General features: G+C 39.7%; 2 protein-coding genes and 2 long non-coding RNA genes across 4 annotated transcripts; 1 reads left to right on the top strand and 3 right to left on the bottom strand.

The window, feature by feature from the left end:
• Window positions 1-27,713: 27,713 nt before the first annotated feature.
• On the bottom strand, window positions 27,714-50,073 carry LOC125111814 (uncharacterized). Its single transcript, XR_007130945.1, has 5 exons — window positions 48,723-50,073; window positions 46,757-46,964; window positions 33,327-33,384; window positions 29,601-29,640; window positions 27,714-27,830 (listed from the first exon to the last, which is right to left on the bottom strand). It is a non-coding gene; the product is annotated as an uncharacterized LOC125111814 (long non-coding RNA).
• A 1,059-nt stretch (window positions 50,074-51,132) lies between these two features.
• On the bottom strand, window positions 51,133-55,251 carry LOC125138096 (uncharacterized). The gene is made up of 3 exons (XM_047799343.1): window positions 55,085-55,251; window positions 54,631-55,010; window positions 51,133-53,155 (listed from the first exon to the last, which is right to left on the bottom strand). The coding sequence occupies exons 1-3, from the start codon at window positions 55,249-55,251 to the stop codon at window positions 53,088-53,090; spliced, it is 615 nt and encodes a 204-aa protein (XP_047655299.1). The 3' UTR covers window positions 51,133-53,087.
• ISL1 (ISL LIM homeobox 1) lies at window positions 54,768-65,985 on the top strand. Its single transcript, XM_047763484.1, has 6 exons — window positions 54,768-55,348; window positions 56,171-56,360; window positions 59,097-59,356; window positions 61,180-61,466; window positions 62,796-62,963; window positions 64,986-65,985. The coding sequence occupies exons 1-6, from the start codon at window positions 55,321-55,323 to the stop codon at window positions 65,100-65,102; spliced, it is 1,050 nt and encodes a 349-aa protein (XP_047619440.1). The 5' UTR covers window positions 54,768-55,320; the 3' UTR covers window positions 65,103-65,985.
• Window positions 65,986-70,759: 4,774 nt separating this feature from the next.
• LOC125117591 (uncharacterized) lies at window positions 70,760-71,422 on the bottom strand. The gene is made up of 2 exons (XR_007132665.1): window positions 71,288-71,422; window positions 70,760-71,071 (listed from the first exon to the last, which is right to left on the bottom strand). It is a non-coding gene; the product is annotated as an uncharacterized LOC125117591 (long non-coding RNA).
• Window positions 71,423-72,089: the final 667 nt, after the last annotated feature.

Genomic DNA, 72,089 nt, shown 5'->3' with positions numbered 1-72,089 from the left:
TCTCATTACACATGTATTATGCCTTTTGCAGTAGTCTCACCATTCTTGAATATTCTATTGTTTTATTTAGTTTTTTATTTCTTTGATTTTTCAATTTGGGGTGTATATATTGTCATATCTCCAAGCTCAGAGATTCTTTCCTCAGTCTTGTCAAATCTACTAAAGAGTTCATCAAAAGTATTCTTCATTTCTGTTACAGTGTTTTTGATTTTTGACACTTCTTGCTGATTCTTCCTTAGAATGTCCACCTCTTCACTTACATTATGCATCTACTCTTGTGTGTGGTCTATTTTTTCCATTAAAGCCCTTAACCTATTATTCATAGTTTTAAAAAAAATCATCTGATAATTCCAACATTCCTACTATATCCAACTCTGATCTCATGTTTTTTAGTTCTCTTCAAACTGTGGGTTTTGCCTTTTACTGTGCCTTGTAAGTTTTTGTTGAAAGATGGATACAATGTACTGGATAAAAGAAACTGTGGTAAATAGGCACTCAGTAATGTGTGAGGTGTAGGGGGAAGGGAAGTGTAGGGTGTAGAGTTAGGGTTAGGGTTAGGGTTCTCTAGTTCTATGATAGATCTCGGTCTTTTGATGAACCTGAACCCCAGACTGTGAATTTCACCAGTGCTTCTCAGGTTTTTCCCTTCTTTAGATGGGACAAATGGACTGGGAATTGGTTATTCCTAGGAAGGGGAATTGGTTATTCCCAGGAACTGGAATTAGTTATTTTTCTTCTCCAGGTTAAATTAGGCTCTTAATTTTTTCTGAGGACAACCCTTATTAAGAAGAACAAAGTGCTCCAATGTATTTCAAAGTGGTTCTCTTTCCCCTCCCTCTGCTGGAACATGAGGGGATTTTTTCCCTGTTATTTAATATGAGAACCTGGTAGAGCCCTGGAGGTAAAAGCTGACTGATGTATAGAGCTTCTTATGACTAGGTTCCACTGAAGTTACTCTCAGCCTTGTCCACACCAAGTCTCCAAACCATGGAGGTTTCTGCTCAGGTAAGTTGTGATTCCCTGTATTCACCTGTCGACCTCTCTTCAATTTAGGGAGCAGCAGTTTGCTCTGTGACTTCCTTCTCGGATGGATCTAAAAAGAGCTGTTGATTTTTCAGTTTGTTCAGTTTTTTGCTTGTTGTTAGGATGGAGTGGACACTTCCAACATTCTTACATGCTGATGGGAAACCACAAAAGTCCTAATTCATTACATCTTTAATGGTTAATGCCTGAATTTCAAGAGAAGAATTAGACACTTAGATACTTTGCTGGAAATAGCTATTAAAATAGAAATTTTAAGTAAATTCTGGCTTGGAATTACATTAGTTTAATAAATTTTAGAAGAACATATTGAGGGGAATTTGGAAAATATTTTCACCCAGTGAGAATATGAGTATATCATAAAAGTAGATATTTGATTAAAAGAAATAAAATAAAGCAAACTGTGACTTCTGTATTGGTGCGTGTGTAGCTCAGCTAATGACTAATGATTAACCCTCATGTCTTTTATTTCATAAAACTAATATTTCAGTCTTTCTTTGTGATTTTTACGTATATGAAAACTACTGATGCCTTAATTCTGATGTGGAAAATATCCACATGGGTGCTTGTACTTCTAACCACTGGGAAAGGCAAAACTGTCTTATTGTTGCAGTCATTGTGGCTAGTATTGAATCCTTGGGAGCAGGCAGCATGTGGCACAGCTTGACCTTTCAGATCAGGCAGATTAAGAACATTATATTTTCCACCCGGTCAATGCAGGGCCCGTGGTTAATGATTACTTAAAGCATAAATCCCACAGCTGATTTTCTGTCATTTGGAAATGATCAGAGCCCATGTCCAGCAAAATCTGGCAGTGACATTTTTGGCAAGCTCTTTCAATAACAGATGCTTTTAGAAGAGAGAGCAAGCCAGGATTAGGGGAAGGGGGTTGGGGCGGTGGTAGAAGCAGCATGGATTTCAGGTAAAATTTATTTTGCTTATAGTTCAACCATGCACCCTCATTCTTTCAAAATGATGTGTTGATACCAGAGACTTGGAAGCATGGCTATACCTTACATATCACTACCAGGAATAGGGTTGCCTGCTTTCTTATTCCAGTTACACAGTTGCGAATTCTAATTCCAAAATATTGTCAGAGGTGAACTGAAATAATTTCAACCTCCTTAGGCAATAACTTTTTCTTAAAAGTCATCAGTAAATTTCTTTAGGTCTCTAAAAATGGAACTTTGCCATGCCTATTTTATTAAAATACAGAAGAGGATAGAGAGGAGTAGAATTAAGATGAAGAGACCTAACAATAAGAGAATATACATTTGCCCTCAGTAGCAAGCATCTGGTGGATATCTCATCCTTCTGTTCATTTTTATTGTTGTTGCTTCCCCTTTCTTTCTCTCTTCTTCTCCCACTTCACATTCAAAAGGTACTTGCTGGCATGGAGTAGACAGCACTATCTGTCTACTGGACAAAGCAAAGGGCTTAGGCTGAGCTTAGGTGGACTAAGGCTTCTAACTTGCAAGGTTTTCTTGATGGCTTTCATTAAACCCTGGCAACTTATACACTTGACATTTGCAATGTGTTCCAAAGACACAATGCATGCAAATAGATAACTGATCAAAACTGCAAAGGAGCCAGAGTTAGCTTTTGATCCTGTTCATTTTTCTTTTTCTGCCATCCTGCTTTGCTGCCTTTCAGTGACAAAGATTCTTGAGGGTGGCCTATCCGTAGCTGTCCAATCCACCAACTCTACCTAAGGCTACTCCAAGTGCTTCATCCTCCAAAACGAAATCTCTGGTGCTCATCCAACTCACCTGCAATCTATATTCTGATTATTCTCTGAGCTCTGCTAATGTCAAGACTGTATTTATTTGGATCTATGATTATATTCATAGACATCAAGTTATGAATGACTGATAGGCAGCCCTTTCTAAAGATCCACATGTGAAAAAGAGTGCCTATTAGAATAAATTATTCTTGAATAATAAGATTACTAGATTGGAAGATGAAGAAAGAGTACATCTATAAGACATTTCATAATTTTTCTCCCTCTCTTGTTATATGTATGAGTTAAACAGCCATATTAAAATGACAGCTTATTAAATTTTTTTATATTTAAAAAATATAAAGATAGATAATGCAAGGCTGATAGGCAAATACAGCCATCATTGACATGTAGCTTCCATCAGATCCAATTCAACTACTCTCTACTTGTTCCCATCTCCCAGTAAGAGGAAAAGGGAAAGATACATGTTTTTACTCTCATTCCATTGATCAAAACATAGTCACAGGACTATATAAATTGCAAAGGAGGCTGAGAAACATATTCTCTAGCTAAGAAAACATTCTTAGACAAAACTACCATGTTTTAGAGAATGTGACCATTACATTATTTTTCAAAGGAGGGTGTTTAGTGTTCGCTAAATACAAGCACGACAGCACCTTTTTGTAAAATGAATGGGAAACTTAGTTCAGAAGACAGTACTACTGGATAGATTTAATGTTGGTTAAGCTATTACTCAGAGAGTTTTAATTCCTATACTGATTGCAATTTTATCTGGTGATTTCTTGAAGTAAGCCAAAAAAAGCTTCACTTGAGCCTTACCCCATGTACCACAAAAATAAAGATAGAGAATATATTTTCATCAACTTTGAAGATGACATAAATGTCAGTGGGAAAACTAGTTCACAAGATGAAGGAATCCAAATTCCATAAAATCTGGGCAGACTAAAATAATGAGCTGAAATTAAAAAGATGGGAATTAATAAATACTAAATGGAAAGTGGCTTTAAGCTTTTAAGCACAAAACAACTGTACAAATATATAATGACTTAGCAGTCCATGTACTAAGGATATGTGTTTCCTTAAGTATGATCCAGTAAACATCAGCACTGAGGCACAGCTGTCCAAGAGCTAAATACAGTTTTTAAAAGGCAAGTAATGATTCTACTGAATTCTGCATCACATTGGACACATCTATAGCATTGTCATTAAGATAAATGCCACATTTAAAGGGAGTTTAAACAACACAGAGCACATATATAAAAGGACAATTCTTTCATGTTCGGAATGATTGAAAGAACTATGACTATTTTGAAGAAGATAAGGGTTACAGGAGACAATGAATGATGATTATCTTCAAGTATTTGAAGAATTCTCAACGGAATACATAGTCCTTTAGGGCCAAACTGGAACATTTGGGTTATACAGAGGCAGATTTTCAATTCAGTATAGGAAAGCTATTTCCAATAATAAAACTTTAAAAAATGGTATACCTCTGGGGGAGCAATGTTTCTAATCTGTATTCTTTCATAACTTCCAAAGTTTCTTCCAGCTCAGATATTCTATAATATCTTTTTTTTTTTTTCGGTCTTTTTAGGGCTGCACCCGTGGCATATGGAAGTTCCCAGGCTAGGGGTCGAATCAGAGCAGCTGCTAGCCTACATCACAGCCACAGCAATGTGGGATCTGAGCTGTCACCACACCACACCTACACCACAGCTTACAGCAACGCTGGATCCTTAAAGCATTAAGTGAGGCCAGGGATAAAACCTGCGTCCTCGTGGATTCTAGTTGAATTCATTACCAGTGAGTCATGATGGGAACTCCATTGTTACATATTTCTGAGCAAACTGATTCCCTAAGCTCTGCATATGCATGGATATACAGGCATATATACAAACATGGACACAAATACTCCATCAGAACTATAGGCCAGTATATGACATAGAGTACTGAGAAACTAGATATGGAGGACTTTTCCATTTATGGGGTTTTGAGGCATAAGCAATGCTTAACTGAATTATATTTATGTAGCATTAAGGAATAGATGGTATAAAGCTTTAAATACTAAAGAAACCACTCCAAGTAATTAGGAAGCCAGAGTTCATTCTTCTATTCCCAATTCCAAGACTGTAGATATGATCACATGGTTCTTATTTCATCACTGGGGTGTAGTGGTGTAAACATGTTGTTGAATTCACCTGACTTGAGTTTGAGTCATTTACGTTGGATATTTTCAGTCCTGTGAATTTTGTCATATTACTTAGTATCTGTTATGTTTGATTTCTCCATATCTAAATGAGAATAATGCCCTTCTTAGAGTATTATCATGAATATCAAATGAAATAACCAGGAAAAATCCCTTGTAAATTCTATATCAGTAAGGTACTATTAATATTTTTACTGGATTACTGAAATATTTTCAAAATCTAAATTTTCTCTTATCCTGAATTTCCTATTTATTCTGTGAATTATCTGTATCCTCTTTTCAATTCCAGTTTGGCTTTTCCTTGCCACCTGTCATACATTTGTGTCACTTTTTTCTTTCATTCCTATGTTTGTTTTTTCATCCACTCCCATCAATTACCAATTTTCTCAAATTAAAATTAATTTTAACATTAGATTAAGAAAAAGAATATGAAGGTAAAAGTGACTGTAAAATACCATATAAACAGAAAGCTAGATATAAATACTCTTTTAAGTTAATGGAAGCATTGAATAAACTCAAATAGCAGAAAGTTAACTAGAGCTCAAAACTCAGAAGAGTTTGGAGAATTCTAAAGATTGTTCACTACTTAATATCTAGAATAATCAATAATTCACCAGTAAGAAAGCCATTGGTCACTGTAAGGTCCCACGCACTACTCTACCCCATATTTTGTCACTTCTTCATCTATTCTGGCTCCTGTAGCTTTTGTGCTTGACATCAGATAATTGCTTTCACCTTCTGGGTCCTGTCTGTGGTGTATATCTTATCACAGCGACAGAAGCAGATGCGGAAGTCTGAGGTGAAAAGGGTTGATTATTCACTTCTCCTCATAAGTGGCAGCAGTGGCCATTGTAAGGACATGGGTGTCCGTGCCAAGAGGCAATAAGAGTCCAGCAAAAAGACATATATAAAGGACTACATTTTACTTCTGTAGGAAGTGGGAATTGTTGCTGGCATAGGCAGAAGGAAACCCAAGGAGAAAGATGTTCTTCCCATCCTACCTGCGGTGTAAGCTTAGCCAGCTAGAATCAAAGGTCTAAAGCCTCTTAATGGTGGTTATCAATGGCCCTGCTGAGCTGTTATGGAGAACACAAGGTCACTGAAAGAACTAATGAGCATTCCAGGCATCCTCTTTTAAGAATGAGAATTAAGATGAGTATAATTTTGATTTTAAATTACTGGCCCAGCAAAACAGCTATTTGAAAAGAGACTCTTCTTACATATGGCTGGCCAGTAGGTGTATGAAAAGATGCTCAACTTTGCTAATTATTAGAGAAATGAAAAATCAAAACTACAGTGAGGTATCACCTCACATCAGAATGGCTCTCATCAACAAATAAACAAATAATGAATGCTGGAGATGGAGAGGATGTGGAGAAAAGAGAACCCTCTTACATTGTTGGTGGGAATGTAAATTGGTACAACCACTATGGAAAACAATATGGAGGTTCCTTAAAAAACTAAATATAGAGTTTGCATAGGATCCAGCAATCCCACTCCTGGGCCTATATCTGGACAAAACTATAATGCAAAAACATACATTAACACAATGTTCATAGCAACACTATTTGCAATAGCCAAGACATGGAAACAACCTAAATGTCATTGACAGATGAATGGATAAAGAAGATGTGGTACATATATACAATGGAATATTACTCAGCCATAAAAAAGAATGAAATAATGCCATTTGCAGTGACATGGATGACCTAGAGATAATCATACTAAGTGAAGTTAGCCAGACAGGAAAGATAAATGTTACATGATATCACTTAAATGTGGAATCTAAAAAATAAATACAAATGAACTTAATTACAAAACAAAAATACTCACAGACAGAAAACAAACATGGTTACTAGAGGGAAAAAGCAGTTAGGAATAAATTAGGAGTGTGGAATTAATACATATATATATTACTATATATAAAATAGATAAACAACAAAGACTATATAGCCCTGTATAGCACACGGAACTCTCTCTGTCTCCCCATATATATATATGAATCACTTTGCCATATACCTGAAACTGGCACAATACTGTAAATCAACTATAGCTCCATTAAATAAATAAATAAATAAATAAATAAGAGACTCTGCTCCCATAAGTAATATAAAACAATTCTCTATGTCTCCATGATTTAGAAAGTACAATTAAAAACTGATGTGCAAAGCTGGTTACATGAAACCACTGTCTTAGTCTTCTTTAGGTCAGGTGAAGTTTGGGAGCTTAGGGCTTCTTGTGAATCATATACAAAAGTGACCAACTCTTATAAACCAGCATATTCTTCATCTAGGGTGCAATGACAGTCACAGTCCTTTAATTGCAAATGACAGTTTTCAAAATGTGGACGCATAAATGGAGAATGGCAAAGAAAAGTGATACTTGAAGAATTCTTTAAGCTGCAGCTTTTTCTTTGTTACTAATTCCAAAAGTTATAGTTTAAACATTAATAAAATTTATAACCATTGAACGGAAATGAAATTCTGAGGTTGTATTATACATCTCAGTTGTATGGACAACACTTTATAATACTTTCAGAGCAGAACTTCAGAAATTTCTCAAACTTCCCACCCTTGACTCCTCTAGTCAAAGTTGATTATCCATGCCTCTGTGTTCCTATGGTGCCTTGTGCATAGATTAATTATAATACTAATTACATTGAACTTAACCACATAAAAACTTAAACACGTTGTTTTTCCATGTTAGGTAGTGTTCCATACTGAGTATAAAGGAATTCTGTTTCTTGAATGTGATCCACATTCTAATATCGCTTTATCCTTCATTCATTATTCAGTGAATTGTGCCAAACATAACTCTGGCCTCTAGGTATGGCTCACAAAAGCTATTTAAAGAATAAACATTAAAACACACCTCTATAATTCAAAAGGATACTTTAATAAAGCAATCTTTATTATCTGGAAATCAAAAAGACTTCACAGAGAAAGCAGCATTTGAGATGAGTCTGGAGGAAAGATGAGATTTTGCAGGTCGAGGATTCAAGGAGAGCATGGAGGCATCACAGGCAATTAAAGCAATGCAGTGAAAGCAGCTCAGTTTTACCCACTGGGCTTTGAATTTCTCAGAGCCAGAGATGGTACCTTGGGCATTGCATTAGCTTGCTAAGGCTACCGTAATACGGTACTACTAAGTGGGTGCTTAAAAACCACAGAAATTTATAGTCTCACACTTCTGGGGACTAGGAGTCCAAATCAAGGCTTTGGCCAAGCCATGTTTTCTGTGGAGGGCCTAAAGGAGGGTCCTGTGCTGCTCCTGTCATCTTAAGTCATTCGTTAAGGCATTCCTTAGCTTATGGTAATAAACTCCAATTTCTGTCTCTGTCCTCACGTGGCCACCCTCTCCCTGTAGACAATGTGATATTTCTACAGTATCTTCCTACTCTGTTGTCTCTGTCTTCATGTGGCTTCTACTCCTTCTGTGTGGATTCGCCAAGATTTCCCTATTCTTATAAGACATGATTCATACTGGATGAGGGCTCATGCTAATACCTCATCTTAACTTGATGACATCTGCGAAGACCCTGTTTCCAAGTAAGTTCACACTCACAGGTATCCAAGATTAGGCCTTCAACACATCTTTTTAAGGGGACACAATTAAACCCATAACATTCAAATTGATAACCCAAATATCTATCAATGAATTACAAAGTTCTAGGCATACTATACATGCTAGCTAAATAAGATTTTTTTTTTTTTTTTTTTGCTTTTTAGGGCTGCACCCATGGCATATTAGACGTTCCCAGGCTAGGGGTCGAATTGGAGCTACAGCTGCCAGCCTACACCACAGCCACAGCAACTCAGGACCTGAGCTGTGTCTGCGACCTACACCACAGCTCACAGCAATGCTGAATCCTTAACCCACTGAGTGAGGCCAGGGATGGAATTCAAGTTCTCATGGATACTAGTCAGGTTCATTAACCACTGAGCTATGAAGGGAACTCCAAAGGAATGTTCTTTCTTAAATCCTAATGAAATCCTCACACTGACATTTTAAATTATATAATTTATTATTGATTCAGGAAAACTGAGAAAGAAATTATTACAATCATATGAAAGTACGCAACCTACTTGAGAATTATGTTATCACCCTAAGCCATGTCTTTCTTCAATTAAGCTATTCAAATACTTTTTCTTATAAATCCTACTTTCCATCTCTTCAGTCATCTCTGTTGCAACCCTCTGTATCACAAAATTGGACTTGCAATTTATCCTTTCAGAAATATATTTTGGGCTACTCCAGACCCTCAAAAGATTTAATATGCAATATCATTTTCCTAAATCCCTATTCTCTTTCCTTGTAACATATTTTTCCATGTAGTGCACATAGAGACATTGAATGCTTTATGATAACTTTGGGGTTTGAATCTAACCGTTTTTCAAGAGGAATTATCAAAAAGATGGCCAGAAAGTTCATCTATGAACTTGGTGACTTTTTTATACTTTAAGGTGAACAAAAGTCACATTAAAAAAAGTTGACATTGAACTGGTGGTGTGTCTCACCTCACCTCCCAAGGTACCTTTTTGGTTGTGTTTTATTAAACTCCGTGACTCACAGTACTCTCTCTTGGTTCAGGGTTCTTTGCTATCTGTGGGTCTTATTTTACATCAGGAGCAGCTGAATTTCACACCTATATTTGCCACCCTTGTGGATCCTTCCTCCTGAGCTTATTAACACTATGCAGCAGCTACCCTGAAGATATACTGCCAGGAGAAATAAATGTTTTCTGCAAGGAGCAAAAAGGTTTTCTATTCCCATATGTCAGCACTTCAGTTCAGGCCTATTGCCAAAAACTAATAGCATTTAAACAATAGTTCATTCAGGTGAGTTACGAAAATGCTCCTTTTCTGAGATGATTCATCAGATATTATTATTCAAAAGTGAGAAGAAAATTGGTTGATTTTGCATCTAAAAACTTAAGTACATTGAAAATGAGGCTAGAGATCTGATTCCTAGTCCAAGTTTCACACATAACTTGCTCCTTGACAATGAATTTTCACATGACCTTTCAGCATCTTCATTTTCTCACGTGTAAAAATTAAGAGAATACCATCTTTTTACCTCCTGATGATGAGGATAAAGGGAAATCACATGAAGAATCACTCTAAAATTGTAAGGCATTGAGCATATTTCAGATATTAATATTTCAACTTGGAGTTGTTTTTTTGTGTGTTCGTCTTTTTGCCTTTTCTAGGGCCACTCCCGCCGCATATGGAGGTTTCCAGGTCCAATCGGAGCTGTAGCCGTTGGCCTACGCCACAGCCACAGCAACGAGGGATCCAAGCCAGGTCTGTAATCTACACCACAGCTCACGGCAACGCCGGATCCTTAACCCACTGAGCAAGGCCAGGGATCAAACCCACAACCTCATGGTTCCTAGTCGGATTCGTTAATGACTGCACTACGACGGGAACTCCTCAACTTGGAATTTTAAAAAATCTAGAAATCAAGAAGGGTGATGAAAGGGCACCCTTGCTGGTTAAGGGTTATTCACCTGCTTTCTCATTCTGTGTTTGCATATTATGAAATTAGCTATTTATATTCTGTTTGTCTGTGGACTTTCAACCAAGAATCTAAAATAAATCTATCATATTACTATTGCCTTACATTTTTCTGATAAATCTTACAGTACTTTGGGGGAGACAACTATTTGCCACTGAGTTGAGTTCAAAGTCATAGACAGTAACATATCCGAGCTCCTGGGTGGAGGGTAACAAACTCAGTACAGCATTCACTCCTGTTGTCAACTCTCACAACAGACTTAACCTCTCTTGCCATCTAGAAATGAAAATGTAATCTTGTGTATAGAATTCAAACACACAGAAGTAGCTATGATCGTAATAAGGAAAAGTAAAAATGGCTGTAACACTGAATCCTATTTTAGTACCAAATTATCGATAAAGGTGATAAAGGTCACCTAACTTGAGTAAACATTTTGACATAGTAGTGACAGAGAAGCATAGATCAAAGACAAGAGTCAACAAAACTATGAATGGTGAGATAGTGCATAATTTTTATTTTATGATATTTCAGCTTTTCTATATTTCCTAATTTTGTTACAAGGGACACTATGTACCTTGTGAAATTTAAATAAATAAATTAGTCAATTGATTTATCACCACCCAATCTTTAAGGCCAAACACTGATGCCATTTCCTCCACAAAACTTTTAGCAATTCCTTTTTTTTTTTTTTTGCTTTTTAGGGCCATCTGCAGCATATGAGGTGCCCAGACTAGGGGTCTAATCAGAGCTATAGCCACCAGCCTACTCCACAGGCACAGCAATGCCAGATTCAAGCCACGTCTGCAACCTATACCACAGCTCACAGCAACACCAGATCCTTAACCCACTGAGCGAGGCCAGGGACAGAACCCGCAACCTCATGGTTCCTGGTCAGATTCATTTCCACTGCACTATGATGAGAACTCCAGCAATTCTTTAGTTAACAATAATAGCATTCTTGTTTGAATTACAGATATTTGATAATATCTTCTTTCTCTTACAAATTCAAAAATTGCTTCCACAAATTCAAATTCAATAGGATCCAAGATCTATGTTTATATTTGTATGCCCCTCTGTGCCTAGCACAGCACCTGATAATAAATATTTATTGACTTGCTTGAATTAAGAAGGTCATGATGTCAGATGATGATAAATCATTGACACCAACTACAACTATTTTGTATTATCTGATCACAGAATGAAAAACAAAATATAAGGGTATGAGAGTCTTTTTAAAAGCATTTGAAAATACACATTGAAAGAGGTATTAAAATGAGTGAGCAGCCAACTGCAAGTTCCCAGGCTAGGGGTCCAATTAGAGCTACAGCTGCTGACCTACACAACAGCTACAGCCACACAGGATCCAAGTGGTGTTTGCAGCCTACACCACTGCTCATGGTAACACCGGATCTTTAACCCACTGAGCAAGGCCAGGGATTGAACCTGCATCCTTATGGCCACTGGTTGGGCTTGTTACCGCTAAGCCACAATGGGAACTCCCCAGTTGGAGTTTTTGAGTAGAGTAATGAGGTACTCTGTGCATGAATTTAGCTCCAGATAAATACACTTAACTGTATGACAGAAAACATCACCATAAGATATTAGAACTCAGAGAGAAGACAGAGATTCAACTATAGAGAAATCAATGTGATGAGTACCCTTGAAAAGGTTAACAGTCTTAAAAAGCTTTGTCAAATTGCTATTAGCAATGGTATTCTGGGGGGAGAAATGTGATTGTGTGATATTTGGAAGTGATAAGTTGTCTTATCTGTGAGGCCAAAGGCAAAGTGTATACGAAAAATGCACCTCTGATGCATGTCCTTAAACGTTGTGCAGTTTGTTTTGACATGTGAAAACATATTAAAATATATGACTATGGACAGGAGTCTTTGTTTTTCAGTGATGACCTTGCTGCTTCCTCAACTAGTCCATGAGATATAAAGAGGGTTATTTCTGGAATAAAACTCATTCTTCTATTCATGCTTCATCACATAGACTGCAGACAATCAATGTGCTCTGTCTTCTGCTATGGGACACAGACCCCTGTCTTTTGACATTGTAAAGTAGTTCTGCTCATAGAAGATACAAAACACTTAGGTAATGTTGTTTAGCTCAATACACAAGCTTTGTTTTATAAGTGATAAACAAGGTGACACACTGTTCAGATCCTCCTTCAAGAAAGAACTTGTGGTGCCAGGTACTGAGAGTGCTGTCAGCAAACAGCCTTCACCTATGTGCCTCTTCAGGCATTCCTTCAGCTGCAGAAAGCCAAGTTCACACCCTTCAGAAAGGGCGCCATATAAACTGATAGATTGAAGCAGGATTCTAAAGGCCAGACCAATTCAGCCTAACTCAGGACAACAATCATGGGTCACTTAGCTCCAGAGCTCTCAGTGGGGTCAGCTGAAGAAGTTGTTGGGCCTGCTTTGCACCTCGGCTTCTCTCTTGCCCCAATCCTACTTCTTTTGCTGTTGTTGTGCAGGTATTGATACCAAAGGCATTTCTTAATAGATATCCTACACACTAAATTTCATGTCAAAGTTGACTTTGAAAAAAACCAGTCTACAATAGGATGGAACAAACTTGGAAGTTGACTTTTCTTTTTTTTTTTGTCTTTTTGCCATTTCTTGGGCTGCTCCTACAGCATATGGAGGTTCCCAGGCTAGGGGTTGAGTCGGAGATGTAGCCGCCAGCCTACGCCACAGCCATGTGGGATCCTTAACCCACTGAGCAAGGACAGGGATCGAACCCACAACCTAATGGTTCCTAGTCAGATTCATTAACCACTGAGCCACAACAGGAACTCTGGAAGTTGACTTTTCTTAATCGATTAATAATCCAAGCAAGGACTCAAAGGAAATAGTAATACTGGAATTCTAGAGAGAATTCTAGCCAGTATACATAGTTTATAGGGATGTCTTCAGCAAAGTATGGCATGCATGAAACTAGGAAAGGTAAACTTTGTAAAAGAAATAATGTCACAAATTAAGCTGGATAAATAGATGGGAAAGACTATGGCTAACTATAGCTGTTCACTGGCAGTAGGATGGTGTGACCATATCCTTGAGAACATTGAAAAGATAGCAAGAAAAAGGTGGATGTCGTTTGCTAAACAATGAGAAGTTAGTGAGTTTTTAAAATAGGAGGTGAGAATTTTGTTTTAGGAAACTCTGAAGGAGTCAGAGTGGAAGATAGATTTGAGGGGAGCAAAAACTGGAGAAGCAGAGGATGACATTTTATGAAGCCATTACACCTATCATACCGTAAGGAAAGTCAGAATGAAAAAGTAAAAAGTATGCGTGTGTGTATGTGTGTGTGTGAGAGAGAGAGAGAGAAAGAGAGACAAGGAAGAGAGGAATCTTAGAAACAATTTGCAAGAAGAAATGGCAAGAAGAATTATAAGAGGCTTATTACATGTGAATTAAATTGAGTAGCAGACTTTCCAAAATGTTTTCTAGATGTCAAAGATCATTTCATAAATACCATCTATTGATCATCTAAATCTACTCAATATTGTACCAGGTACTTTTAGATATATTTCATTATTTTAAGTCTCATACTCCTGTAAGATAGAATTTCTGATTTTGAAATAAAGAATCTATTTTAAAAGATCAGAATTTAGAATTCTGAATTTAGAAAGGTCAGAGAGCCTGTCCATTGTCACACAACTAACAAATGTCAGAACTGAAATTTTAACACAGGTCTATTTCAACTAATTGTTAGTTCTCTCAATCACTATCCTACCATATATCAAAAATATGAAAGTTTCAATATTAAAAGAAAGAGTTTACTTCTTTATTACATAATGTGGAACAAGAAAATTCAGAACTTCCATCCATGATCACTTATTGGTGCCAAGGTATTTTTTAACTAGCCTAACCCTAAGCCATTATGTTATGTGGAAATCCAAGGGTAATAAATGATCTAAAACAAAACCTGTCAGATAAATACAAGTTCCTTCTACTCTTACTGGCACAATCTATTAACAGACACAGGTGTATTCTTTTATAAACTCTTCTTTATATTCTTTTAGTAACTGTATTAAGTTGTTTATCCTCTGCTTAATCATATGATTCTTCAGCGATTCACTGCCCTCTTCAATTGGAAGTTTTAGTGCCACTGAAGAAAGTACTGGCTATTCGCAAAATGTTTTGTATTATTTTCTTTGGTGTTCAGTCCAGAGTTCAATGGAAAAGCAACTTTGCAGCAGGTCAATGATGAAAAGAGAAAATAGAAAACATGCATTTTGAAAACTGGAAAGAACTTTTGGCTGGTAATAGAGCTGCCCAACAGTTGTAATAAAGACTTACCAGAAAGAACATACAGAGATATTCATATCACATTCTTATTTGTGTTACATGTCCTCAATTATGTCTCAAAGGAGCTACCAAGGATTATGTTGTAATAGTACCTAATTCAGAAGGACAGTGCCATGCAGACAATGGAGTAATTTATTGAGTGAGGATAAACCTATTCAAACATATTTGCCAGTTGCCTCCCAACAGTCCTATTCAGGATACCCTTCGATGTCTGTGTTATTCCTGTAATCTGACCATTTACTTAAGATTATAAAAGGGACCTCTTCACAAATTTCTTAAACTCAACCAATTGTGTTTTTAAGTATTCCATATATCTCATAATTGCAGGAGAGATTAGTGAAGAACCTAGAAACTCTTGGACACATTGTAAAAGAATACTAGCAAAACTTGTATGGTGCTTTTAAGGTCAACATGAATTGATAGCAAGGCTTCTTGCTCACCTTCCATGGAAATACAGCTTCATTGTCAGGTTCTAATATATATTCTTCCCTCCTAAATCAGTTCAAGGCCACAGACAGAAGTCGTATGTCAAGGCAACATTCTATGCAAATAATGTATCTATGTGCTTCAGGAAAGCACAGATTATGGAAGAGCGACACCACAGAGAGATAGGGAACCACGTCTACTCCCCGATTATGGCTGAGCCACCTTCAGATAAAGTATTGCCAATTGTTGAGAATAAAAACATGATGTTTGTCAATAGAATTTAACGTTCTGAAAGGTGTCATCATGATAACAGGTAAATTGCATGGAATAATCATTTCAAGGAGAAAATCAAGCAGGTTAGCAATAAATTGCATTTTGTGAAACACACACACAGAGTATATCCTCACACACACAAGAAAAAGGAGATTTCCCAACGAAGCATCAGGCTCATGTTCGGGTATCTTGAGCTCATGGCCTGTACATATGCTTTGTGGGAGTGGATAGCAGTGGACAATATCTATGCAATATCAGCATCATTTGGATAACTAATATATACTCATTAGGAACTTTCAGAAGTCTTTTTATTTGCCTTTAGATGATAACATGATACAAACATAGCTTTTGACTTCTCATTGAGCTTTTGACTTTAATATCACTTTCTTGACCACTCAATCTAAAGTACCCCCTTTTCTCTAACACATTATTCTGGCTATTTTGTTGTCCATTAACATATGCGTTAATTTTGTTTGATAATTTTGAAAACTGTTTGATAATTTTCTTATATATTTAGGTAGTTATTTTCTTTCCCAACTAGAATTTAAGCCTTATGAAATTAGAACCCACTTTGGTTTTGTTTACTAGTGTGTCCTCAATACCTGGCATATAATAGGATCTCTAAATGAATGCATGAAAAATACTTTTAAATTACTCCAAGCCTGGATGATATTTTGACTAACATTTATTAAGAGTATATAATATACCTGGATCTTAGCTGTAACAATAATTATAACCTTTAATCTTCATAACAGCCTTGTGAAATGAGCATTAATTCCACCACCTACATATGAGAAATCCAAGGTTCAGAAAACTTTTCTTTATGCTTCAATGTCCCATGTGGTACATTTGTACACAATCTATAACATGATCATGCACCCTTATTTTGGTTTCTAGTTTTTTGTTGTTGTTTTTGTTTTTTTGTTTTCTATAGGAATTACCAACTAGACATTAAGCTCCTCAACATCTGAGAGTGTCTTCTATTCATTTTGTTGTCATAATGGTATTCATCACGGTGGTGGACATATAATTGTAGTTGATGAGTGAAATGTTTAAAATGGTCATGTAAAAAAAGATGGAAAAGGAGTTCCCACTGTGGCTCAGCAGGAACGAACCCACCTAGCATCCATGAGGATGCTGGTTCAGTCTCTGACCCCATTCAGTGGGTTAAGAATCCACCATTGCCCTGATGTGTGGTGTTAAGTCTCAGACGCAGCTCGGATTTGGTGTTGCTGTGGCTGCAGCATTAAAAAAAAAAAAAAAAAAAAGGAAACTACATCCCCATAACTGGAGCAGAATAGGATCCTTTGTAGAGGCCATGGAATCTCCCCTCATATCTTCCAGGCAATGGATCCCTGGCTAGGAACTCAAGATCAACTGACATGTCTGGTCTGACTCAGTGCTAGTAATGGGCATCATGCAACTCTCTGTTTTAGGATTCCTTGGCAGGGAGAAAAGCATGTGCAGTTGTACAAAATCCTGCCCCCCCCCATCTCTATGTTTATAAATTAGGAAACTGAGGCACAGAGAGGCTCAGTAACTTGTTGAAGGTCATACACTTGATGGCTGAGAGAATTTTGGCAAAGATGCTGTCATTGAAATCATAATGCTTAGAATCAAGGTCCAAGCCAGTTCTGAATGCATCCTCCACCTTCAAAATAAATTCAGAATATATGGGTCCTGTGATGCAGTGGATTTCTTCCCACTGGGACTTCATTTGCATGTCTTTTTAGAGTGCTTAGTTTAAAGTGTATTAAAACCATAGCTTTTAAACTATATTAAATAAAAATAAGGAGCAAATGTTACATGTATTTTAGAAATTATATGATAATAGTATATTACATTTGTCACAAACAGGCATCTTTGAATAGCCAAAATTCTTAGCAATGAATTTTTTTCTAAATAAATTTTAAATTAAGTCTTCCTGTTGTGGCTCTGCAGAAATGAACCTGACTAGTATCCATGAGGATGCGGATTCGATCCCTGGCCTTGCTCAGTGGGTTAAGGATCCAGATGTTGCCGTGAGCTGTGGTGTAGGTTGAAGATGTGGCTTGGATTCTGTGTTGCTGTGGTCATGGCATAGGTAGGCAGCTGTGGCTCCAATCTGACCCCTAGCCTGTGAACTTCCATATGCTGCAGGTGCGGCCCTAAAAGGCACATTAAAAAAAAAAATAAAAAAAAAAAGAATTACTTTTTGAATTCATTTTACAGATAAGGCAACTAGGTTTTAGAGAGACGCAGTAACTTTTCAAAGGATCCAGAGTAGAGTAGAGATTTAAAAATCAATTTGTGTACCTGACTTCACAATACACACTCTTGACTACTATGTTATAATGTCATTCTTTGGAAACGATATTGCAAGCAACAGAAGAGGATGACCAAGGCGGAGAGGCCTAAAAGAAGACAATCTATATTGGAGCTACATGAAATTGGTCATTACTATAGTATTAAAATTGAGGTGGAGACTAGAAAGAGAAGCACGGAGGCCAGGTCAGTGGTGGAAACAAATTCAGGGAGGTCCTTGTGTGCTGACTATTTGACCAACTGTAGGTGATAGGCAATGGGGAAATTTGGAAAGGTTTTCTAGACACGGGAGTAAGGTGGTCAGATCTGTGATTTCTGCCAACATTAATTCTCTCACATATCACATATAATTTTGCTTTAGCCAAATATTGCACTTTTAATCTTTGCCTACCAACTTTAAAATTCCTTTTGGCAACAAGAAAAACCAAGCAAGAGACAGTAGAAGGTTATAGTTAACTGCCACAACCACTACTAGAAAAACATCTTAAAGAATATCATAATAGTGTCCACATTCAAGAATTAAGAGCCAGAACATTCCATTCTCAACCCTTAATTCAAAACTTTACAACCCACTACTTTTCTAGAATCACTTTCCACATAAAATCAGAATAACTGGTTCTTTAAAGATCTTCATAATTTAGCAGCTTTTGAAATTTGACTATGGCATTTATTTTTTGCAGGGAAAGGCTGGTCATGAGGTAATTTTAATGTTTTTGCCTAGAATTTCATGTGATTCATTTGAAGGTCATACTTCATAGCTATTATGAATAATTTTTCTGTGGATCTTTTGACATTGTAAAATGAAATATAATCTCATAACATTTTAAAATCCCTTTACCTTGGAGATTTTATTTCATACCATAGGCAGTTTCACCTCTTGAGAGTATGGAATTTCAAGCTCAATTTTTAGACAAAAATAAGCAAATATTGTGAAATTGATTATAGTGTTACCCAACATGAATAGCATGTAAACTCTCTGAAGTATCATATAAGGCAAAAACTACAAAATTCAAGTCACTGGAAAAAAGTCAAAGTGTAATCATTTCCGAATCTTAATTAGAATCCTTAACGAAGACATATTTAACAATAAGGAATATACCTCAAAGGATACCTATCTAATTATGAAAAGTAAAAGAGACATTCTTATGTTTAGTACTCATAAATAATTCAATACAATTTCAAGTTGCTAAAAATGTGATCACATTTTCTAGTGTTTTTACCTAATGTTTAAAAAAGAAAGAGACAAATATGAAAGAAACCTCTCATCTAAATACACAGAGATATTTGTAATTTTCTAGGCACCACAAAATGCATGGCATTCTGGCTATGGCATTAAAATCAGAGAGTAGTATCTTTTAGATGACACGTTAAATTGAAGTTTTCCAGAGATTAAAGATTACATGGTAAATCTAGTAAACAGAAGGGGTTATAAATCTAGAATCCTGAAAAACATCTTTCAAACTCTTCTATCCCCTCCTTAAAACAAAGAACTCAATCTAATATTAACTTGCAAAAAGATTTTCTGTTCAAAAAGCTGACAAGAGATTATTGGATATTTAATGTTGCAATACAAACTTATAATCCGCAATTTATGGAATGCCATCATTTCATGGTTACAATAAAGCTCAATTTTGTTTCTTTTCATGGTGTAATGAATGGACATGGGTTTGTTTCACCCTATAGAATCTGGAAATTTTCAGCATGACTGTAAAGTATTAAAAAATGCTGATTAAAAGAGCATGCTAGGTAAATGGTTTAAAGCGGCAAGACTCTTTTGCAAGAATCTTCTCAATGGAATCATTTTTTTCTTTTACCTTACCAGATAAAGTCAAAATCATAAGCATGGTTTATAATCAAGCAATATTTTTAAAAAACTTTAGACAAGAAAATATTTAGAATTCACAGTCAAAAAAAATGTTTTTAATTTAGTACCACTGGTTTAGCTAAATGGATTTTAGGGAAAAGGTAATAATAATAATAATAATAATAATAATTCTAACCAAAAAAATTAATTCTGATATCATAAAGAAGTCTATGCTATTAGCAACGTTTTAATAATTATTATTTATGCTAACAGAGATTTGGTTTGGGATTAGTGAAAATGTCGATGAATTACTGCAAAATATTTGTCTCTGGTCTTCTCATTTTTAGCAAAAGACATATCTGTACAGATCTACTAAAATTCTGAATGTACTATTTTGTAAAAGTCTGTTGGAAAATATTGCTTGAGGTGGTAGGAAAATTAGGAATGTCCTCTAAGACCAGAAGCAACGAAAAACCTCAAAAAACGGACAAGCCAGTTTTGGATCTAAAGCATTTTATGGAGGCGTGTGATGACCCCTAGTGTCTCTGAACTTTACTTTTAATAGGCACCATAGTGATCAGAAGACAAAGCTAGGACTTATAAGTGGAGAAATTAAAACAGAAACTTTTGCATAAAGCCATGATTCCCAAAGGTAATACCTTCCCTGCGAAAACTAAGAAAAAAAAACCCACCTCACAGAGGGAACTGGAGGAAACTCTTGTTTGATCTTGGCTCTAAGTGAAAGAAAAATAAAGAAAATTATTCCCAGAAAATGCCTACTAAGAGTGCCCTTATTTAGGCCTCGTTCCAGAATTCTTATATCCTCAGCTTCTGAACATTCCAAGCCCCAAATTAAGACGACCCTTGTCCTATGTCAACAGTGCCCCCCAGGTGCATGGAGGAAGAACCGCAAAGGCTTCCTGGGAGGGTGTATTATCAATCCTGGCCCCAAGGAATTCTCACAGATAAAACTCCAAAGAACACAGATGCAGAAGGAAAAACAGCAGCACATATGAGGAGACACATGAGAGAGCACTGACAGACACAACAACTGAAGAAATAGTCCCACAAAAAAACTGGCGATATTATAATAATCAGAAAGAGAGTATGACAGAGAAATTTAGTATCTTTAAAGAATATAAAGTGAAAGAATCAAAAGTCTAAAGAACAAGAGACTGTAACAACAGCAACAAAAAACACTGGGTGAATTAGGAAAGAATCATAAATAGGACCACTAGAAAGAAAAAATACAATAATTGAAATTAAAAATATAAACTACAGATTAATCAGCAGATTAAACATAGCTGAAGACAGCAGAAGAAAGATATTAAGAAATAGCCCAGAAAACAGCACAAATAAGCAAAGAAATATGTATACTTAATGTATTCATTCTGCAGATACAAGAAAATAGAAAAATTTGAAATCCTTTGACAGTCTGCTGTCAACCTTAGGAAAGATTAAAGTCAATTCACAGAACTAGTTTTTAGTATTAACATGAAAATACTGTATTTTTCATGTTAAAAGTGAATGCTACCTTGAGTAAATAATGACCAAAGAAAATCCATCTTAAATGAATAATATTAAGCCATAGATCTAAGAAACTCAATGAATCCAAAACAGAATAAAGAGACAACCACAAAATAGAAATTTCACAATAAAAAAAGTGAATTCTACCCAAAATACAGTAAGAATAACAGCAGTCTAAAAAATTCCATTTCCTGTAAAAATCAACTTTATGTAAAATTGACTTCATGTGAAGTTAATAGAAACTGTACATTTTAAATGTATCTTACATTATAAGAAATTTTAAGAGACTAAATTCACTTTTTTAAATACCAAGATATTTTGAAATCTATTTAAATGAAGGCAGAGTAGTAGCAATTAAATATAATCAATTTAATATTAAAAGATGTATCAGTATAAATTCTACACACTAATGTATCTATTTTGTTCTTCAGTAGTAAAGCAATTTTAAAATTAAGGATCTATTCTACAAGATATAGAAAATATTATTTTTAGAAAATTATAATTAAATTGTAAATCATTCAGCATTATGCAAATTATATCTCATCAATAGTGTGACTAGTCCTCAATGAGTCAACCCACATATATTAACCTATTGTGTACTCAGTATAAGATATGGTCTGTGGAGGTCACAGGGAAGTCGAATATATGACACCAAGGGATTTATATTTAATTTAAAAGATCGCACACTTTTTTTAGAAATCAAAGAAAATAAAAGCAAACAGCAGTAAATAGCAAACTGCACACACACACACAAAAGATCAAAGACATGATGTGAGTACAGTCAGCCTACCAAATCTCGGGTTCTGTACACTCAGATTCAACCAACAGTAGGTCAAAAATATTCAGAAAGGCGCTCCCATCATGGCGCAGTGGTTAACAAATCTGACTAGGAACCATGAGGTTGCGGGTTTGATCCCTGGCCTTGCTCAGTGGGTTGAGGATCCGGCCTTGCCATGAGCTGTGGTGTAGCTTGCAGACGTGGCTTGGGCTTGGATCCTGCCTTGCTGTGGCTCTGGTGTAGGCCAGCTCCAATTCGACCCTTAGCCTGAGAACCTCCATATGTCACCAGAGCGGCCCTAGAAAAGGCAAAAAGACAAAAAAAAAATCAGAAAAAAAAATTTCAGAAAGTTCCAAAAGCAAAACTTGAATTTGTCACACCTCTGACAACTATTTACATAGCAATTACATTGTAATTACAACTATTTACATAGCATTTATATTGCATTACATATTTTAAGTTATCTAGAGATGATCTGGATGATCTAAATATATGAGAGAAGGTACATAGGTTATATGCAAATGCTACATCATTTTATAAGGGACTTGTGCACATGTTGGTGAATATAACTGTAGGGGTCCTGGAACCAACCTCCCCTGAAGATACTGAGGACCATGTACTCACCTGTTTCAACAAACCATTGCAATATTATGCAGATTCAAAATTATTTGAATTAAGTCTAAATATTCAATGGTTTTAAGTTTATTCACTACCTTAAATTCTTTGCAAATGTTCACACATTTATATTCTTTCTTCCCCTCCCTCTCCCTCTCTCTGTGTCTCTCTACCTTCCTTTTATTCTATTCTATATAGATGAATTTAATCACATGATTATTTTTTGTAGTATAAATGTCTTAAATGCTGTTTACTAATATTTTAACCATTTTTCCATGTTAAATGGATTTGTTTACATATATTCAATCTGAAAAGTCTCATCTAGATAATATTACTAAAGTACATATACAGTGTCATATAAATTATATAAACACTCATGAAAATTTAGCAAAATATTTACACCAGGAGGTTAAATTCAAATAATAGTAGTGTTATATATTTTGTGTGTTCGAAATTGTATTATTTTAGGTAATTTGACATTAAAAAAGAAACCAAAGCATAAATGTTGCATTAGTATCTTAATGTTAAAATAGCTATGTGAGAGAAATAACACTAAATAAAAACATCCTGTTTTAGTTTACTGGGTGGCCAATATTTGTTAGCTAAATAAATTATTGACACAAAAGACCTATTGTCAAAAAGTCAAGGTCAATTCCTATGAAACTACAATTTTACTTTTACTTCAGAAAAATTTAATAGTTGCTTTCCAAAGTGGTTTATACTCCTAGCTATTATTTAAAATTGATTTTCCCCTGTATATACTTTGCTACAATTTACTCTTATGGATGACTTAATTTAATCTCCCAACAATGATGCAAATTCATTAAAAAGAGGGTTTTTTCTGTTTTAATTATTTGTTATAGCAATAATACATGTTTATATTGGATCAGTATTCTGAGCCCTACAGGCTTTAAGAAAAAAAGAATACTGTTTTTGTAAATACAGATCATGAAGAACAACAGTGAGGTACATATAAATATATCATCATTTATATCACTTTCTTCAACTCTTCATTCAATCCTGGCAGAGACCACAATTAATGTAAAGCTTCTCACTTATTTCCTATCAAATATTTGGCTACAATACAATAAAAAAAAAATCAGCAAAACCCAACATTTTTTTGAAAGATTCCACTTGCTTGAAGTGTAGATGCCGAAGCCAAAACTGAAAATGACTAGATTTTCCTACAAACTAGTTGACCTGTTTATTCCAGAAATGGTCACCATTCAGCCACACTAACCATGACAAATCACCACCTTAAAAGATTTATTGAATGTAATGGTTCATGTTTAACAAGAGTTCATGTGTATCACTTTACGTGGACTCTGAATACTACAAATTACCAACTACAGATATTATTTTGGGTCAAAATAATAGTAAATGACAATTCTGAGAACTGTAGGCAGAAAAGGATGGGAATTATGGGGTGGGTAAAATTAACATAGCTTATTTAATGTAAAGATTAATTTGAAAACACTTCAAGTTCAGGATACTGTACTCTCAAAAATGTGGGTGGAATGTGTATTCAAGTTAGAGACAAGACAGGAGAAACTTTAGTCCTACCACTGATGAACTTGCACATCCGCAGGACTGGTCCTCAGAGCAGAATCAGTACCTGGACAACAGAAAAAAGAAAGAGTGATGGAGAAAAAAACAAACAAACAAAAACATTTATATACTTAGCTTACTGGACTCTTTGATGAATAGAAACAAAAGCTTTTGAAAACAAGCCTTAATTTATAGTGTTTATAAGTGAAGTTATGAGCAAAGGGTAAATAGTACTTTTCTAGTTTCTAGAAAAGGAAAAATAGTAAATGACAAATGTCTTATTTGTTTTTTGACATGTTTAGCACAAACTAAAGTGAAACAACTGTAATGGAGGGTAGGAGAAAACCAACAAAGTTTTCTTAAAGTTTCCAGATCAAATGCCAACATTGAAACAATATTAAGTACATATAAATGAAGGTGGTTTGGCTCAGACAGGCTGGCAAATATAACATTTAAGTGAAAAAGGCACCAAAATGCTTCCTTCTCTATTAAAACCCCAAAGAATTTTAATTTAAATTTAATTAGAGTTTTAAGTAAAACATTACCCATTAATTATCCAGTCTCCAAGGACATGCAAAATAATGTCCTTTTGTAGGAAGTTGGTTCAGCATTGACTAGTTGCCAAGTGTCACGCTAAGGAATTTTTAAAGAGAATTGTATGCAGAGGTTTAAAAAGGTAGAGGAATTAAGATAATATATACATGTATAAATAATTGGTATAGCTCTTGTGATAATCCTCTGTGAAACTATACTTTTAAAACGAAAGGGAAGCACATTGCAAGTGGGAAAGTTTTCATTTAATTCTTTTAAGTATAAGAATATATATTATCATCTTACATAGATTGTCACTTTGTTAAGAAAAATAACTTCAATAAAAAAATTCAGGTTTAGAGATTTATATCCTTACAATCCACACATCTTTTCTAATTTATTTCTAAATGTTTATTTATTCAAATAAACAAATGATAAATCTGTAAATTAAATACACAAATGATGAATAATGGCATCTAAATGAATTTATAGGCTATGAATTTCTTACATGCAAAGAAAGTCATTAATATTTATTATCTTCAAATTTTACATGTACATAACACAAGTAATTTAATGCAAAACGCAGGAAATCATCATGCCTAAGAGTTTTGTTGATTATGAATCTAGACATTGGCCAGTCTTCAACAAATGAGAAACTTTAATCAAGGGCCTTTTGCAAAAGCTCCATTAACTGTTTGAATAGAAACTGAAGTAAAACTTCCGTTGGGAAAATTTCATGTTGCCTGAAATTTCTGCTCTTAGGAAAGTAATGGAATTGTAATCTACCTCCATCTTCTAATGGTATTTTGCATAATGCCATGTGCACATAGTTTCAAAATAATGAATTTTTACAGGTAAATGGAAAACTAAATTCAAGTTAAATATTTAAGAATAGCAAAATGTATTTTGTTCTTAAACTTTATATTACTATTCCCCTTCCTCAGTCTGCTTCTCTTCCCATAACCAGCCATTTAAAAATGCTTGATGCATAACCTTTCATTTGTAGGCATTTTTACAAGCTGTTTGTTCATGGTGGTTTTGTGCTTGTGTGCCTTAAATTTATAAAAAATATTTTTCCACAGATTTCCTTCTGCTTCTTACTTTGTTTTAACATAATATTTTCAAGATCTATATGCTTTCTGTGTTTCATTTAGCCTGAGGCAGCCAGCTCTCAATATGGCCTCCAGTGACTCACACTTTCGGTAATAACGTCTGTGTGATTGCCTCCCATGTTGAATCAGAGCTGGCTCTGCGTACCAATAGGATGCAATAGTTCAGTGGCTGTGTGACTTCTGTGGCTAGGTCGTAAACAGCCATATGAGAATGAACAGGCAATGAGGTCCTACTGGATAGCTCAGGGAACTATCGTCTGGGATAAACCATATTGGAAACAAATATAGAAGAGAATGTATATATGCACATAAATAAGTCATTTTGCTATACATCACAAATTATAAATCAACTATAGTTAAAAAGAAAAAAGAAAAAAAAAGCAATATGGTTTCTGCCTATTTCTCTCTTAGGACTCATGGCCCAGGAATCAGGTGGGGAAGGAAACCCAGGCCAAAGGGAGAGGCCACATATAGACATTCCAGTAAACAGACCCAGCCATGGTCCTAGCCAAGAGCTAACTTCAAATGTCAAAACTGTGAGTCAGTTTTCAGATAATTCCAGTCTTTGGTCTTTGAGTAGCTCCAGTGGAAGTCAAACGGAATGAGACATGTTATCCCGTTACATTTTAGACCTATAACTACGTCAGTTTGGGAGTTCTAAGAAGTGCCAGAAATCACACATGCAAGAATTTTTTTATGCAAAATGCCTGTGAAGGAAAAAGTGGAGCAGGAGGAGCTGGAGAAAAGAGCCTTCAGACTATGATGCAAGTATCATACTTTTGAAAAGAGGGAAAGAAGAATCGAGAGTTGGGTCAAAGGAACTTCAGACTGTATTTCTGGAAAAATATTGGTTAGGCTGATGGGGACTCCCTAGGAAAAAATTGCCTGTAAAGAGTCCCACTCAGGCAAAGACGACCAAGCTTCAGTTCTTTTGCCATGCTCAGCCACTGGCTGGGAGGAACCCTGGGAGATGATGGTTGTGGCATGGACACCATAGCAGATTCGATGGTATAATAGAGGTTGTCAGTTAGCTCTGTTCCTCACTGAAGTTTCTCCCCATGGCTGCCACCGTCTACTCCATTCAATGCACAGGTCTGTTTATCTAGGAACCTTTGGGTAGCAGCTCCCTCATACTTCCCATGGACTTCACCTCCTGAGAGGACTTTCTTTCTTAAAAAGTTCTGTTTTATTGACTCCGATGGCGCTACACATCATTGATTTTCTCTGGCGACTCCATCTCCGGGTGCTTCATCTTTCTTTGTATGACCTTTTTAAATAAGGGGTCTCCTAGGGAATAGGCCATAGGTCCTCCTCTTAGAAGATGAAAATCAATGGGACAAATCTCAGCTGTCAACACAGCTCAGCTGAGCTCAGGATCGCAACTGGTGTTACGTCCCTCCTCCACTACTCATTACATCTATTCATCTCTAATTTCTGCAGGTCTTTGTGACTGTATACCTATAAAGGGAGTCAAAGAAAGAGAATTATTATAAGGAAATGGTTCACGTGATTGTGAAGGCTGAGTAGTCCTAAGATCTGTAGCCGATAAGCTGGAGCTCCGGGAATGCTGATCTGTAACTCCAGTCTGAGCCTTAAGGCCTGAGAACCAGTGGAGGCTGTGGTATAGGCTTCAGTCTGAAAGCTGACAGGCTCGAGCCCCAAAAAGCCCTGATGTTTCAATCTGGGTCCAAAAGCTGAAAAATGTCCCAATTCAAGCAGTGAGGGAGGAGGAGTTTCCCCCTACTCCAGGCAGAGTCAGCCTTTTTGTTACATTTAAGTCTTCAATTGACTGGCAGAGGGCTACCCACGTCAGGGAAGGAAATCCACTTTACTTGGTTGGTTTACCAACTCAAATGTTAATCTCCTCCAGAAACACTCTTAGAGACAGGCCCAGAATAATGCTCGGTCAAATATTTGGGCACCCTGTGGCCTGGTCTAGCTGACACATGAGATTACCCACCACAACGACTAGCTTGGTACAATCCAGATCTTCTCTCCTGTGGGAGCTGAGCTCTTGGTAATCATATCATCCTCAAGCCAGGGCTGCTGTACATGTCCATCCACAGTTTTAACTAGAAAAGATGGTACCTCAAGGTACCAAAGTAGATGATTTGAGTTCCACACATGTTCCATCATACCAAGATCACCAGAAATAGTAATCATATTGGCTACATGATATTAAATTTATTTATTTTAAAAATCTGGTGTCAATAAGTGTGGGTATTTTTTTCTGTCTATTATTGAGCATCAGCTAAATATCCTTGATGATAAGTTCTTTGCTATTTGAAGCTAACAGTTCTTCACTATTTTCATTATTTACTTCAATAACTCTATCAAGCATTTCCTTAAACTTTGGGAAAAAAGCAGCAAACTGTGAAACAAGTGTCTTCCATACTTTTTCCTTGTATGTTGTGATATAGTCTGTCAAAGCCTGACTGATAAGTTTTAAGGACCTTCTTGATGTCAAGACTACTTCAGAAATCCTTGAATGGAGGACTAACACACCAGATACTACACATAGTATGTGAGAGGCAAAAAAGACCACTTAAATAGGATCTTCCTAATCAATAGCACTACAAACCAAAAAAAAAAAAAAAGAAAAACAAAACAAAACAAACTACTCAGGATGTTCCTAATCAATAATAATAAAGGAATATCTGTGAACATTATCTGCTATCAAAAGTCCTGTTTGCAAGAATTCCCTTCTTCATGTATCCCATTTTGAATAATCATGAGGATAACATTTCCTATAATCATTAAACATTCGCTTTGCAAGGCACGCTTCGACAGTCTTTTAAGGGCCATGCGGTTTGGAGAATGATAAGCTAACAACTGTACCTTAACAATTTCCACCTAAAAATGACATTAGCCTATCTGTGGAGGCTTCAAGTGTTAGGCACTGTTTTCTCCTAGTAAATTGAAATAAATCTACATGATGACATTCATCTCCAGTGATATCCAGTTTCATTGACATTGAAAACATGGTTTGTTTATCAATAGTTTTCTGCCATGTACTGGAGAGAACCATTACAGTCTCAGGATAAGCAGCAGCTGATTCACCTAATTTTTAAGTAATTTTTAAATCTTCTTAAGTATCTTGGACCTACTCAAACTAAGGTATTGTGGTGAATATCTCTCTCCTCCACCTTTTTTTCTTCAGGTCTTTGAAGATGTTCAGTGCTTTCTGCTGTATCAATGTGGGTCTTGATGACATTCCACAATGACTGAGGCTATCAGTACACAGCATTTAGCTATTTCTCCAGTTTTTTAGTACCAACCACACTGTTCATAATTCATCGTTTTTCTTATTTTACCTTCTCACATGTAGAAAATCATTGTATGCTCAGTAAGTGCAGACAAGTACATTACCAGGCTATATGAGTTTCCTCTCTCAATTCACTTTAGTTCTTACAATCTTTCTTCCAATAGATGGGTTGTTCTGGACTTGAGGCTCAGCTAATTTCTTAAAAAATATATAATGCATAATATTTTAGACAAAGATCCTACCAGGAGAAGGGCTAAGACAGAAACACAATCTACATACATCCTCTCATTCAAATTCTTAAAGCAATTTAAATGTTTTTACTGATGCATTAGATTATGTTTTCAATAGTGAACGTGAGGAAATTTTTGCAAGTATTTATAGTGAATATGTGGTTAAGAGTTCAGGTAACTAGAGATTCAGAATATTTGCAATATTTTATGATTCACTGATGACTCATCTACAAGAGAAGAGAACATGTTTTTATTTGGACCTATAAGCAAATGTGAGTGGGATACGGCTGTCAAGAGGATTTGAATTTCTTGAGGGTGTGGGTAGAGCAATGCTTTCAAATCCAGAAAGAAAATACAACTTACATTTAAAAATACGAGACCACTGGGGAAAAGAAAGATTGATCTGAAAAATAAGGAGACAATATGAGTGTTTTGTCATAAAAGCAAATACAAGAGAGATTATATAATGAATTATGCCAAAAGTTTGAGAAAATACCAAGTTCTACTTTCACACGGAAAGTTGGGATGGCACTAAATCATCCTAGATTTTTATGATTGATTTAATTACCACTCCAAGTAACCTTTACACTTTTGATGTACCCTAGAAAATAAGAGGATAAATTATATAGTTACATGGTTTTAATTTAAAGAACATTTTAATATACCACATCAAATAGTAACTCTAGAAAAATGCCAAAGAGGGGCCAAATATGGTTGTCTTTGGATTCCTGTCAATATTTAGTGTGGTCTCAAGTCTATGCTACCTAATAAGAATGTACCACCACCTTGTGGAAATTCCTTCAAACTACAGACACATGATCCTAAGACCCAGATGGATTCAAGGAACAGATTATCAGAGCAAACTATTTTACTTTCATTTAATTTAGTTTGACTGTTGTTTCTGCGTAGTTCACAACAAAATCATAGTCTCAACCCAGCCTTTCTCTTCAATTTGAGTCCTTTCTTTCCAACTGTTTGGTTCACTTTCCCACCTGATGCTTTGCTGCCACTTAAAATACCATAACTTCCAAACCAAATTCTTCATACTAGTTCTATTTAAATGAATGGACACTCATACAGTAGGCTCCGCTAGTCAGGTTAAAGATGCTGGCTTCCTTGACTTATTCTCCTGTGAAAATCCACTCCACCTTAAAATTAATCACTAAGTTCTGCTAGTCCTAGCTCCTAAAGATCTTTCCCATCTATTCTCTTCTTTTTATCTCGACTGACAAAATCCTCGATTAAGCCTTCAAATTTGCTTACCTAAGCCATTATCACAGTCTTACAATCAATATCCATGGTTCTAGTGTCTCCTTGTCCCCCATTACCGCTACTGTCTTGCTCTCCTGTGTTAATCGGTTGACTTGGTTAACTTAGGCATTATGATCTCCAACACCCTTTTCAGTGTCTAAATGTTCACTGACTTCTCTCCTGCCAGAGTGTTAAATATGTGCTGTTCCAACCACAATCTCTACTCACTCTGTCCCAAATATGCTCTAGTTCTCTCCCATCTCTGCTGCTATGCTCTAGTCTCTCTGGTATGCCCTTCTACCTCATCTGGAAGTCAGAATTCTTGTGAGTGAACATTTCCACAGTGATATATAGAAAACTTAAAATATTTTTGACAGGAAAAAAATTGAAGATTTGTACATGAGACAAGGTCAGCAGCCTCAAAAGATTTTCCCCACTCTGAAAAGATATTCTTATCTGAAGTTAAAGGGATTCACATGGAGTAATGGCTATTCACTTGACAAGTGAGATAACTAAATCTACATTGGTAATGAGTGTCATTAAAAAAGGTGATATATGAAGAGAGTGTCTCCTATCATATCTTAATTTTGATCCTCTTAATTTGCTATATGGCTTTTGTCCCTTTGGCATAAAATTCTGAACAATTATTTGACTTAGAGTTTAGCAGGCATTTTGATCTTCCAGTTCTATTTGCTAGCCCAAATCTCCTTACTGAAAAAACCTTGCATCTTAATCAAAAGAACTTTATGTTTTTCCAAAGAACAATGCACATAATGCATATAACTTTAGTTTTTTAAAAAATGATTTATTTGTACTGGGCAATATAGATTAGGGTGAGCTGATGGTAGAGGAACTGGCCATAGGGTATAGCTCTGCATAGAACTGGGGATATGTTTAAAATCAGATTAGATCAGAATTTCAGCAGTGTTTTTTCCAAGAAATTTGACAGATTGGAAGGAGGCAAGATAGACCACATTTTAAGTATATATACCAGAAACAGATCGGATGAGCAGAACTCAAAAGATTATTAAACAGAGGAGAAACTCTTGGGTAGAGCTTTTAAGCTTTTAAGCAGCACCAGGGAGAGCTCCCTGCATGTGTTAGTCTCCACTTGGAGGAAACTAATGGTCTTTTCTTTTCCTGCTGGCATATGCATGAGATAAGGGCAGCAGCCTCAAAAAAGCGTGGTAGCAGGACCTTGGACCCTTCAGGTCAGGGTCTTGCCACCCCACCAGACAAGCCATCTAGACCAGCTGAGTCGCCAAGGATGAGACAAATCTAGAATAAATAGTAGAGGAAGGAGATGCTGGATGTCAGCTGCAGCCTTTAGACAAGCTGCAGCCGAAGAGGCTGGATATCAACCATAAACTTTCTCTTATTTGTCTTGCTGAGGAAGAGCCCCACTGAACCTCTTCTCCGACTGCTGCAAAGTTTGCTGAAAGCTTTCAGATCTGTTCTTAGCCCCTGGCAGAATTACCACAAGCTTGAGAGCAAGACAGCCATCTTGCCACCACACCAAATGACTAGTAAATACGGGGTTATAAAGGCTAGGTCCTCTCACTTCATGGGACAACCTTGAAGGACCATGCCATCTTCAACCATGAGGATAGGTAAGGTCTTTGTTGCATTTGTGTCACAGCCCAAATTCTCCTTTGACTCAGTTCTATTTCCTTCTTTTTCCAAAGAGCCCACTAATCAACTTCCTGCATATTAATCTTCCATTTCAAAGTTTGCATCCCAGGGGACTCAATATGATATCTACAAATAGTAAGCAAATTAGGTACTTCTGTAAATGATAAAAGCTTTGGTTAACAGCTAAAACAGATATAACCTTCATGGTCTATGAAAGAAATAACCATTATATTACATATATTTTGTTATATCATCAATGTGTTCAACTGATGGAAAAGTGTAAGTTATCTGAGTTATTCTTATTTTTACCCAACGGGAATGTAGATGTGTGCATTTCAAAACACCCTTAAATGTTGGGAAGTTATCTTAATACTGAAGGGATCTAAAGTTATAAATCCTCAATGCCTATATCCTATAATCATAGACAAAGATTAAATCATGTATATAAATTAATTTTCAATCAAAGTATCCTAAGTTTTAGTTTCAGGAGGATAATTATTCAAGTAGAGTAAACTCTTTATTATCCACCATTATCAAGAAAAGGAATGCATTGTTTAATTATGTTCTCTTTAATAGAGATTGCATATGTACTATGTTTAAATTCCAATTTTCACATAATTAAACCCATCAATATACATTTAAGATACAGGTGACTAAAAATAGTCTAAAGGGTATTTTTTTTAACAATTCAAAGTCATTTTAGGATCTTGCTACATCACACATTTATCAGTGTAGCCATTGTCATTTAGGCTTGCAGGACCAACTACTAACAGAGACTTTTCTACTTTTGGATCCCATAATAATTATTATACTGTTATAACACCATTGGAACTATATGTTCTAGATGCAAAGACCACCAGAGACTATCATGCTCTCCCTTAGGTACATCCCAGAATTGAAAAAGAATAGATGAAGTATTTGTTTAGCTTTCAAGTTATAAACTAGTCAGTATGTGTGACTTAAGAATAACTGGGGAAAAAAAGTGAACAGTAGTGGTAAGCAGATACAAAAATATGATAGGTCAGTGCTGAGTAACATGTGTACCTATCCCCTTGGCTCCAAGGAAATCATTGGCAACAAGAAGCTCCTTCATTAGCATCTTTGCTCACAAAAGAAGAAAAGGTTGCTCTGATATATTTCCTCTGAACAACTACACCTCACTTTATGAATACATCTACATGCACTCAGTATCATTTCAGCACTTACACTCCTTGTTGTCAAGGAAACAGACATCAGCATCACTTGGGAAGTAGTGAAAAGAAACCTGTAAAAAAGAAGTACATTATATGTTGCAGGGGTAAGAGTTGCCTTCTCTGAGAGAGAACTTGATAGGTTTCCAATGTTAATGAATAGAACTCTAACTCACTGCAAAACATGAAATCTGAGCATGACAGAAAAGATGTTATGAACAATGCTTGCTGATGACAGAAAAATAAGCAGGGTAAACTGGCCTTATATTTACAGAGAGATTTATTACATAGCACATTCATTTCACCCAACCTAAAGTATGCTATGTCCACATTTGAAAAATAATAAATAGGCTTAATTTAGTAAGTTAGTCATTTTTAAATTAGTTACTATAAAGAAGTATATAATCAGTTGGCCAAACCCAACTAATTTATTTCAAGCTATAAATTCACTTGTTTGAGGGATGTGTTTTTTTGTTTTTGTTTTGTTTTGCTTTGTTTGTCTTTTGAGGGCCGCACTCGCAGCATATGGAGTTTCCCAGGCTAGGGGTCTAATCGGAGCTGTAGCCACCAGCCTACGCCAGAGCCACAGTAACGCCAGATCTGAGCCATATCTGCGACCTACACCACAGTTCACAGCAACACCAGATCCTTAACCCACTGATCGAGGCCAGGGATCGAACCCACAACCTTATGGTTCCTAGTTGGATTCATTTCTGCTGTGCCATGACAGGAACTCCAAGGGATGTGTTTTTGTTAACATCAATATATTGAAATGATTAAGAGCTCAACTTCCAAGTATAATTTCCAAAGGGAGAAAAAAGATGGCACACTCAGAGGGGTTTAAATAAAAATCAGTGAATGAAGGGATTATTTGCAGAGCTGTGGGAAAGTTGAGAGGGACAACAAAGAATGCCAGGGGTCAAGCAAAAAATGAAAGCCATTGCCACCCCCAGGAACTCAAAAAAAAAAAAAAAAAAACAAGAAAACCCCCACAAAACCCTAACCCTAACCCTAATCCTCCAGAATTTGGTCAGGGTATGAAGAACAGCCAGCAGGATCTATAGTTGTATTAGGAAGCAGGCAGGGAAGGAGCAGGGAGGCTGTAGGGTAGAGAAAAACAACATCACTTCACTTTTCTTTCACACTAAGACTCTTACTAAGAAACCCCTTGAGTTGAAGCCCACCAGAAGCCAGAAGACAAGAAAGCCTGGAAAATGCGGTTTGAATAGTTCTGCTTTCCAGAATAGGACAAAGACGAGTGGAAAATTGATCTAGGGAACAAAATGGAAAGTGATAACCAACATAACCACTTCTTGGTTATACTACCTGAGATATATTACTTAACTTCTGTTTCTGTTTCATCATCTCTAAAATCCAGCTAATAACGGTATTTTCTTTAGAGGGACATTGAGGAAATTATATATGAAAATGGCTAGAAAATCATAACCACTCAATAAACTTTAGCAATTTTTTTCCAAGTCAAATTTTTTTTTTAATAAAACTTGTCAAAGTAATTCATGCCATGAAATGTGGAGAGGGTAACTTGGGAAGTTGAAAATTTGGAGTATATCCAAAACATCAAGGTCTAAATATATACAACAGTGTTTTTTTTTTTTTTTTTGGTCTTTTTGCTATTTCTTGGTCTTGGGCCGCTCTCGCGGCATATGGAGATTCCCAGGCTAGGGGTTGAGTCGGAGCTGTAGCCACCGGCCTACACCAGAGCCACAGCAACGCGGGATCCGAGCCGAATCTGCAACCTACACCACAGCTCATGGCAACGCCGGATCGTTAACCCACTGAGCAAGGGCAGGGATCGAACCCGCAACCTCATGGTTCCTAGTCGGATTCCTTAACCACTGCGCCATGACGGGAACTCCTATACAACAGTGTTAACACTAAATGGAATAGTGGTTAACATTTTTTTGTGTTCTTAAAAAAAAAAATAAAAAAAAACCTTTTCAAATTATGAAAAGCAATTCTTTCCTAGTTGTAATGTATAAGTATATTGCCTACTGTTAATCTCCCAGTAGTAGAGTCATCAACTTCTCTCACATTCATAGCTAGTTGGGGGGTCTGTGGTCTAAAGACAGAAAAATGGCTTCCCAAACATTCCAGTGTCCTAAATCTCAGAACCTGTAACTATGTTACTTTATACTGTTACCTTATAGGCAAAAGGATCTTTGCTGATGAGATTAAGTTAAGGGTCTTAAAATGAAGAGATTATCCTGGATTATCCAAGTGGGCCCAATGTAACCACAAGGTTCCTTAGGAGAGGGAGGCAAGAGGGTTAGAGAGACAGAAGGAAATATAATGACAGAAGCAGAAGCTTGAGTGGTTTGAGGAAGGGGTGGTGAATCAAGGGGTGTGTGTAGTCTCTAGAAGCTGGAAAAGACAGAGAAATGGGCTGTCCCCTAGTGCCTCCAGAAGGCCTGCAGACACCTTGAATTTAAAACTTTAGCTTCAGAACTAGAAGATAATAAATTTGTGGGGTTTTTTTTCGGTCTTTTTGCCTTTTCAAGGGCCACTCCTGCGGCATATGGAGGTTCCCAGGCTAGGGGTCCAATCGGAGCTACAGCTGCTGGCCCACGCCAGAGTCACAGCAATGCCAGATTCGAGCCGCGTCTGCACCCTTCACCACAGCTCACAGCAACACCGGATCCTCAACCCACTGAGCAAGGCCAGGGATCGAACTCACAACCTCATGGTCCCTAGTTGGATTTGTTAACCACTGAGTCATGACTGGAACTCCAAATTTGTGTTATTTTAAGGCACTAAGTTTGTGGTAATTTGCTATTGCAGAAATAAGAAACTAATCCCAGGCTCTGTGAGAACTGGTTTCTCTTTGACACCCAAGATCCAGTTTCCACCCATTTCTGGTTTGGTCTGTGTCCCTTTGGCTTCTACCTGAGATCCATGAATGAGAGGTCCTAGCAGGGATCAGGAAGGCCAGAAGAGAGAGGCCAGCGTATTTATCCCTGTCCCACCCACTGCAGTGATGCTGATGTTTTGGGCATTTTTGGTATCTCCTTATGGCCCCCACTCGTAATAGGTATCCTTCCTTCCACAGCTTCCAGGATCCTAGGCTCAGGGGCAGTCACACCCCATTGCCGCTAGTCCCAAATGCTTTAATACCTCTGTTGGTTCTCTTAACCCTGCCCATGCTCCCTAAATAGTTCCTTCATTAATAGTTCTCTAGTTAAGCCCTTTGAATATGCCATCTTTTTGCTGCCAATAAACTCATTCAATACAGAATATTTTTTTCATATTATTCATTTAAGATTCAATTAGTAGAGTCTTAAATTTTCCTTGAGGTGCTCTGAAAGAATACCAAGCATAAGATAGCTTAAGACCATGTGATAGCTTACCAGAAATTAAAACTTTAATTTGTTCATTTTTTGAATTGAGTTGTAACATGTCTGTTCCTCTTTAGAAAAACTGAATTCTCCCTCACTAAAAAATAATAAAAATTATATATATATGTGATAGCTATTCACATTTACATGCAAAAAAATAGCATTCACAAAAATTGTTACAAAACATACCTTTAGAGAGTAGATACTTTCAAGTGTTTTAGGCATTTTTAACAAATTAGCAAAGGCAGAAAGAAGAATAGGAACACTTTTCATGAAGTAATATAATTCATCACAATATTGAAGGTCAGTCAATATAGCAGATCATTATAGGAATAAATAAATGGTAGATATAATTTAATTTTAAAAAATCTGTGCCTATCAGGAACACATTTTATTTATAGTCTATCAAAACTATTATCCAGAGTTCCTGCTGTGGTGCAGAGGAAATGAATCCCACTAGTAACCATGGGGACACGGGTTCTATCCCTGGCCTTGCTCAATGGGTTAAGGATCCAGCAGTGCAGTGAGCTGTGGTGTAGGTTACAGACACGGCTCAGATCCTGCGTTGCTGTGGCTGTGGTGTAGGCCGGCAGCTACAGCTCCAATTCGACCCCTAGCCCGGAAACTTCCATATGCCATGGGTGCAGCCCTAAAAAAGCAAAAAAAAAAACAACAACAACAACAAAAAACACTACTATCAAGGCTGCCTTTAGAAACTATATCAATGTAGGAGTTCTGTCATGGCTCAGTGGTTAACAAATCCGACTAGGAACCATGAGGTTGTGGGTTCGATCCCTGGCCTTGCTCAGTGGGTTAAGGATCTGGCATTGCCGTGAGCTGTGGTGTAGGTTGCAGACGCGGCTCGGATCCCGCATTGCTGTGGCTCTGGTATAGGCTGGCAGCTGCAGCTCTGATTAGACCCCTAGCCTGGGAACCTCCATATGCCATGGGAGCAGCCCAAGAAATGGCAAAAAACGACAAAAAAAAAAAAATTGTTTTCAGTTACCATTTTGTTACACATTCTACCTGGACTCTATCCTCTTTCCCCCTCATTCATGGGTAAATGTCACAAAGGGGAACAGAGGAGTATGGATGACTCAGTACACATTACTGCTGCTGGAAATGCCACAAAGAGTCTTACATATACAGACACCATAGTGTCAGTTCGACAGTCTCACTGAAACAAAGACACAAGAACAGGTTTCACTCTCTAGATAAGGCATAATTTTTTTTTAAAGCTTCAAATCAAAGTATTGTGAAAATATAAAACTAATTAAACATGCACACTAAGATGATAATTTTAGCTCTTGCATTTAGCTATAAAATAGGTATCTATCTCTACAGGCATATTAAGAGCAGAAAAGATTCATACTTACATTGTCTGCACTAATCACTTGTTTGAATTCCTCTAAGCTGCCTTCATTAGACTTACTGGTACGTGTTAGTGAAACATAATGTGCTTGAAGTGCACAATTATGTATGAATGCTTACATTTCCAAGGTCAATTTAACATTTTTACATAATATTGTAATAAATAATGTGTACTTTATAAGAGAACTAAAGATGGGATTCTAATTAATATATATGATAATTGGTCTGTATTCAGTATGAGGTATTAGTGCCTTTTTAACTTGATGTGTACTATATTACAATAAACGTGGAGTCTACATTATAGTGGTATGATATGTTATACATTACATCATGGATAATACTTATAAAATCTCTGTACAACATTAATAAGTATGTGCTTATATTAGTATTTTTTGAATGTTGTATATTTCTGGCCTCTCTAGGAAAATAATAAAGCCATAAATTTCCACATAGCTAGAAAAGTATAATGATCAGCAAACTATTAACTAGCAATTAAGTCCTTAGTGTATTTCCATTCTTAAGTCTTTTGCCACTGGAACAGGAGCATATCTACAATATCCTTCCTAATGCTTCTACTATATACCACCAATAATATAACCATAGTAATAATAATAATGATGGTCAGTCATATTTCCCTAATTACAACTCCTATACACCCAAATTGCTTTATATTTACAAATTATTTTCATTATCAATTATCTTATTTTGTTCACTTCAACCTTGTGATACTCAAACCTTTAATGGTAGAAGTATGCATTGCAAGTGGCAGTAAAGAAAATTTAGATTTATTTTCATCTCATTTATCCCTTGCAATGAAGACTTACATTTTATCTTCCTGTGAACAGACTTAGAGGCATGCGTGCCTTTAAGAAATCTTAAGAGATACCTTCAGAACACTTTTTCTGAGTTGGTGCTTGAAAACCAACAAAACTGCTGATGTGAGGCTGCCTCAACCCACCAGGGGCATAGGATGAGAGCAATGAGGGTACCTGATGGGCTGCATAGACGTAGGAACAAACAAGGGCTGAGAGAACTGGACCGACTGCATGGGAGTCCAAGTCACATTGCTGGACACCTGAGCTCAGTCAGGACCAGCACAGACCCCCAAACGACCCCCATGGAGTGCAGTGTGAGAGCATGTCTCCTCAAGCACACAGATGACAACTGCCCTAAGAAGTGAAAGGTCTACCCCAAGTCACCTTGCCTCATCATTCTGCCTTCTCAAAGGACCACAAAGCCTATTCCTTTTTCCTTTGATTCACCGGGTAACCTGGCTATGAAGCAGCATTTCCGTTTACAGACTGTGAAGGGCAGGTAGATGAACACCTGGCGAGAACAACTGGGGAAACTGAAGAATGGACTGGGTGCCCTTTCGGCTGCGAAGCTGATCAGTGGTAATTGCTTACTCACTTCATGCAAAGACTCGATGTAAACACAGGTTCTATGGCATCTTTTCAGGAGTTTTGGAGAGCAAAGGAGATACAGTATGGTGCTTATAACACGCCTTTTTTCAATAACTTGAAATAGAAAGATCTGTGGACGATTTCCTCCTTTGAATACTGAAAGTCAATCCAAACACTCAGAGATGATTTTCATTTTCTGACTTATTACCCCAAGAAATTACAAGTCATCCTAAATAATTTAGACAAGCAACCCACAGTCCCTTTCAGATAACTGTAAATACTTTGTTAGGCAAGTCTTTGAACGCTTACTTGAAAGACTAGAAATGTGAAAAATGCACATGACTCCAGTTAGAACTTCACAATGAACTTGGAAGGGCTCTCCTTATCTAACAGAAAAATGAGAAATCAGGCTGGTTGTTCAGGGAGAATCTCACCTACTCCAGCTTCAGAGAGAAAATCAGTATGGACCAGATCTATCTTGGACCAAGGACATTTTGATTGCTAGAGAAGAGAATTTCTATAAATACTAGAGGAGAGTTGAACTCTTCATTTTGTTTCTGTTGGAAGTATTTATCTGCCCACCCAAAAAGCTTCCTAAAATATAGCTTATTGAGATTATTAAAAAAGATAAATATTTAGAAGGATACAACATACTCAGCATATTTTTAGAAAATGTTGTTGATATTAGCAGCAGCAGCTGGTTGTTTATTTTACACAATTTTGAAACAAAGGCCAATCAAGATAAATCCTACAAGTTCTAACTAATATACTGATTCAGGATGTGATAGTTAAAAAAGCTTTCTCTTAACACAGTATATATAAATTATATATTATAAACATGTCCATAGATGTCTTTAAAGTAACCCTTTCTCTTAAAAAGTATATGTAGGAGAAATATGTAAAACACATTTTCCATATATGTTTGTAGGTGGGTGTGTGTGTATCCCAAGAACACAGGATATTTTCAAATACTATTGAAATGTTGTGAATAAAGTCTAGTTATCAACTACATTATGATCCTACAGATGTAATTATGGGTGTGACAGATAGTTTACAAGTGTCCTATACCCGTATCAATGCAGTATATCACCTCATTTGTATCTTTCTTTTTTCTCTTTCTAAAGGGATTCTCTGGAAGAATCAGAAAAGCAGCTCCTAACATCCAGGAACTTGGTCTGAGGCTTACAGCTGAGCCTCAGTATCGCTAGGAGCTGGCCTGGCGCTCACAGCTAAGGCTTGGTGTTATCCTGTTTGACCCAATGGAACAATCTCACAACATCAACATGAGGCAAGCTTTCTCTATGACTCTAAAAGACAAGGCCACTTTGTAACTGTCTAATCACAAGTCAAAAACCAAGCCACTGTACAAACCACAGAAGTATCAAACATCTCTTGCCTTTATTAAGTGATTGCTGCTTCTTAAGCAATTACAGATTTATCTTCCTCCCACTCTTCCGTGCTAGAAAAAATATGCTAAAATACCCAATGAGAAAATTAACCTCCCGCTATCTGAGAGCATCCAATCCAGAGTGAGCACACTCCCATGTCTTTGATCCCTCCCCCAAATCACCCAACAAAATGTATCTTCAATTCTAACATCCTTTCACGAAGACACTCCCCAGTTTTCCATGGTGTGCAGTTTCTCTTGCTGCACTGAACAATAAACTCAACTGTTCAACTCCAAGTGAATTCTTGGTGGTCTGGGGATGAAAGGTGTTAACACTATGTAAAAATCCTACAACAATAGTATGTTGTATTAAATATTACATATTGATATCAATATATAATATTGGTATGTAATGTGTAATATTGATCTTTTAAATAAATATGGATATGTTATATATGTATAAAATATAAGTCCATTTTTTTAGGGGCTCCACCCATGGCATATGGAGGTTCCCAGGCTAGGGGCTGAATCGGTGCTGTAGCCACCGGCCTATATACCACATCCACAGCAATGCCAGATCCAAGCTGCTTCTGTGACCTACACCACAGCCCACAGCAATGCCTGGATCCTTAACCCACTGAGCAAGGCCAGGGATTGAATCTGCGTCTTCATGGATACCTGTCAGATTCATTTCTGTTGCACCACAATGGGAACTCCCATGTTTTATTATATATATAATACATGCATATGGGAGTATGTGTAAATGCACAGAGAAAGGACTGTGGCTAACAATCTCTACAGTCAGGGAATGAAGAGGTATTGGGGTGTCTGAAAGAGGGCCTTCACTTTGATTCTTTTTTAAAATTTACAGACATATGTTCTTGTATTAATTTTTGCAATTTTTTTTTACTCAACTATTTCCTTATATATTTTCCTTACATTTCCAGAGATTGTAACAGGAATTTCATTTGGTTGCAAGTACTAAAGATGCACCTGTCTATAGTGAAAGAAAGGAGGGGCTCATCCTCTGAATGCAAAGGAAGCCCATGGGGAAACAGTTGTGGTAGGCAGAATCCTAAGACGGCTTCCAAGATTCTCACCCTCCTGATATACATGCCTTTTGATTGTGGATAGGATCTACGAATAAGATGGGCTCTCACTCCAAAGATTAGGTTATAGAATGTGGCAAAAGTGAAAGGATTTTGCAGATGTAATTAAGGTCCCAAATCAATTGGTTTTTGAGTTAATCCCAAGGGAGATTATCCTAGATCACCTGACTTCATTAGATGAAAGGCCTTACAAGAAGGAGTGGGCTCTTCTGAAGAGAGAGATTCTCCTGCTGGCCTTGAACAAGCTAACAGACATGTTGTGAACTATGGAGATGGCTACATGGCAAAGTCCTGAACTAGATGTTGAGAGTAATCCTTGTCTAAAAACTAGCATGAAAATGGGAATCTCAGTCCTACTACTGCCAAAAAATGATTTCTACCAACCACCTGAGTGAGTGTGGAAGCAGATTCTTCCCCCAGTCAAGCCTCCTGATGAGAATGCAGCCTGGCTGACACTTTGATTGCAACTTTGTGAGACCTTGGACAAACAACCCAACTAAGCCATGTCTAGACTCATGACACAAGGAAACTGGCAGGTAATAAATGGGTGTTATTTTAAGCTGATAAATTTGTGGTAATTTGTTATGAAGCAATAGATAACTGGTACAATAGTTCAGAGATGGTATTTTGGCTCTATAAAATAATCAGAGATTGAGAAAACCCTTCCATCTGCTCATTATGCCTGGCTTCTTCCTCATACTCATCCCAAAGACACAAGATGGCTGCTGGAGCTCCAGCCACAATGCCCAAGTTCCAGTCAAGGAGAAGAGAGGAAATAAGAGCAAGAGAGATGAGTGCTAATTGTCTGTTACCCTTTAAATAGTTTTCCCCAAAGACGCACACATACACCTCCACTTATACCTTACTGGATACTCTTATCTATAAGAGAGGCTAGAAAATAGAGTGATTTAGCTGGAAATATATTCAATAGGCAGACAAATGCCAAACAGGATTCTATTAGCAAGGGAGAAGAAAGGTGAGAGAGGAAAGAATATTGGTGAGCAAACAGCAATCTCTTCCCCAGAGAGGGGGAAAAACAGAAAAAAATTTCTGGCACCAAACAGCCTTTCAAATGTCTTTTTATTCTGCTTTAAAGGTTTTCTGGGAGGATGAGCAAAATGGCTGAAGGAAGTCAAGAGGTACGGACTTCTTGGGGATATAATGTACAACATGGTGACTATAGTCAATAATATTATGTTGCATATTTTGTAATTTTGTATGGTGACGGGGAAACAATGCTCTTGATTTTGCTCTATCTCCTCCGCCCTCATACCCTTCTCTAATTTTAAGGGAGATATTTGTTCACTCATGCGGTACATATCCTGCCCTGTGGAAAATATAAGCCAAAGCAAAGAAACTAAGCTGAATCTTTCCCTGATTAGTGATGTTTAAACCCCAAATCCAAAACATGAAGACACAAATCTTATAGTTAAGCTCTGCCATGTTACATCATTTCTCTTTCCCCTTGTTTCTGCCTCTGTATTTTTCTAAGTGATTAAGGATAGAATCAATATGATTACCTGAAGATCAGATATTGAGGTTAGCTTGCAGCAACTTACATTTTCAAGGAAGAAGGGAGCTGGGGATGAGCTGGAGACTTGTCCACAGGGACAGAAAGAGTAAGGTGGCCAACCTGTCTGGAAAGCCATGGGGTGCAGCCATGCATTGGAGGCAGCGTCCAAAGGGTATGAAGAGCTCAGATATAAATCAGGTTGACTCTAGGACCCACTGGGCCACAGAACAAACTGCCCAGGAACTGTGTTCAAGTGAGCCAGGCACTGACTTCTAGGGGAGTTCAGTCAAAGGCAGCAGGAGTCTAGGAATCTAGCTGGGAGACCATTAGATAATTCACCAGTGAGCTGTTGAAAGCCAACAGTGTACAGTAATGGAAGATGTGGCTCTCTCTTAAGAGTTTTTGATGATGATGGAAAGACTTATGACTAAGCAAAGTAGAAAGTGATGTATCATAAAAAATTATCTACAAAGTGCTAGAAATGATAGATTAAATTTGACTTTGGGGAAAGCAGGATATTTGAGAAGCCTTCTTGAAAGCCTATCTTGGGATCCCTAATGGTAATAGTACAAGAGGAAGTGAAAGTGCTTAAAATTATGGAATTAAGCAATAGAAAATTCAGATGGGTGTTACCGAGCAAATGCTAACAAAACTGCAATCAGGGCAAGGGTCAAGGCAAGTTCCTTCCCCTATTCAAGTACTGTATTTCATCATTTGCAATGCTGTGCATTTGCCCTTTCCCCTATCACCATACTGTAAAAAGTATATAGTAATTATAGTAATAAATAATAGGGTACCACAATACTCAAATTTTAATAGCTTTATTAAAGCATAATGGATATACAATAAACTGAACATATTTAAAGTGTTTAATTTGGTAAGCTTTGACATATGTGTACACCTGAGAAACTATCACCACAATCAAGATAACGAACCTCTAAAAGCTGTATCAGCTCCAAAAGTATCCACTGTAATCCCTCCCTGCCTCCTCTCCATTACCCATTCCATCTCCAATCTCCTGCTTATTTGATTTGTCACTCACTATACGTTAGTTTGTATTTCCTAGAATTTTATATAAGTGGCATCATAGAGTATGTCCATTTATTGGTCAGCACATTTGCTCTGAGCTTCATCCATTCAATAGCATGTATCGATAGTTCACTCTTTTTCATTGCTGAGTTGTATTCCACTCTATATCACTCCTTTTAGATCCATCATCTTTGTTTCCTTTTCGACATTTGCCTTTCTTTCCTTTTTTCTTATTGTAAAAATGCTTATTATAGAAACCTTCACAATAATTCAAAAGGGTAAAGGAACAGGGGGAAAAAATCACCTATAGAAGGTTTGGTATTTAAATTAAAAACCAACAAACAAAACTAAGCAAAAACCTCTAAAGACTAAAAAGCCTTTGTGACTGTCCAGGAAGTAAATGTTTACAAGTTATTTTGTGTCCCTTGAAAGATACTTGTGGAGGGGTATAGTGGTATTTCAGTCTTGGTAGCCTTGCCTAGAACCACCATGTAGCGCTATCTATTTAGTTCTCCAAAGGCTGTTATGTAAATGTTTTCCTTATACAAAGGACATCTTAATGAGAAGAGATTATGAAATGAGTTAAGTTGTTAAATCTAGTAATAAAACATGAGGAACATATATTAAAAGTCTTGAAGATCCAGAGGCTAATAGCAACCAATAATCTTTACAAATCAGTATTACCCCAAAATGAATGGCATGAGAGCTGAGAGGGAATGCAATTTTAATTACCATGTGCTATCAAGAGTATTTCTACTGTTGAATGACAAATAATTTTCCTTTTTCCAACATTAAAAATCTTTAGGTGTCCTCCATCTGCCATAGGATACACTGGGCAGCTGCTTCTTTTAGGCTAGCAAATATCAATGTGACCTTGGCCAATCAGCCTGCCTGTACTTTGGAGAGTATACTTTGTGAAACATATGGGTAGAGAAGTATTCATGCTTGGCAGAATTTGCTGTCTCCTCTGCTCAGTATTTTACTATGATTAATCCCCATCCATCTCTTCACTGCTTCTGCCACTGCCGAAGACGATGCTGTCAGTCTCATATTTCTTCTCTATAGCAGACGCCTTTCAAATGTTGTTGGATTCTGGCTGGGTATGACCTTTGATGGGGCACTGCTGCCTCCTACCAGGCTTTTATGGGTCTGTTGGTTGGTGCACATGTGCAGACATTCTGACTCTATGACCTTCAGAATAGATGCTATGAGTACAACTGTATCTGACCTTTCCAACATTTGGGACACAAGTGCATGGGTGCGAAGAATGCTCCCTCGTGTTTTGGCTTACATTCTTCTCACATCAGAAGAGCTACTAGGAGAATGTGAAGCCAGGTCAGAAATGCTAACAGAGCAGCAGTGTTGCTGGCAGCCCTTCAAGTTCCCTGGCATGAATTTGAGCATCAGGCAATTTTTTCACAACATCTTTCCGTTTTTATTAAGGTTTAAAAAGCAGTTCCAAATACATGAGTTACACTTTCTGGTATAATTGAATCTGTAGAAAGGGCAAGAGCTAACAAAATCTCTCAAAAACTATAAAGTCACCTTAAAAAAATTCCTTCTCAAAAGATATGTGTATATGTATGACTGGTCACTTTGTGGTACAGCAGAAATTATCACAGGCTGGTAAATTAAGTATACTTCGATAAAACTTAAAAAGAAAAAAAAAACAAAAAAACAAAAAAACTCCTTCTCAGATTGAGTCTTTTCTCCTTTTTGAATCCTGAATCCTGCTGTTAAATGAAACTAGTTATACAAAAAACCATAGGAATCCATTTTATGGTAATTTTAGTACTTTCAGTTCATATTTTCTGTGCTGATTCATTTTATCAAGAGTGATAGTGAGTTCACTTATGGTAAGCATTCTAGTGTAAGTTGTTTAAAGGTGCAAAACAACTTTTTAAAAATTATTGCCAAATAGTCTATATTTCTATAACCCCCCCATCAGAGTTTTAAAGTTTAAATGCCAGATTAAAATAACTATAAAGACTACTTTTTCCAAATTTCCATCTACTTTCCCAACCTCCATCTACTCCTAGTAAAGATCTGGGTGTCACATGAACTGGGTCACCAAGGCCTGTTCCTTTCTATTGTTCCTCTTGACATTCATTCCACTCTTTTCTCGTCCTCAATAAGCTTTCTCTTTCCCTCTCAAAACTGAATACTTTTCTCATCTTAGTCTAACATCTATTTTCATCCTCTCTTTTGATAGCTGATAAAGTCAGGCACACACAATTCTTTCTCCACTACCATATTCAAGAGTGATTTTCCACCCACTTACCTTTTCTTCCACTTTGAGAGCTGTACTCATGTTTCTTCTTCACTACTGGCATAATTCAAAAGAATCTATTTGCCCTGGCTCAGCATATCCAAAGTCATGTCAGCAGATCTGCAATGACTTGGGTACAGGATTATGGAGAAGCACATCATGTGATGTTTGGGACAGCTAAATCAACATCTCAGAATCGGAAGAAATACACCATCCATACCTAAAAAGATAAGATTTCTATTTTTTCATCTATCATAGGAGATTCCAAAGCCAGTGAAGCTATAACCAGTGCTTCTCATCACTATCATCAACGGCTTGTACAGCTAAAAAAGGACAGTGAATAATAAATTCTAAGACTAAGCCAAGAAGACAAAATAGCACATTGTACCACATTCTGAAGAGGGACATAACATAATTTAAGTCCTGATATTCAAGTGAAAATCAGCAGGATGCTAGTTATAAGTAATAATATCATTTCTGACTTAGCATTACAGTACAAGATGCATTAATTCTCCTGGGCTATTACATTTATCTGGGGAGTAGGGGGGAGGATTCTTAGAAATAGCAAAGTATTAATTTAGCCACATTCAAGTAAGAGCACAAAAGATATGTAACAGTTCAACGTTTTTATAACTAGACTGAAGCTCTGATAGCAGAATGGACAGCTACATATTTGTTAAACATATGAATCATGATTATTACTATATTTTGATGATAGACCCTGAGTAGACATTACAGAAAGTAATATTTGCTCTTCCACTTTATATGAATTTCTTGTAAATTATGAGGTGGTAAACTCTCTAGTTATATTAACATTTACATTTAAATAAAGAAGAGCACAATACTGACAAATCACAAAAGTTAATCATAGTTGGTCCTTAAGTATTATCTAGGACTTATTTCTATTTTGTTTCTTGCTGATATGATATGATTGGAAATTTCAGACTAGTAAGTGCTAAAATATATACTTTAAACACACAATTGAAAAAAAAATGATATTGTGCAAACCGAAGGGGATTATTTCCTTATAGAATTAACCTGTAGCAAGCTAGCCATGAACCATCATGTTCAATGTGACTTGGGTCCATGAAGTTTCAGATTTTGTTCTTTTAACAATTCACCCTGAATATCATTTTGAAGCCTCCTAATTATTTTCTTGGAAGGAGGGTGTTATGTGTATTATGAAATAGTATTTCAAACACTTTTTCTAGAATTACATTGTAATATCAAAAAATTATTAGCACACAATTATATACATAAAACATATGCTATATACTTCTAATGTTTTTCATATATCTACGAGGTATATACAATCCATACACAAGGTCAGTTAAAATAGACCTCTATTATCAGTATTACATTTTTACCTTAATTTTTTTCATTTTTGTATTGAATTTTGTACAGTGGAGGCATTCCAGACATAAGTTAACAATAGAGAATTGAGGAAAAGCAACAAGGTAATTGTTAATTGTCTTGCCTGATGAACTCTTAAATCAACAAAGGAGCCTGCCTCTCTGGCTAATCAGCCCGCTTAGATTCCCAGCCTAACAGAAGAGCACAGAAGTGACTCTACACTGCGGGGCTCTCTCTTGTTTTCCAATGCAAACACCAAGTGAATTAAAATAAACCTGGAAAAAAATTGCCAATTAATACTTCGGAGGTATCTTTATTTCGGGTGTGATATTAATAACTAAAATATTCATTCAAATGTTCTGTATCAATGCCATCATTTCCGGACTCTGCCACCAAAGCAAGCGCAGAGGGGCTGTCGTCCTTAACAATTTTCTGGAATACAGAAGCTCAGAGCAAGTTAAGCCTTTATCAGTTGATGGCACAAGGAGATGTTTTGACAAAGGGTCTGAAGCAGTTAAAATAGTACCTTGATTCTTTCATTTCCACACGTGCATTTATTTGGGGGGGGGACCTGGGAGGTTGGGGCGTGGGCAGAGAAGGAGCAACCTAACATTGAAAGTTTTACCTTCCAACAGGGTTTAATCTCCGAGCCGGCCGCCGGGGCTGGCGTGTTCTTTTCCACTCTTCGTGTCTATGAAGTTGGAGGGTCTCCCAGCAGGCAGCCCCCAGGTGGCAGACAGAGACCCCCTGCTCTGTTAGTAATCTGCACCGCAATTCACCTTTACTTCACCGTCCCCACCCGGACCCACCAATGGGAGACACAAGGCAGGCCATCTGGTATTCTGGTCCCAAACGTGGGTTGCAAACAGATTTACCTAAGGAACCCAGGGGCCTCTCTGGTAGCTGCGCTCGCCGACCCGGGATGGAAAAAGGTCTGTGGGACATTGACTTTTTTTCCTTAAGTCTAGCAGTAATTAGGGCCGTGGGTGAAGATCCAGTTCAGTTTTTCCACTTCTTCCATTGGAAAGGTGGAATGGAAAAAGGCCTTCAAGCGCAGAACACTGAAGGTTTGCGGACGTGGGGAGTGCCCTGCTAAGAGGTTGGCAAATCGGAAGTCCGTATGGGAGGAGGCCGAGGGCACCGACGTGGAGGGGGGGATGTGTCTCTGTTTCCCGCTTTTCTTTTCCTCGAACTTGGGGTAGCCTAAATCTCTAGCGACCTCTGTGCTTGAAAGCAGGCGAGGGGGTTCTAGGAAATACCAGAAAGTTAATCGCAAGGTTCTTCTGGGCCGGCAAAGCACAGTCAGACAGGGTTTCCTGGGCCTTCAAGGAGAGCGAGCAACCTCCGCACCGCACCGCTGCGCAGGTGGGAGGGGAAGGCATTCTGAACCCTTCCGGGAGGCAAGTTATTAACTCAGTTGAATTGATCAAATGACGTTCTTTCAGAAAGGGGTCGTCTCCTGGGGCCCCCTTCTCGGTGGGTATTTAGCAGGTAGAGGCGCAGGGCAAATTCTCCTCTTAACCTGAAGTCGCAAAGAATTAATGAGTTTTCTTAAGCACAGATCAGGAGGCGTAGAGGATTTTAAATGCACACACACGGTCGAAGCGCATCCTCCCATCCACCTCCGCGAAGTCCAAGCAGATGACGACCTTTAAGACTGTCCCTAAAATCTTATCTTCTGAATTTACTAGCCATTTCCCGGGATTTGAAGATTTTTCTCCAGTCCCCAAACCTTCTCTTCTACTCTCACAGTCTGCTGGTAGATGCCACCAATGATTGCCTCTCCCCTTTAAAACGGCTCCCACCCACGCTTCTCTCCTCTACATTAAAGGGCCCCAATACGCTTTAGCCACCAGTTTAATTCGTAGAAAGTAGCTGTAACTCTTAATATCACCTCCACCGCCCACCCGAGAACTCCAACCCTGGACACCTTATTACGAAGCTTTTTTTTTCGAGCGCTGAATTCTGAGACGAAAGAGAGGGTTATTTGAGGCATCCTGGAAGATTTCCGGGCCTCCAATTCCCTCCCCCGCCTGTCTGGTAATTTTCTGCTTCTGCTCCTCCTCCTCTCGACCTCCTCCAAGGTACCTTTTCCTCCCCTCCCCCACTGGTTCCCCGTAAACTTTCCGCGTGCGTTGGAAATCAATCCTTTGGCAAAAATTCAGAGCTGACGGTTGGATAGGATCGCAGCGGGGGAGAGCGTGTTGCTTCTTTCTGAAAGACTGCCATTTGATCAACTACACTTGAGTTAACTTGCTCGGGGTTTCCCGAGAGCTCGGGTGGGCCCGTGGGTGTTTTGCTAGATTCAATGCAGATGTAGCTTTCAGCTGAAGCGCCCAGGACCTGGAACTCCAATTACCCCCGGCGAGAATCCGATACATTTAATGGAGGCTCTGCCAGGGGGTAGGGCTCAGTGCGTCCTTGGGTCAGAACCTCATAGCACATTGCACTATGGTTCCAACCTGCGCTCCACGCAGAACTCTGATCCTGTTAAAAAACTGCCTGTTCCTAGTCACATAAGATTTCAAAAAGAAAAAAAAATTTTCAAAAGGAAGAAAAAGGTTTCAGTTGACATTGCCAGCACTTTCGTGGAATCATAATAAATACTTCCAAAAAACAGTTTTAAAGGGAGGGTGCAAATTCCTGTTCTCGCTTGGTCGAAGTCCTACCCGCAATGAGGAGGAACCTCGCCTTCTCAAGACTGACCTGAGGTTTGTGGCTTCGCCGCTGCCGGGAGCGTGGAATTCTATCTCGGCTGGGAACCGAGCAGCAGACCGCACATGAATGCTGCCTTGCCTCGCGGATTGCCCCTCTGCCAGTAAAAAAAAAAAAAAAAAAAAAAAAAAAAAAAAAGAGCAGGACCGCTGGTGACATACACAACTACCTGAATTCAGGCCAGGAAGCTCTGAGTGCGGAAGAAAATTCTTCCTAATTCACCCAGATCGTTCCAACTGGTTAATAAAGCAATAGCCACTCAACAAAACCATAATCACATCAGGATTCCTCGGCAATAAAATAAGAATCACAACTAAAGGTTTGCTGTTGTTAATAACTGCCTTTATTATTATCATTGCTTTGTATTATTGGGGGGGGGGGAAAGAGCAAGTAAAAGGAGAGGACGGGAAAGAGGTAATATTTCATACCCAATGGTACATAAAGAAGATCCCTTCCATTTTTCCCTGAAATTAGAGTGCAGGGTTCTCTTGATTCATCTTCATTAAGCCACCACCAGCAACTGGAAGAGAGGCAAATTAGCTCTGAATATCCACATCCTGTTCTGGGTGGAGTATAAATGGTTAATCCTAACCTTCTTTATACCCATATATAATTTTATCTGACCCCGATGTGATTTAAGATACTGATGGTTTGAATAGCCTTCTTTTACATGATCAGACTAGACAGGAAAAGTAAAAACAAAATGTGAGGGGTATGGGATATATATACATATATATATTTAAACACATACACTCCATACCTATTTTCTGAGGTGAATAAAAAGTTTCATTTTGACCCCCAATATTACATATTTGTGGATACCAGAAAATATAACTCAGTTATATTTTTTTCCTTTCTGAACACCTTACATGTAGAAAGTGGCATTCCAATTGTTGTTCTCATAGCCCTGACATGGGATATCTTAGAGAGCATCACCTCCCTGGGAATAAGTTCCCAAACAAATCTACAGTGGAGGGAGAGCTGATCAAAGCTGCCTTTCCTTCCCAATCTTGGTTAGCTGGAGAGGAAAAAGCTTTCTCCCTTACTGTACATAATTTCCCAAAGAACCAACTTAAAATCCACTTTTATCTGCCAGAACTTATTGGGAACTAAATAGACACTAAATGTGTAAACTACTTGTCAATTGCAATTAAAATATATTTAGATATTTGAACTGTAGCTTGAGAACATGATATTTGTTCAGGAATCTCTATTTAGCATTAAGTTTGATGTGGAACGTTTAAATTTTAATCAAAGCAGAGAAAAAAAGCAACACCACACAAAACACAGGCATAAGAGCCCACTAGTAACTTTGGGTGTAAAGCCCGCATTTTGGAAGGTGTGTATAAGCGCATTTGGGCAAACGCTACAAGACTCAAGAGGAAATTAAATCTCTGCATCCTTTTAAAGACACTACAATATATTGGGGGTGCCCTGGAGGCAATGGGAACTATACTTAATAATTAGTCATATTCTTCCTTTTCTTTCATCAGTAGTAGCTCACCACAGGGGATTCACACAACTGTTTTGAAAAATAGATTTTTTTGACCTAATAGAAATTATAAAGGTCAAAATTGAGTCCATTTTTGACTAGAAGGTTTAATCCCCCCTTTGAACACAAGAGGTCGCTCCTGTGATCAAATGGGGGGATATTACTAATCACAGTTTGATATATGCTATAAAAACATTTACACAATTTTTACAGATATATTTGATGTATTAAATGAGTGTATAGAAATCTTTTAAAGAAACGGGGGAATTATCTGTGATCACATTTGAACTTCAAGGTAAAGTGAAACAATAATGCCTGCTATCCTTTGATTTTTATACAAAATGTATTAGCAATAAACATACAGAACTCCAGAGCACATACAGTGAGGAACAACCTAACTATTGGGTTCCCTCCAATTTTTTCCTTTGCCAGGGGGGTATCTTCTGCATGATCTTCACCTCTATCAGTTTAGAGACTTATTAAGAAAACACTTGTTTACAGTAACACTATGGGCTGAAAAAAAGGAAAACATGTTGTCTTCACCATTATGATGAAACTACCTATTACTAATGGTTTCCCTCCAAGCCACATGCCAGTTTTTTCTATTTGGATTTTCTATCATCAGCAGCAATAACTCTTTAGAAGAGCCAAATAATTAGTTTAGGGAGTTAAAATACCACACTGTATGTGGCTGGTTTGAAGGAGGATGGATCCTGAGGCTGCTTTCTGATCTCAAGTGTTAAGTCATCAGGCTTCTGGCAGCTTCCGTTGTTTAATTCCATGTTATAAAAGGTGGCGTGACGGAAAATGATTGGTTAAAATCCTGTATTTACTTTCTGGCATTATAGAACCTTAAAAAAAAAAGAAAAACTAGAGTCAACTTGGTTACCTATACAGGAAAAACCCGTACAACTGGGAAGATGTGCTTTGTATTGTCATTATCAGCATTAATTTTGCAAAAGCAGCCTGACAAAAGGCTCCACGCACATAACACCAGAGACTAGAACTTATGACCAAAAAAACAAAAACACCCTCTGCCTTCCCCTCATCTGGTAAATTTATCAACATGTCTAAATTTCGATTTCGCACACGCACTCCGATATAATTTACAATAAAAATAGAAGGGATGAGACCCACTTCGAAATTTTCCTTTAGAGAAAACAAAACAAATGCCAGTTCTCGGTAAAGACCCAGCTAGATCAAGAGGAAATTCGCACATCTTAGCTTCTCCTGGCGCTCTGGAGAAGCATATCCCTGTAAACCGACCCACGGAGGCCGGCAGAGAGCTCACAGCTCTTATCAAGGACTAGATCTGGCGAATGATACAAAGAAAGGAGTTTCCTAACACACCGGGTTTTCTCAAGGCAATGAGACACCGAAATTAAACCTATTACAGCGTGGGTATGAGGGCCTTTTCAGATAAAACTGGCAGTCACAATAGATAAGGAATAGCTATTTAGAAGCTTTTGGATTAGTGCGGGGAGAGGGGGAGGGATTCTTCGTGGTCTTCCTGAGACTTTGTTTTTGGGAGACAGTAAGAGCTGACGGGAACATGTATGAAATTATTGAAAAGAATTACCGGTGAGTTGCAGCCAACATTCTTCTTCAGGTTGTTTCCCAAGAGAAAATGATCAGATAAAACACCCCAGGTGAAGTGAAATAGGTATTTCGCAGTTCTTCTGCGTTAGACCCCTCCCTACTCACGCCCTTGGACTGGCGCATTTTTAAAATCTCTAGAGGGACCTGGAAACTAGTCCTTACAATTATCAAATACCACCAGCTAATTGCACACGTTTGCTTAAAAACAAAGGGCAGGAGACCATCAGACAGAAGAACTGGACAGGCCATAATCGCTTTGCAAACTTTAAACGACTGGAAGATCACTTCGCACTTAGGCTTCGGGTTAGTGCGCCTTCTAATTCTAGAGTTAAACTGCAAAGCCGACCTTGAGGGTCGGAAAGAGAGGGCAGTCCGCGGAGTCAACTAGGTTTTACCTGTGCGATTCCAGCCTGATTCTCCGCTTAGGCAAGAAACGTCCCTTTTTCCCCAACCCAGGTTTTTGGAGCTCTGAGGTCGAGGGGAACGGGGTAGTGGGGTAGCAGCAGCAAACAATTCCTCTGGGTCTATTCATCCCATGACCGGTTCTTCTTCCCTTAGGTAGCTTCCAGCGCGCCACGCGCAGCCAGTTCGGGAACTCACCCGACCCGGCAGCCAAGCCCAACCAGGCCCGGAGCTGTGCGCCAAAGCGCGAGCCAACCAGCCTGTTCCAAGTCGCCCCTTTTCCTAAAGCCCGGGAGGGACCTCGTCATCAGGAAGACCTACCCACCAGCCACTCGCCACCGGCGGCGAAAAAGTGAGCCCCGCGCGCAACACAGCCAGCCGGACTGCGGGGACCCAGGAGCGCAGGGCGGAGGAGCAGCGCGACAGGAGGCGAGGGCGCAGGCGGCGCGGCCGGGAAGGAGCAAGGGAGGGGCAGAAGGAGGACGAGAGGGAGGCCGAAAGCCAGATAGGCCGAGCAGCCCAAGCGTCGGGGGAGAGCGGCCTGAGCCCCGAGCAAGTAACCTCGGGAGCCCTAATCTTCTCCCGCCGGCTCGCGGAGCGGTCAGTGGCGCACCGCAGAGGCGAGGCTGAAATATGATAATCAGAACAGCTGCGCCGCGCGCCCCGCAGCCAATGGGCGCGGCGCTCGCCTGACGTCCCCGCGCTCTGCGTCAGACCAATGGCGATGGAGCTGAGTTGGAGCTGAGAAGTTTGAGTAAAGAGATAAGGAAGAGAGGTGCCCGAGCCGCGCCGAGTCAGCCGCCGCCGCTGCGCCTCCGCTCCGCCAACTCCGCCGGCTTAAATTGGACTCCCGGATCCGTGAAGGCGCGGCGCAGCCGGGCAGCGGCTCTCTCAGCCTTGGCAACCCAAGGGGCCACTGTTTCCCACTTAGCCACAGCTCCAGCATCCTCTCTGTGGGCTGTTCACCAACTGTACAACCACCATTTCACTGTGGACATTACTCCCTGTTACAGATATGGGAGACATGGGAGATCCACCAAAAAGTAAGAGGCTATTTTACCTTGTGGGGCTCGATGTGCTGCTGTTCTTGTGCGGGGGTCTCTCTCAGGCATGGGAGCCAAGGGCTCTTCAGAGTTGGAGTCATTGCTTAGAGAGAGAGAAGGTGGCTTTTTCTTGTTGCCGCCACGCCTGCATGCTTGCTGTCGGTTCTGATCTTTGGGAAACTGATCATACCTTGTGTTTGAATTCGCCTGTATGCCCTCCCAAACCCTAGCCTTCTGGTGCTAAGCGGTGGTTTCCTCCTCGGGAATCCTGAGCTCTCCGAGAAGGTTATTCTGTTGCAAAGGTCTGCCTGCAAGTACAATACCCGGAGATGTGAATTAGCATTAGACTTGCAAAAGAGAACGAGTGACAACTGTATTGATGTCTGCTCTTGCTAACAATATCCAGTCCTATGTGCTATTTAAGAGCGTGCTTCATGGAAAATATAGACATCCCTGCGTTCCCTTAACGCTTCTAGTCAAAACCTTTTCTTTGAATTGACTTATCCATAATCTTTCCCAATGATTATGGCAAAGAGGGAGGAGGGAGGAAAAAGAAATACAAAATGAACGGGTTTGATTGCGTGCTAGGCTTACAAATGCAGGCTATTCAAATCTGCATTTTACATATATTCCACCTCCTTTTTAAAATGAGTCAAGGTTTTGATGGCACACTTCAATTACCATCCCAAAGTGCAATACTCTTTAAAAAAAAAGGGGGGGGGGAACTCCCAGAGTACGCCCTATAAGAGAACGACACTAAAAGTGTGTTTATCTCTGTAGGAAGTAAACGGTTAGTCAATCATGTATTTATTTTCATTTCAGAAAAACGTCTGATTTCCCTATGTGTTGGTTGCGGCAATCAAATTCACGATCAGTATATTCTGAGGGTTTCTCCGGATTTGGAATGGCATGCGGCATGTTTGAAATGTGCGGAGTGTAATCAGTATTTGGACGAGAGCTGTACGTGCTTTGTTAGAGATGGGAAAACCTACTGTAAAAGAGATTATATCAGGTACGCCATTTATACTGCTTCCTTAATTTTTTGAGATTTTCCTCTTTCCCCACTCCTTATTTATTATTTTGTGTGGCTTTGTCCTTTTGGCTAAGTTTGCCTTAATGGGTTCCAGCGGACAAAAGTTACCTCTGCAAGTGCAATGTGAAAATTAAACTGTGGTGTTCATTGCACGTTTTAGGAGGAAAAGTCCCAAGAAACTTAATAATGGTTTTCATAAATTATGTGGTATTGAAGCTTGTTTCACTGCTTTTGGAATTTGTGATGCTCAGAATATTTTTCTGTTACCCTCCCCCTTCCAAAACAAACAAAAAAATTTCAAGATACCTAAGTTGGGGTTTCTCAACTTAAAAAAAAAAAAAAAACTTGCTGTTTTTTATTGTATCATGCAGTGTTTTTTTTCTCTTTTTTCTTTACTTTAATTCAGTATTTTATTAGTAACTTCCAGATGCTTTGGAGATGTCATTTCAATAGGTGGAATAAAAGTTTGACCTAATCATGTTTAGGGATATACTTTGAAAGAGCAAATAGAGGTATTGCCCCTTTACTTTTAGTGTAAGGGCTTCTTCCTGGAAAATTTCAAAACTGACCCAAATATTCGCTGCAAAAAACCCTAGAAATTTAATCTTTTAAAATATTAACCCTTTGGTGACATCTGACTGTCTTTTCTTTCTTATCTTATCTGAGCTGATGAATTAGACAGAGCAGATCAAATTGCCCATCATCTGTCTACGAACAATTGGTATATTTAGATAATTGAACAGCTTCCTTTCTCACATTAAAATCTGGTAACTGATAAAATGAGCGAATTGCCCATACTGACAAGAATAAAACCACATAAGGAACTTCATGAATTTTGTTCTTTCAATTTATTCTGCCTCTAAACTTCATGCATTGCTAATATCATATTTTCTCTGACCTGTGTATACATATGTCAGAAACTTAATTTTCCGCCTTAGGAAGCAATTAGAATTTCTAAAGAAAGTATTATTGATTTGATAGCAAAACAGAAAACACCTTCATTATTCTGTTAAGTAAAATTAAATTATTATATTTAAAAATACGTTCTCCAGTGGCTATAACAAATAATTAGCTTTGTAAATCATAGAGTTTAGGGAGCTGAGAACTTACATTAAAGTTTAGTCAGGATTTAAGTATGCAGTTAGAATTTTTTCCTGTTGGCTTAGTGTCCAGGATTTTTTTTCTTATTTTAAAACCATGAAGTGGGGAGTATAATTTTGATAGGTGAAGCTGGACAGTGCAGGTAAAAAAAGTTTATTAATACTTTGGTGGGGGGGGGGAGTGGGAGGAAAGAGGGGAAGTGAGGAGCTGGAGAAGGAGGAGGGATTTTCCCAATTGTTTGGTCACAGGCAAGGTGAAGTCCTCATCCTATGAAATGGAAGATCTCACATAGAGTAGGCGGAGGGAGGAAAAACTTTTGAATCTACCTTCTAACCTCTGACAAACCAGCCGTTTTCAATTGTTTACTTGATTGGTGTGTGAACTCGAGATTCTAGAGAGGGAGAGCTCACATACTCTGAAACTCCAGAAGTATCTACTCTTGTGGAGATGGTGTTTTGCCCAGTTTTATTCAGACCTGCATGTGCCTCATTCTGGATACACGTTTGTGGAAGGAACCAATCGCTTGTACCGTTTCCTCTCTACTCTTTCAACTATGTGTGTGCAAGTGTGTGTGTCCCTTTGAAATCCTGTAGTTGTAAAAGCAAAACAGAGGGGCCATTTAGATTTCTGAATGCCTTTTTTCCCTTGGGGGGGTGAGAGGTGACCCCCTAAGTTCCCTTTATGTGGATTCTTTCCTCTCCTCCATTCTTTCTCTTTGTAGGAATGCCCCCGCTTCTGTTATTACTGATACATGCAGGGGGCCCTGGGGCAGAGCCTCTCGATGAAACCTACAAGGATTGTCCCTTGGTAAGGAAAGGTCAGCATCAGCATTGAGGAAGACCTTAGAAGTGGGTCTTTTCATTTTTCTGACTAGTTAGGGTGCTCAGACAAACTGAAATAGATGTAGGGGCTTTAGCAACTTGAAAGAGATTGAGTGAACAGAAGTAGATTTTTTAAAAAATAGCAATAAAAGGAATAATGAAGAGGAAACTTTCTGTTAACATTGTTGCCTGAGGGAAAAATCTTTAGTTGGGGAAAAACTGCAATGGCCTGGTTTTTGCAGAAAGGGTTCTGGAAACCCTCAGAGGTTTCATTTTGTTAGCCTGTGCATTTGTGTGTGTTTGGAAACCCAGTGGGGTAACAGCCCCATCCCCCAATCTCATTTTTTCTTAGAGGGAGATTTGAGGTTGCCATTTTAGAGACATTTCTAGAAGCAGAAATTGGGGGATAGGGAGGTGAAAATGTGGGGCCAGTGGTTCCCAGAGTCCCAGTGGACTCCTTCTTGCCAGGCGCGGCAAGGGCCACCCTGAGACTGGCCGCTGGATCAGCGGGCCAGGCTTCCAACACCTCAAACATTTTTCCTTGGTTTGTCTGGGCGTTCTCAGCTAAGGTACGGACAGGGACACCGAGCTTCATAGGAAAGGGAAAGAGATCCGGAAAAGAGAAATCATTTTCGCCTTCCTCGCATTCCCAGCTTGTCTGCTAATTCTGATTTCAGTGTCTCAGGGCATTGTGGCCCGGGTCGCCGGCGACCTTGGATCTGGGGCCGTGCCTGCCTGAAATGACCCCCTTTCTCTGTGCTTCCCTCCCGTCCCGGGTCCGGCCCCCGCGCAGGTTGTACGGGATCAAATGCGCCAAGTGCAGCATCGGCTTCAGCAAGAACGACTTCGTGATGCGTGCCCGCTCCAAGGTGTACCACATCGAGTGTTTCCGCTGCGTGGCCTGCAGCCGCCAGCTCATCCCTGGGGACGAGTTCGCGCTGCGGGAGGACGGGCTCTTCTGCCGCGCAGACCACGACGTGGTGGAGAGGGCCAGCCTGGGCGCCGGCGACCCGCTCAGCCCCCTGCACCCGGCGCGGCCTCTGCAAATGGCAGGTACTCCTCGGTTTGGCAAGGAGGGAGGCCCGGCTCGGGGAGGCAGGCGCCGGGAGAGGCCAGCCGCGCCCCTGCCACTGCAGCGGCGGCCGCAGCAACCCTGGAACCCACGCGGCAGCCGCTGAGGCCAGCAGTTAAATGTAGGGTTCAGGGTGCATTTCGCATCGCGCTTCACTCTTTTGCAGCAAAGTTCAGTGCACTCGCTGTCTCCGTTGCCTCCCCCAGCACACCTACATGTCTCTGTCTATATGTGGGTGCCCATTAATGTAAACCACTTGTGCACACATGTATACACACGTCCAAACAGTACTTCCAGTTCACCTTGGCCTCCAAACCGCAGCTTACTGAAAACGGGCTGCAGCTTCCCGCCAGGTATTCTCCCTGCCGCTGCCTAATTAAAGGGGTGGAGCTCTGGGCCCCTGGAGTTTCCTCCTTTAACCCAATATAGGAAGCTTAGGTGACCTGGAGTTACTTCGCCTCTCAGATCCTTTTTCTTTTGCAAACTTCCCCACACTCCAAAACATGTTTAAAATTTATTTGTTTCCCTTTGTGAGAGAATGGACCTGAAAAGATACAGTTTTAATAATTGCAGACCAATGCACAGAGCTGTAATTTAAAACTGTCAGCAAGCTAATTCTGCAGTAATTGCCTTTTAAAGGGAGCCTGCCTCTTTAAACGTTCATTCTACTTGATTTGGTGAGAATTTCATCTTTGGGCCTGTAGCTGTGACACAAAATTGACCTCATAGGTGTTGACCTGACCCTAGGGGGTCCTGGAAAGTGCAGGATTTGTAACTTACAGATCTGAGGGCCTTTGCCCCAGGAAGAGGAGTAGAAATAGAGCACGGTTTGCGGGAGGGGGCCACGATAAGAAGAGAGACAGTGTTACCAAACCTGGCTTTGGTCTCAAATAGATCTGCCCTGGTGCAGTTTTAAAGTATCAATTCCCCCTGAACACTGGGGTGAGAAAACTACAGCTCTTCCCCTTCTGCTTTCTGGCACTTGTAAGAATTCTATCTTGGGGGATTTGTGATTTAGTTTGCAGGGGGGTGAAACAAGAGGTGGCAACTTCTATTAGGTGCAACCTGTGCTCTGCTGTGGGAAAACAGAAGAGGTGGAAAGATTGGGAAGGAGTCAGGAGCCCAAACACTCCCCAGCTGCTGTTTATCTAGAAGCCAGGCGGCTTTGAGGAGTTTCGGTTTTCCTCTGCTTGGGATCAGATCACATCAAGAACATCCAGGTAGATTTAGTAGATCCAGGTCTAGAGTAAGAACAATCAGGGACTGGAGAGATGGCCAAAATACCGAGTTTCTTTACCCCCTTGACGTAACTGCCTTTTGGGAACTGAAGTTCAAGGCTCTATGGCAGAATTCTCAGCCTTGGCTTTGTAGACATCCCCACCATGGTAGTGACTCTGGCTGTCACTGGGGTGTTAAGCATTTCCTTCCCTAGTACTGCCTGTAGCCTCGATCCAAGGGCCTGAAGGTGGGGGGTGCAACCTGGGTACCCAGAAAGGCAAGGAGGGAAGAGAACAGAGGCTGACTGGGCTGACCGGTGTCATCCCTGCTGTGAGCAGGGGGGCGGACCGTGTGAAATGCACCCCTTTGGTATTGACACAGCAGGGGCAAAGGCTGCTTTCTGGGACTATAACTCAGCATTGATCTTTAAGATTAGACAGCAAGATTTTATTCTCCCTTTTGCACCCCTCACCCCCACCTCTGCCGCCCATGCTTTGTCTGTCGAGGCCGCAGAGCCCTGGCCATTGTCAGAGAGTAGCGGGGGCCGGCGAACCGGCCCGCGCTCACGGCGCCCCTTGCCCCGCAGCCGAGCCCATCTCCGCCAGGCAGCCGGCCCTGAGGCCCCACGTCCACAAGCAGCCTGAGAAGACCACCCGCGTTCGGACTGTGCTGAACGAAAAGCAGCTGCACACCTTGAGGACCTGCTACGCCGCCAATCCCCGACCCGATGCACTCATGAAGGAGCAACTGGTGGAGATGACCGGCCTCAGTCCCCGCGTGATCCGGGTCTGGTTTCAGAACAAGCGGTGCAAGGACAAGAAGCGGAGCATTATGATGAAGCAGCTACAGCAGCAGCAGCCCAATGACAAAACTGTGAGTGACGCTGGGGCCCCGCAGGGGAAGCGAAGGGGGAAAGAAAAGGAGGCGTGCATGCTGGCTGCTCAGGTGGGCCGCTGCGGTGTTCGCCCCAGCATCCGGGATCCAGAGCAGAGCAGGGACTGGTGACCCCGCACCCCTAACCTCTATTCCCTGGAGAGACCCCCAGTGCCACCCAAAGCTGCTCTGGGAGGCCCCTCCTGCGGGCAAGAGCAGCTAACTTGCCCCCAGTCGGGTGGGTGGGCTCGTGGGGTCCACTTTCCCCGACCCGGATCCGATCCAGAAGGACTGACGCTGCTGCTGCCGCGGCGGCGGCGGCGGCTGCGGCGGCGGCGGCGGCTGCCGCGGCGGCTGCCCCCTGCGTGGGCAGCAGAGGCTTGGCTCTGGTTTTCAAGTCATCAGTTCAAGGTTCAAGTCATCAGTTCTTCAGGCAGGGGAGAGGAGGGAGGGACAACACCTTGGCTTCCTGTGTAATCCAGGGGTTCTGTGAGTGGGCCACTCTGGGGAGGCCCTTGGGTGGGAGGTCTCCACGGCCCCCAGGCCAGCAAGGTCCCCCAAGGTGACCCCAGAAAATAGGGCACTCTCTGCTCCAGGTCAGGCCCAGGCCTGCTTCCAGAGTAGTCAGGCCCCTGGCACTATTACCCACTATCATCCCTGGTCCAGGGCAGCACCCACCCTACAGGCCTCCTGGTTAAGGTAAACTAAAGAGTTACTTTTTTTTTTTTTCTTCCCATTTTGCTTTTTACTGCTTAGGCCCTATTTTTAAATGCTATAAAACCTGCTGTCATTACATTTGGCAGACTGGCCATGCCTGAGCCAGGGCACTTTCTAAGTAGGTTAGTGCATAATAGCACAATAGCCTCCAGACCCAAATGCTTGGGAGTGGGGGTTGGCTCTGGGAAAATTGCTTGGAGAAAACCTAGCCCACAATCTAACTAACTGAAACTGCCCAGAAAACTACCAACACGTGTAGAGGCCAAAGGAAGGCCTATCCTGCCTCAGCTTTCTACTGAGATGCTGTGGCCTGGGAAGGCAGGTGGGGAGGAATTGGGATGAATGTGTAATATAAAGGGAAAGTTGAAATAGAATTTCATCTAATAAGGTCCAAGCAGACCTAATAGTCCAGCCCACAGAAGTAGAAAAACAAAACGTAATAAAACAAAACTGAGCTCTGGCTAATATCCATACGTGCAGCAGATTAACTGAGTCAATAAAGGCCACTATATAGATAAGATAATACCAGGGTATATTTGCTTAGCTTGCGCAGACAATGGAGGGAGGGCGTTTGCTCATTAACATGTTGGAATTGGGGGGGCCTGTTCACAGAATATCCAGGGGATGACAGGAACTCCCATGGTGGCTGCCAGTCCAGAGAGACATGACGGTGGCTTACAGGCAAACCCCGTGGAGGTGCAAAGTTACCAACCACCTTGGAAAGTACTGAGTGACTTCGCCTTGCAGAGTGACATAGATCAGCCGGCTTTTCAGCAACTGGTAAGTGTCAGCTCCCTGTGTGGGGAGGCTGAATCTCCAAAGAAAGGAGATTCTGGTTTAACTGTCACACAATGCAAGATTCTGGGGAGGGGGTGGGGATGGTGCCTCCCTGGCCCCAGGGCCGGGAAGGATGACGGAGGTGTGGTGGAGAGAAGGAGGGGAGCACCAGGCAAGGAAAACAAACCTCCTGTTAGTCTTTTCTATGAGAGTTCATGATTTGACCACATTCGTTGAGTTTTCTGTCAATAAGGCCTGCTTTGAGGGATTCGCTTCAAGGTGCCTAACTTAATAGACAAGCGTGGGAATGTACACTGGGTTGTAGAATCCTACTTAGACTTTTAAAGTCGGAAGGGTCATTCCAGATCACCTTGTCATTTTGATCAGCAACTAGTAAACTTGCTTCCTCTTCAGCTCCTAGAGAATGGTATATTTAAGGATCTAAGTCAAGGTGCTTGTAATAATAATCAGTGTTGTAATACATGATCAGTGTTACTATCCATGGTCAGCAGGCACCTGTGTGCGTATATCAAATATATCAATAAAGAGTTCAATTATTCAAAGATACGATTGATACTTTATGTTACCTTATCCCTTCCTGGGACTCTGACTTCATCTAAAATGTAAGACTGCTTAAACATGTTTTTAGTGTATCAGTTCAAATATACACTCTGGGGCAGATGTAATATATAGCAAAAGGAACCTGAGTTCCACCAATCACAGATAATAATGTGAAAACCTGTTTTAATATTAATGTCTTACACATCCAAAGAAGAGGCAGTCAATTCACCTTCCACCTACAGAAAGCTTAAGAGTGAAGATAACTAAGATTATTAAGTATATGTCCTTTGTGATATGGTATATGTACACACATGAATTTTTTTTAATGAACAGCGCTATGGAATCTTGTCCTATAAAACAAGAGCTATCTTGAAAAACGGTTCCTTTCTTTGAAAATAAAGCTTGAGTTGAGGTTAGCTTTTTACCCTGGTGTTTACCTGGAGGGTGTTTTCTTCCTGTGTGGCCACTATTGGGTAATGGGCCACAGGCAGTATTAAAAGGGTTTGGCCCAGATATAGGTTTCTAAGTGGGCCAGTCTAGGGGTGAGGCAAACTTGAGAAGTCCCTCGACCTCACAATGGAGAGGTTCAATAGGGTAGAAAATTCAGTAGACCTTGGAAATGGGGAAAAGAACTTATTTTTAAGGTCAGGTTAATCTTAGGTGTTATTTGGATCTAGAAAGCAGGTGGGGGAAGGCTCAGGGCAGCCAAGTGCTTGCACCTTCTGAAACTTTAGCATCAGCTGAGAGCAGTGGAAGGGAAACCAAGGGAGGGGGGCATTGGGAGCAGGGTGGAGAAGGAGGTTTACAGCAGCAACTCAATACTTTCAGCTTAAAAAAAGGAGCCAGATATTTATAATGTGGATGACGTTATAATATATGGGTCTCCTCTCGGAAGGAAGAGCCTGATTTAAAGAGAGAAAGACAGGCCAAAAGGCAGCAGGACCAACAACAAGGAAGAAAGCCCACGCTGTGAACCCTCTGAGGAGTTAAACATTGTTCTGTGGAGCCTCCTCTGAATCTCCTGTCACACGATCTGAGCGTTGTGTTATGGATTTTTCAACTCAAGAAGAGAGGCTTTGATGCCTAGAGACTGAGAACTCGCCAGCTCCCAGAGCAACATGTAGCCGGCAGGATAATTTTATTTCAAGCATGCATGGTAGAGTTGCACTGCCATTTTACAGTGGGGAAACACATTTGTTCTTAAATAATTTAATGCAACATAATGTTGGGAATTCAGTTTCAGTTAAAACAGAGATCTCTTGGAAGATGGGAAAGCGAGAGGATTTCTTCTCAAGTTCTTTTCCTTGTAGGCTTTCTTTAAGCCTGTTAAAATTCAAATATACATGTGGATATCTCTGTCTATGCACACACACACACACACACACACACACACACGACAAGTTTATAATCCTTTTGTGAATACCATCACAGCCTCCTTTATTCATTTCTCAACCTTCTATGCAGGTCAATTTTTCAGAAGGAGGACCGGGCTCTAATTCCACTGGCAGTGAAGTGGCGTCGATGTCCTCTCAGCTCCCAGATACACCTAACAGCATGGTAGCCAGTCCTATTGAGGCATGAGGAACATTCATTCAGATGTATTTTTTTTTCCCTGTTGGAGAAAGTGGGAAATTATAATGTTGAACTCCGAAACAAAAAGTATTTAACGACCCAGTCAATGAAAACTGAACCAAGAAATGAATGCTCCATGAAATGCACGAAGTCTGTTTTAATGACAAGGTGATATGGTAGCAACACTGTGAAGACAATCATGGGATTTTACTAGAATTCAAACAACAAACAGAACCCAAACCCAACACACGCTATCCAATGACCTTAGGAGTACTGAAAAAAGGAGAAAAAAAAAGACGTTTTTAAAACGTAGAGGATTTATATTCAAGGATCTCAAAAAAAGCATTTTCATTTCACTGCACATCTAGAGAAAAGCAGAAACAGAGATTTTCTAGTCCATCCTATTCTGAATGGTGCTGTTTCTATACTGGTCCCGCCTTGCCAAACAGGAGCTCCAGCAAATGAGCCGGAAGAGAAACTGGCCTCCTGGGCTGAAAGAGTCCTTTCAGGAAGGTGGAGCTGCGTTGGTCTGCAATGTTTTTAGTTGACTTTAACAAGGGGTTAATTGAAATCCTGGGTCTCTAGCATGTCTTGTAGCTGATTTCTTTTTTTCCTTTTGCCCCCTTCCTTTTTTTTTGTTTTTTTTTTTATTTTTTTGAGATCCATCCTCTATCAAGAAGTCTGAAGCGACTTTAAAGGTTTTTGAATTCCGATTTAAAAACCAACTTATAAAGCATTGCAACAAGGTTACCTCTATTTTGCCACAAGCGTCTCGGGATTGTGTTTGACTTGTGTCTGTCCAAGGACTTTTTCCCCCCAAAGATGTGTATAGTTATTGGTTAAAACGACTGTTTTCTCTTTCTCTGGAAATAAAGAGGAAAAAAAAAGGAAACTTTTTTTTTTGTTTGCTCTTGCATTGCAAAAATTATAAAGTAATTTATTATTTATTGTCGAAAGACTTGCCACTTTTCATGTCATTTGACATTATTTTTTGTTTGCTGAAGTAAAAAAAAGATAAAGGTTGTACCGTGGTCTTTGAATTATATGTCTAATTCTATGTGTTTTGTCTTTTTTCTTAAATATTATGTGAAATCAAAGCGCCATATGTAGTATTATATCTTCAGGACTATTTCACCAATAAACGTTTGGCATAGATAAATAAATAAACACAATGATCCAGGGTCCCTCTTTTATATGTTTACAAGTAAGCCATTAAAATGTCTGAAATTAAGGACTGCATGTGAATGGGGTAAACTGACATACAATAGGTGTGATGTTTTATTGCTAATAGTTGAGGTTGAGCTTGCAAGTTTGCGTTTCAATAGTTGGATCAAAACTGGTGGGAAGCCTTTAGCTCTCAACTGTGATAAAGTTACTAGTTTTTGAAAATGAGATTCTATTCTCTGTCCTGCTCCCCTCCTTTCTTTCCTCTCCTCTCTATTCTTGCCCTATCTCCCCCCACCACCACAAATAAGAAGAGGGTCTTGCTTAAAATGAGTTTTGATCCCGAGTCACATTTTATCTTCTCACAGTGCTTTATACCAAAGTCTCCTGCTTGGATCGTTGAAATGACCCATATTTCAAGTATAAGCTCTCACCAAAAGCGAGGCTTTCTGCCTAGCCAGTGAGGTATGACCATTATTTACCGGTGGCGGCTGTCAGCCGATTGAGAAATGCTGCTTTATTTGCGCAGGAAGAACAGGGCCGACAGAGGGGGATTTTCTTAGCAATTCCCAGACTATTCAGCGTATGTCTTTTCTTGCTTCTCCTCCTCATCACCGCCCCCAACTTGCTTCCCATTCCCCTCCCTTTCTCTCCTTCTCCCCCAACTCCCGACCCCCAAACCTTAGGGGGATCGATTACAGCCGAGAAGCACGGTGGAGGCTCGGTGGGGAACTGCCTTGTATGGGCAGGGGTCTGGGTTGTGTGCTCTGCAGGCCCCCGTTGGCAGTCGGAGTTACGTGGACGGGCGCTCTTGCACCTTACCCACTGGCCTATTAGCAATAGCTCCTGTGCCGGGGCCAGAACCCAGGGATGGAGAAAGGGCTCTGCCCGAAATCGGGCTTCTCGCTTCATTTGTGGGTGTTAGGATTTGAGGTTCCACCCCTTCCCCTCTTCTCTCCCCCCACGCCCCCCACCCCATGATACTTTGGCTCTTTAGAAACTGGATGCGTTTGTACGTGCGAGTGTAATGCCATTTTAAACATTTGACAACTCTAATAAACACGAAAGCTTACATACCCTAACCGTGTGTCTCGTGGCGTGCGCCCCTTCGGAGCCCTGGCAGGGAGCGGGGCAGAGGCCGGGTTGGAGACGGGCGAGCCCCGCGGCTCCCCAGCCCTTAAGTTGCTTTCACCCTCTCCAAACCTGCGGCAAGTCGGGAAACGAGCCTCAATTAGGCTTTTGTTTGGCCTCGTTCTACATAACGGGTTAATTACAGGCTCTAACATGGGGGCCGAGAGAAAACAAACTTTGCATTGAAAATGTTACAGTGCATTAGACATGCCCGTTGATTACTTTGATTGTTGTGTCTAATTCTTGACAGAGGGGTAATAATTTGGCCGGCGGTAATAATGGCTTGTAGTCATCTGCTGAGAAAAACAGGAGTTATGTCTTATCTCACACAGATCTTCTCCGGGAAAGGCCTTTTTTTCCTTCTTTTCTCTCCTGTCCCTCTCCAATCTCTGGCACCAGACTTGACTGTTCCGGCCTCCTATTCACTATTTCTATTCTCCTGTCTTTTCAATTTTCTTTTTTTCTTACTGTCATACCTGGGATGGACATCTAGGAAGCGCAGGGATGGCACCACATGCATATTGGTGTAATGAGTGCAAAATTACTGACTCCCTGAGCCTTGGTTCAGAAACCATGAAGTCCCCCTTCCCTGTGGATAACCTTTAGTAGACAGTTTAGAAAACATTAGGACTTAGATGCGGGGGGGGGGGGGGGGGGGGGGGGGGGGGGGAGGTCTTTATTTAGGATTTGAATGCAGTGGAGGGACATAAGTGAGGCACACATCTTTGTGATGGTTTTTCATCCTGACATTCATTTCTAAGATTAGGTGTGTGAGTGTGGGATAATGCCATCTATATATATCTATATAAATATAGATATATTCTGAAGTCCACAGCTCGAATTTAACTATAGTAATTTGGGAGGGAAGTGTTGAACGATTTGGTTTCACTTGCTAGATTCAAGATATTTGTTGCCTGATGGCTGAGAGTGGATTGATGGGTGGATAGCATTCTAGTTCTTGTATTATTCATATGAAAGGTGTGTTCCCTTCTAGACTCCTCAGCATGTGCTCTAAAATGTGTAGCTGAAATGTCTTCTTGTTTGCAAACCATCTTTTACACATACTCCCCTTTTCCCTGCACACCTCTGGAGACCGAATTTTGAGCTGTGCTCTTCTAATGAAATTCCTGCTGTTGGCTATTATCTTTGATCCTCTCTCCCCTTATTACCCTGAATTCTTCTTTCTGGACATTATGACTCATTTCCTCCAGCTTCTGCAAGCTAAAATTTAATGCAACTAAAAACATCCAGGATGCTTTCCTTAAATCAGGGAATCCATATCAACATCTATACTCTTAAAAAGACAGAATTTTTTTCCTCCTATTCATTCAGAGCAATAAGCTCTTGTATTTCAGTTTACTGTTTCTGTTTTTCCCTTTCATCCAATGAATGTGGTTTTTCCTACCATTAAAAAAAAAAAAAGTCCTTTCTAAGTTAGAATCATATTTGAAGAGAGTTTTTTTCTTTGTTGAAATAACATTTCTGGTTATTTGAGATTCTGTGTGGGAGTGTGTACCTACTTCCCAATTCACAACCTTTTTGGAATTCAAGATGAAATAGATGATTTGTGATGCTCTGCCTCTGTTCACCCTGATCAGCTTGTTAAACTCATCTATCGACCTCCTTTCTGGTCTAATCCTTTGACTAAAAGCCAAAAAGACACACTGTGCTTTTTAAGGTACCTCGAAGTACTTGGCATTTTTCTGGCACCTTGAATTTTTTAGCCATAAGATCAATCTCCTTGAAATATCTCTTCTAAGTCCCATGGGAACTTACTTAGCCTTTTCCTTTTTCTTAAAAAAGAAAGGGAAAAAAAGTAAAAACTAGGTCCAAATCACCAGAAGAGCTAAGTATGGATGGAAACCAGCCAGTTTGGTTTTAATATCACCCCTAATACAAGAAAACTAAGCAGAAAGTACTTATTTTCTTATCTGTAAATTTCAGTTTAGTCAACTTTTGTAAAGGAGATGTATAATCCAAATTATTCTGGAGTTCTGTTCATTAAGGACTATTTACTTCCTCACTGCTGCTAATCAACAATTAAAGATTATGTCACAACAAGGCAAGGCAAGTTTTCTTTGGGGGTGCTGGGAAAAGGGGGAAAGGATTATTTTTGTGCCTTTATTTTAAAAGTGTGATTTTTGAAAACGCCCCCAAATTTTGAACTCTCATTAACTATTTAAAATAAAACAATTAACTTGTACCATGTGAGTTGGTGTTTTTAAACTAAAATGCAAGTAGTTAATTCAGGGTGCTGGCAGCAGATTCTGTTTACTGATCTTTTCTGATTGTTGTTTTCTTGATAACTGAGCAAGCCACTGAATGGCTGTTTGAGCCCAGGCGCCACAAACATAAACTTCACAGCTTACAATGTCCCAAGTCGTGATGGAGGATCTCTCCACACCTCCCAGAGACTTCTGAAGTGTAGACAGAGAAGTTGGTTCACAGGGAGCGAAGGAGGGGGAGGGGCGGGAAGGGAGGCTGCTGAGTGTTTGCTGCGAGCATTGTTACTATCACATCCTTTAATTTTTATGGCGCTTAAGCTGTTGGTTCCAAGCAACCAGTTTCTGTGCCTTGAGGAAGCCAGTCTCTCCAGGGAGCCGCTCTTAAGACTACTTGATTCTTTTCAGTTTTTTAAAATTTATTTTGCATATCTGTCTGCTTAATTATGCCTCTGCAGAAGCGTTCAGCAATGATAAGCAAAGCTTTCCAAAAAGAAAACCATTGTTTTCTTAAAGTTGTGGGGGAAGATTGCTTTTTGCGGGGGGGGGGGGGGGGGAGAAAGACACCTTGACCTGCCCTTTTCGACAGCCCTATGGAACATTCCGCCCAGCCCTCTCACGCCTGAGACCCCCTTTCCCTTCCACTGAGCAAAAGTTCTTGCTCTTTTCAGGGTGATATTATTTGTGGATGTGATTGAGTTGGTAACTTATTTGACCCGTCTTCCTAGTGGTTCTCCCTTCTGATGCGTTTCCCATGTCAAGTGGGGAGGGTAGAGCCCGGATGCCCTCGGGTGTGGGGTAGGTGGGTGCTAGGAGTGGGGGACCCTACACCGGTCTAACCAGCCCCGAGACTCCTGCGGGCAAGTCAGCCCTTGATCCCTTAAAGTAGGGACGGTCGTGGTCCTGTAGAGGAAAAGAGGGTGTTGCTGGGCCCTGCTCTTTCAGGGGTTGATCAGGTTGGCAGATCTGGAGGGCTAATCCAAACAAGGCGCTTGACTTGTGAGGTCGCGAGTCTAGACAGAGCTGGTGGCTCGGCGGCTCCTTATCTTTCCCTGGAATCAGCCGAAGAGGCGCTCCCCGGCCCACTGAGCTCGGCTGGCCCCGGCCGGAGCCACAGCGCGGCGCAGACGGCACAACAAACACAGCACCTGAGGCTTTACAGCTCTCTTTATTGTTTAATGGGAAGGGCCGCAGAGCAGTCGTTTGTCTTCCCGGCCCCGCATGGCGGCGGGCCTCGGACGCCGGGTGGGATGCGTGCCAGCCCCGCGGTCCGCTTGGTACCCGCAGGCCACCGCGCGCTACTACGGCCCCACGCAGCCCCCCGCCGCCCCCGGTCAGGGGCCTGCGGGAGACCACAACGCTGCTCCACTCTTGATTCCGAACCCTGGAGGCCCAGGGGTGGAGGGGCTGTGGGAGAAAGCGCGAGGTGTCCTGGACTAATCCGGTATCTCCTCTAGATGCCTGGAAATGACAGTTATGCGCTATAGCCACTTATGGTTTGCGGGGTCAGTGGGCTCTGACTCAAGGGCGATCGATAAAAACATTTAGTTCAGTAATAAGCTTCTCCCCCCTCCCCCCCAAGTACCGAAAAGATGCGTCACCATCTTGGACAGAGTGTCCCTGAGCGGCGGAGCACCCTTTCTTTCCCATCAGGCACAAAATGTGGCGTGACTTTACCTTGTTTTCGTGACCACTTTTCACTGGGCAAACCGTGGAAGCCTTCCTGGATCCACCAACAGACTGCCACCACAGAGAGGCTGGCACTCCTTACACTTGGGAGCGGAGCGAGGAGACCTCTGGGATGGAGCTTGCAGTTCCTTTTTTGGAATGACAAATAACCAAGCTTGGGGATATAATCAAGGATTTTGTGGCTTCCACTTTCAAATTAATTGAGTATGATTAACTTAATTATAATTTTGGTCCTTCTCTGTGGGATTTTTCTCTTGTTTCAAAAAGAAGGTACAGTTTCTAGTTACATTTTGTTATTCACTATTCTTCTAGTTTGCAAACATGATATGTGTGTAGGTGTGTGTGTCTTTGGCATGGAATAGATAATATTGCCTCTGTTTGAAAACTAACCATCAGTGGAGGTCAGAGTAATTTAGTTATATGCTTCATGTGGTGGTAATACAGACACCACCCTCTACCAGCTTTGGAGGAAGACAGATTCACATCATGCTCTTCCTTGCCTAGTCCCAGACTCACCAAAGGAAGAAGACAAAACAAGACAAAACCCAAGCTTCATGAAATCAAAGAATTTCTGTAGGGAGTTAAACTTTTTTTTTTTTTCTTTCTCTAGAAAATAATCCTTAACTGTATGTAACTCAGGCACTCACTTTTTTTCTCATGGGTAAGAGTTGCTGTTTATTTTGACCTGTCACAAATACAATGTGTTGTTTGAAACTTGTTAAACTTAGCAGGTATATGGAGATAATACTAGACAGGCCACTGAATATGATAAGGTAAAATATGGTGGGAA

The sequence above is a fragment of the Phacochoerus africanus genome, chromosome 1 (assembly GCF_016906955.1).
Source record: "Phacochoerus africanus isolate WHEZ1 chromosome 1, ROS_Pafr_v1, whole genome shotgun sequence".
Lineage (NCBI taxonomy): Eukaryota > Metazoa > Chordata > Mammalia > Artiodactyla > Suidae > Phacochoerus > Phacochoerus africanus.
Note: the sequence above shows the minus strand (reverse complement) of the source record. Positions and strands in the feature narration are given on the sequence as shown.

Bases quoted from the DNA above. Each gene is read 5' to 3' on its own strand.
- LOC125138096 (XM_047799343.1), bottom strand. From the start codon at position 55,251: ATGCTGGAGCTGTGGCTAAGTGGGAAACAGTGGCCCCTTGGGTTGCCA. The intron at 55,011-55,084 runs GCACCTCTCTTC...GGTCTGACGCAG, and splicing joins GCTGACTCGGCGCGGCTCGG to AGCGCGGGGACGTCAGGCGA. The intron at 53,156-54,630 runs GTGGGTAGGTCT...TTTTTTTTTAAG, and splicing joins CCGCCGGTGGCGAGTGGCTG to GTTCTATAATGCCAGAAAGT.
- ISL1 (XM_047763484.1), top strand. From the start codon at position 55,321: ATGGGAGACATGGGAGATCCACCAAAAA. The intron at 55,349-56,170 runs GTAAGAGGCTAT...TTTTCATTTCAG, and splicing joins CATGGGAGATCCACCAAAAA to AAAAACGTCTGATTTCCCTA. The intron at 56,361-59,096 runs GTACGCCATTTA...GCCCCCGCGCAG, and splicing joins TGTAAAAGAGATTATATCAG to GTTGTACGGGATCAAATGCG.